Source organism: Callospermophilus lateralis, unplaced genomic scaffold (genome assembly GCF_048772815.1).
Source record: "Callospermophilus lateralis isolate mCalLat2 unplaced genomic scaffold, mCalLat2.hap1 Scaffold_1036, whole genome shotgun sequence".
Lineage (NCBI taxonomy): Eukaryota > Metazoa > Chordata > Mammalia > Rodentia > Sciuridae > Callospermophilus > Callospermophilus lateralis.
The window spans coordinates 77,800-149,888 of record NW_027510552.1 but is presented as its reverse complement, the minus strand read 5'-3'; the positions used below and the strand labels follow the sequence as shown (position 1 = coordinate 149,888).

Genomic DNA, 72,089 nt, shown 5'->3' with positions numbered 1-72,089 from the left:
GTCATTTTGCAAGCAGACTTGTAAAACATTGCCATCCTCAGAACTCACATTTTAAATGGACAATTACCACCACCACTTCAAGTGAGCATCTGCCCCAGTTTTCCTCTTGGTGGAATTCAAGAGAACTAAACAAATTGCTTGAGTAAAAAGTCAAGGAAAATGTGTTCTATTATCTTTCCCTATAATTAGTTGTGATAAATCATATATTTTCCTCCAAATAAGTTGTTCTCAGAGGCTTTCAATATATAGATAATGACATGTGAAGAGGTTTATCCTTAGTCTAATTCTATTATGTATTCTGTATACCTGTATATAATATATATTATATACAAATGTGTCACTTAAACTTAGTTTAACCCAGTTACTCACAGATCACAATTTTGTCAGGTTTGTGATTCTGTTAATTGAGCAGCTAGTTTCTTTATCAGTTATTTCAAATAGATAAACACTTATTTTGTTCTGAGTAAATTAATCTTTTAAAAAGACCAAATAAAGAAAATGTTGAATTGGACTTATCCTGTAACCCAGTAATTCTACTTTTAGAATTTTACCAAGGAAAATTCTGAGAGACACTAACAGAATTTTCACATCAGTCTCATAAAAATATTGTTGGTAATCATATTTGAACAATAAAAAAAACTGGCATGAAATACCTATATGGTGAAAAAATATGAAGCCATTAACATTATGTAATCACATTTTATGGCATAGAAAATTAAGAAAATATATTTTCAATAAAAACACTACATTTATTACAATGCAGATAAAATAAGATCCCATTTTTAAATAAATGAATCAAAAATAATATATACTATCAAAAGTGTCTGCAGGGACAGAATAAAAGGTTGATTTCAATTGTATTTTCTTCTTTTAAAAAATATTTATCCTTTTCCTATTGTGCATTTATATTACCTATGTAATAATTATTATTAATAACAAAGTATTTTTGTAACTGTGCTCACTATATAATTAATCTAAAAGCTTTTTTAGTACTCTTAGCAAGGGCTATTTTATTTAGTAATTGCTTTAACTAATTTTCTTTAAAAAGTTGAACAAGAAATCAAAGCAATCAAATTACTTATGATCAGTGAGAGGCTTTTATTAGCCACACTGCCAGGATTACTCTTCTTCTCTCAGAGAAACATACAGGAAGTTCACATTCACATTGGCCTCATAGACTTTGCTAATTGCCAATTTGGAATTCAGAATATATATCACCTAAACAAACATTGATAGCCACATTTTAGGATTGTCCATTGATTCATCAAGTCTTACTGTATTTCCAAAACTAATATAGGCATCAAGGAATCATTAGAGACCAAACAGATAAAAATCCATCCCTCAGGTTGCTCCCATTCAACCTCTACATATTGTCCACCACATCAGGTAATTGTTACAAAGACAGCAATATGAAACCTGTTGAATTAACTGAAACCCTAGACATCTTTTATAAGCCAATGAAAACCAAGGATTCCCAGCCACACTAAGAAAAGGGCAAGGAAAGGAGTCTCCCCTGAGCCCACAGATCTCTCTGAAGATGACTTGAAGGACAGCTAGATCTTGAAATTGTAGTCTCAAAAACTGTGAAATAGTAAATTTCTTTTGTTTGAAGCTATTTGGTTTATCACAATTTGTAGCAGTAGAATTAGAAATTAATATAGTGGTATTTAAGAAAACATGAAAGCTCTCTTCTTCCAGTTTCCCTCTTAAATACACGAGAGAATGTTTTAACCTCACAGGCTTTGTTCCTACTCCATAAACCTTCCTGCCCTGCAACTTCAGTTTTCAGAAGAGCTCAGCTTCTGTTTGCCTATGATCCTTTCAGCTGAATAAAGGGCTAAGGCAGATGATTAACTCCCCAAGCATGCAATCATCACCAATTCCACCTTTGTTCAATTTCTCTATGATTATGCTAAAGTTGCACAAGAACCATATGAGGAAGCAAGGGAGGAATATCTTACCCCTTTTCCTAAGGCAATTTCTCCTTTTCTGAAAGAGAGCAGAGGTGGGAGCCGACATGATTCTAAATGATTTCTAAGGAGAACATTTTGGCCCTGGGGATGTACCATGTCAAAAAAGAAATTATGGAAATAAAAATTCAGTGGAAACATTTTCTTTAACTAAGAAATGTTCACTTTAAGGAGGTAGTATGACTATGGGATGATGAAGGAATAGAATATTTATTTGATTTTCATGAACCAGAGAATATCACATATATCCCTTGCCATTGACTGTATGCATGTTCACTCCTTAAGAGAGGGTTAAAGGAAATCTGTAAGGAGGGGTTCACACATACCAATACCAGTAAATCAGGTTTACAAGCACTGGAGATTATACAAAGTACTTTGTAATAACAGGGTGAGTTAATCTGGAGATGTGCAATTACTTCTTTCAACACCTTTGCCCCAACTCGATGGGTTTTATAATCTTCCCAGTAGATTTTTAGTACTCTTAGCAAAGGCTATTTTATTTAGTAATTGCTTTAACTGATTTTCTTTAAAAAGTTGAACAATGATCACAACATGAGCAATAGTACTAGTATAATAACACTAGAATAATAACATTAAAAAATAATAGCAATGGTCAGTGAACTCGTTTGGCAACATCTGCAGTAAATATTTCTCCCATCTAACTTCCGCTTATCTTCTCAGTCTTAAGGCAGACATAATCTCTATCAGGAATTTCTATTGTCTGACCATCCCCAATGTAAAGGTAAAAGATAGTCAGTGGGCCTTTTGTGTCACCCCTACTTCTCCCAAAATAGCAGTTCTGTTTATCTGTTTTGCCCCTTCCTCCAGCATTGTAAGCATCAGTTTATTCAACTGCTTACCAACTGTGGAGAATATAAACTCTTTGTTAGCATTTCCTTCCTTCCCTCCCTTCCTTTTTTCCTTTCTCCCTCTTCTCTTCCTTCTCTCTTTCCCTATTCTCTGCAGCATATAAATTCAAATATGAATCAAGGAACCATAACATTCAGTGGATACCCATTGAACACACAGTGTCCCACTAAGTGGTCCCTTTTCTAGCACAGTGACGGGTACCTGTAGCACAGTGATGAAAGCACAGAGAATGTCCTTTGCCTTCCCAGGGCTAATGTTGAAGGTGAGGGAGCCATCAGAAATATACAGAGATAAGCAAGGTCCTTTAAGATGGTAACTACAATTATGAATGCAAGAACAGAGCAAGGTTATAGAAAGTAACTGAGGGGACAAGCCCAGGAAGGCTTCTTGAAAGTGAGATTTGTGCCCCAAGGATTCAGCGACTTCTCCAGTAATTATTTTAAATAACTGAATGAAAGTTTCACTTTTTATCAAATTAAAAAGTACATGCTTACTTCTTCACATTGACGTGAAGAATTTATTTAATTTAGGGATCGAAGAATAGATAACCATAGAGGTCTTAAAGAATTCTTATCCTTTGCATCTGGCTGAGGGGTGGATGGGGGCTAAAGTCAACCCAGGTTCAGATACCCCCATAGGCCTTGATCAGTGCCCGCCTGGAGGAAAAAGCAGACATTTTTTCTTTCCTGTCCAAAGAAATCAGTCTTCCCTAATTATTTCCTGCAGGAAGAGGTGGGTGGGTCAGGAGCTTTTAATAAGTATTCTTTGCGGAGGAAATCTTTCAAATTTCACTAAATTTATACCAAAAACAAAGCAAAAAAAAAAAAAAAAAAACATAAGTTGTATCTGTTGCCCGGAAACCCCTGATAATTTTAAACATTAGCAAGTCAGAAAAAAGCCCAAATAATTACTTAGGGTTTAGTTAACATAAAAATAATAGTTCATAATTATTATCTGACTTTTACTGTATTTGTCATTTGCTGGAATCAAGAGTGACTCTCTTTTGGTAGGAAATGAATAATTTTGCTTCTTTTAAGATAAGCAAAAAGGAAGATATTTCAGGTTTCCAAGGAAGCTAGAGGCTAGTCAAGAAGGTCCCTTTATTTTCTTCTTAAAATGACATCAAACAACTTTTAGCATCACGCAGATTTTAAAATCTATGCAATGTATATTGACTTTGACAAATCTTTACATTTATAAGCCTATCTGGACCCCTTCCCATAGGCATACTTAGAGTATTAACAGAATTTACTTATTTTTTGCATTTGAAAATGAATTTCAAAAAGGCTACTGCTGTTATAGCTTCTCTTTGTGCAAAAATGACTAAATGTAGAAACATTTATTATATTCCATTACTTAAGATGGATTTGGAGAGAAGGTCCTGCTCTTCTTTAGTAGCAACTTTAAGAAGCACCAAGCTGGCACAATATTTTTATAAAGTTTTCTCATTTGAACTATTTTAATATGTATTCCATTTGTTGTACTAATGTGATATTTATCTTTCTATGAAAAAATTAAAACATATCATATTTGAAATATATTGATCTTTGTTATAATTATTATTATTATTACTTTTTTTCTACTAGGGATTGAATTCAGGGGCTTTAATATCACCAATCTACATCCCTCACCATTTTTAAATTTTATTTTGAGACAGGGTCTCACGAAGTTGCACAGGCTGACCTCAAACTTGTGATCCTCCTCCCTCAGCCTCTGGAGCTGCTGAGGGTACAGGCATGCACCACTATGCTTGGCTTGAAATATATTGATGATTTTTAAGACTCACAATTTCATGTTTACATTTTTCCATAAGGGAGAGAGAATTGTTAAGTCAATAGGTTGAGAACTATAAAAAAGAAGTTGACTAAGATTTCTTGAAAGCATATAATCATCAAAAAATTACTAATTACCCTATTACTTCTTATTTGAACACATACATGCATGTACACAAACACACACAAAAGCAAACCAGAACAAAACAGATTTATTTTACATACAAAATCAATGTAGCATATAAACTGACAAACATGAAAATAAAAAAACCAATAATTCCAACTATATCTTGGCTGTATGTACAAAAAGTAAATCTCCAATATGGTTTGTAGCCAATAAGGAAGATACTATCTTATCTAGGTATTGGTTCTATTAACAAAAAGATATCAGTTTTAGCAAAACTGACTTTCTTGGACAAATGTTTGAATAATTAAAAGTACCATTTTATTTGGCATATTTGTTTTGGTTGTTGTCTTGCCACAAAACCTTTTCAAGATTTTTTGTATCAGTCGTATTTCCAGAAATACAGAGGATATATTTACATATACAAAAGTCAAGCTGATAATAATGCACTTCAGTTTATCTTTTCACCATTGGAAGATTTCATTAAAATATATTAATTTCAGCGCTTATGCTTCCTTAGAAACCCCTGTTTTAGTGCCTTATAAATTTTTCTTCCTCGTGTTTCTATTCTACTAGTAGCGATTCAATCTTTTTGAAAATAAATATCCAAACATATAATCAGAACCTGTTGGGTTTTTTTAACTAGGAGGTTAATAGTCAAGTTATGACTTGAAAATGCTTTTAAAAGTTACTGAAATTGAAAGTTTACTTATACTTTGGAAATGAATTCACTAACATAACCACAATTACAATGTTTAAAGAACTTTGCTCAGTTTCAGAGAAACTGAACTTAATCACAAAGCATATAATTTTATTCTGTGACAGTTTCATAAAAAAACAAATTTCGTATTTCTACGCTATCCTGAAGCTCATTAGCTGCTTGATGACTTGACCTGGTCATTCACTGAGATTCACTTCATAACAAGACTATTGACCTGGTTTCAGGAAATAGTAACTTAATTACATTGTTTCACTTCCTTTGCCCTTGAAGGCAGGGGATTCATCATAGAAACTAGTGTAAATTAAAATCATTACACCTTCACTTGACTTGTGTCACCAAATACTTTCTACTCTCTGAGTTCTCACAGGAAGAATTCTTCTGAGTGATGAATAAAACTTTTATTTGCCTTTCCCATAACTCACTTCCAAACATCCCTCTAATTATCTTGTTTCCTTCCAGTAAAAAAAAAAAAAAAAAAAAGAAAAAAAAACCCTGTCTGTAATTAGTATTAATAATTTTATTTTGGAAAGAATTGTTTATCCTTGTGTATATGACAGTGTATTACTATCATGTACTGTTTTCTTTGTATAATATAACATGCTGTAATATTGTGAGTGTATGCAAATGTGTTCTTGAACATGTCACAACAAAAACACTGAGCAACGATTTCTTATGTATTCATCACTGGATATGGTAATCGAGATGCTCTAGAGTTTTATGTATTTATTTTTGAAGCTCTGCTTTTCTAGATATCTTATTTCAAGAACTTGTAAAATAAAAGAAATTGTGCTTTTATCTTAAAGAAATGAACTACAGCTTAACTTGGCAACATATGAATGGAATGATTTTTTTGCTGAACTGAATTGTTTGTGGGATTTTGAATTTGTGAAAGCAATACAGTTTGATGCATGTGCAGTGTATGGAATTCCCAACAAGTCAGTGTGACACCCATTCACATAGGACAGCATGAGGAAGTAGGTTTCACACATAGGGACAGTCCATTTTAGGGACTCCTGGAGACACATTTCTTCCACACAAAGCATGTATCAATACATTAAAGCCAAATAAATGTTTCTTTTCTGGGAGAAATTCCATAAGGCTATATAAAACTGTTATTTTTATAAATATCTTTGATGTTGATGGTAATTGTATTGAACAATATTTGTATTAGAAGGCAGGATTAGAAATAGTAGGCTAAGTTAAGATTATTAAAAATTTGCTGAATAAAGGAAATGATCAATTTTAGAACTCAGTAATGTGTATTAATTATTATCATCAATACAACAATAAGATAGAAATAATTGGTGCGCTTTGTTTTATTTATTGATTTACTTTTAAGAGCATTATAGTTGGGTCCATTTTGACAAAATGATATATGCAAAGAATTTGATTTTGATCCCCATTTCCTCTTTGCTTTTTCTCCCCTCCCCCGCTCCTTATTCTTCCTCTGTTCTACTGATCTTCTGTCCATTCCTTCCTTTATTTTTGATTGGTACTTTTTACATACACATAAATGCGAAATTCTCTGGTACATTTATATATATACATATATGTAGAACATGATTTAGTTAAACTCATCTCATATTTCCTCCCCTTATCCATCCTTCCTTCCTCCCCCTGGTTCTCCTTCTTCTACTCCACTTATCTACCCTATATATTTATGTATCTGATTCCCACCCCCAGCCTTCTTTCCTTTTTTTTGCTCTAGCTTCCAAGTATGAGAGAAAACATTAAACCCTTGATTTTCTGAGTGTGGCTTATTTCATATAGTGATTTTCTTTATTTCCATCCATTTACTGGCAAATGACATTATTTCATTCTTCTTTATGGCTGAGTAGAACTCCATTGTGTGTGTGTGTGTGTGTGTGTGTGTGTGTGTGTACATATTACATTTTCTTGATCCATTCATCTATTCAGAGGCATCTAGTCTGACCCCATAAGTTTGCTGTTGTGTTTGCTGCTGTAAACATTGAGCTAGCTGTATTGCTATAGTATGCTGATTTTAGTTCTTTTGGATAAATATCCAGGAATGGATTAGCTAGGTCCTATGATGGTTTCATTCCTTTTTTTAAAAGTTTTTAAAGTTTTGTAACTTATTTTGTCTCATTACCTTTGCTTTCAACATATCAGTAGGATAACTGAATCTACTTGCCAAATGATTTATAAAACATAAAAATTTTAATAATAGTCTATTTTGTTGTTTTGGCATGAAATTATGAATGAGTTCAAAGAATTGAATGTGATTATTAAAACCTCTATCATGCCTATAATTTACACATATAAACAGGATTTCTTATGTAATTTTTTAATTTATATATGACAGCAGAATGTATTACAATTCTTATTACACATATAAAGTAGACTTTTTCATATCTCTGGTTGTATACAAATTATATTCACACTAATTAGTGTCTTCATACCTGTACTTTGGATAGTAATGATCATCACATTCCACCATCATTAATTATCCCATGCTCCTCCCTTCTCCCCAACCCTTCTGCCCTATCTAGAGTTCATCTATTCCTCCCATGCTCCTGCTCCCTATCCCACTATGAATCAGCCTCCTTATATCAAAGAAAACATTCCAGCATTTGGTTTTTTGGGATTGGCTAACTTCACTTAGCATTATCTTCTCTAACTCCATCCATTTACTTGTAAATGCCACGATTTTATTCTCTTTTATTGCTGAGTAATGTTCTATTGTGTAAATATGCCACATTTTTTAAATCCAGTCATCTATTAAAGAGCATCTAGGTTGGTTCCACAGTTTAGCTATTGTGAATTGTGTGCTATAAACATTGTTTTAGGAATCTCTATACTGGTGGTCATACTAATTTGAAGTCCCATGGATAATGTGTCAGTGTACCTTTTCCCCAACATCCTTACCAGCATTTATTATTATTATTTGTTCTTTTTTTAAATTGACTTTTAAAAATTGGTTCTTTTTAGTTATACATAACATTAGGATTCATTTTGACATAATTATAAAGGAATGGAATTTGTTCAAATTCAGTGTAAAATGCTACCCCTTGTCTCCCTTCCTCCCCCATCCTGTTCCATCCCTCTACTCTACTGATATTTCCACTATTTACATATATACACTCATATATATATATGAATGTATATACATATGTAAAATTAGTGTCATGTGGATATACATGATAGTGAGATTCACTATAGTATATTCATATAGGTATGTAGGAAAGTTATGTAAAATCCATTCCACTGTTCTTTCCTTATCCTAACCCTTCTTTCTCCCCTTCAATCCCCTTTGCCTACTTCACTAATCTTTCTTCTGTTTTTTTTTTTTTAACCCCACCTTTATTTTGGATTAGCTTCTGCATACCAGAGAAAACATTCAACATTTAACTTTTTGAGACTGGCACATTTCACTCAGCATGATAGTCTCTTTCTTGTTGCATCCATTAACTTGCAAATGCCATAACATCATTATTATTTATAGCTGAGTAATACTTCATTGTGTACATACCACTTTTTAAAAAATCTATTCATCTGTTGAATCCACCTAGTTTGGCTCCATAGCTTGGCTATTGTGAATTGTGCTGCTAAAAACATTGCTGTGGCTGTGTCATTGAAGTATGCTAAATTCTTTGGATATATACTGAGGAGTGGGTCATGTGCTGGTTCCATTGTGAGTTTTTTTGAGAAATCTTCATAATGCTTTCCACAGTGATTGCACTAATTTGCAATTCTACCAGCAATGTATCAGTGTACATTTTTCCACACATCCTCATTAACATTTATTGTTATTTGAGTTCTTGATAATTCCAATCCAACTGGAGTGAAATGAAATCTTAGTGTAATTTTTATTTGGATTTCCCTGATCGGTAGAGATATTAAACACTTTTTTCATGTATTTATTGGTCATTTGTGTTTCTTCTTTTGAGAAGTGTCGGTTTAGTTGTTTTACCCATTTATTGATTGGATTTCTTATTTTATTGGCATTGAGTATTTTGATTTTTTTTATATATTCTGGATATTAATTCCATGTTTTGAGGAGTAGCTGGCAAAATATTTTTTTCTCATTCTATAGGTTCTCTCTTCACACTCTTGTTTTCTTTGCTGTGAAGAAACTTTTTTATTTGATGGCATCTCACTTATTGATTCTTGGTTTTATTACTTGAGCTTTAGGGGTCTTTTGTGAGAAAGTCAGTGCCTGAACCTATGTGATGGAGTGTTGAGCCTATATATTCTTCTAACAGTTGCAAGTTTTCTGGTCTAATTCTGGTCTTTGATCCATTTTGGTTTGCTTTTGTGCAGGGTAAGAGAGAACCTAATTTCATTCTTCCACATATGAATATTCAGTTTTCTCATCATCATTTTTTAATAAAAATCTCTCTTTCTCCAACATATATTTTTGGCACCTTTGTTGAGATAGAGAATTTAATATTATACACCAACAATAATACCTAAGTATATAACATAAATTCCATACCAAATTGTCAGAATATCAATATCTGCCACATTTTCATTTTGCTTTCTTTGATTAACATCTGTAAAAAATTTTTCCCTTACTACACACACAATATATATATATATATATATATATATATATATATATATATATATATATATATATATCACTTTAACTATTAAATTACTTTAATATATTTGATTCAGAAAATATATATAGAAGCAAAATACTATGTCATTAGTAGAGTAGTTTCTGTTGGTACAGATCCTACATGTATTCAGTCTCTACTGATATTTTTCCCAATAAAATCACTTGAAATATTTGACAATTATAACATTGTTGACACAAACCAAGAAAATTCAGTCTTTCTTCTATTTTTTAAAAATATATTGAAGGTTATCCTGATTCTTTAGTCAACAAGCATTTGTTGTATCCTTGTATTTCCTGATCCCTGAAAAATAGTGCATGTACTCAGAGTATTTAAATCAAGTTAGAATTTCTATTTCATGCTCTTTTTACAGAATTTAAAGCAAAATAAGATGACTTCCTTGTAAAGAGTAATTCATAATTTTTCATTGAAATTAAATTTTTACAAGTTCAATAATAAAGATAAGAGAAAAATCTCTTAATACATATTAATATTCAAATTTATGAAATTTCAGTGGCATGATCACTCAAATTCTCTCAAAATTACTAACAAATATAGAAGAATCAAAACTATGTAGATTGAGACCTCAAGGTTATCACAATATGAATCTAGTTCTGAATTGTTGAATTAAAATATCAATAGTATTTGTGAGCTGAGAATATAGTAGATGAATGTAATTGACATAAATTCTTATGGACTCACAGCTCTTACATTTAGCTTAATATAGCATTCCAAATTCTTCTGCTTTGGGTCGCTTACTTTATTTTCTTCTCCCTGTACTTTTGTATAATAGCATAGAATGATGGTTTCCAGAATCTGAGAAAGGGAAAGAGATGAGTATAAACTTTCAGTTAGCCAAATGACTAAGTTCTGGAGATCTAATGTATATCAGAATGACTACAGTTAATAATATTATATATAAATATATATATTTGAAATGTATAGAATATCCTAAATGTATAAATGCCCCTATAGAGAATGAGGGGCAGACAGGCAAAGGTATGCAGGTAGGACAATCTGCCACCAGAATCTTCATAATCTCTGCAATGAGGAATAGTTAAGGCATTAGAATCAATGTCTTAACAATGAAAGTCTAGGGAAGAGAACATGGATACAGGGACTTGTAGTGGAAACTGAGAAACAAAAAGCAAAAACAAATCTTGAGTAAGAGCTGGGGTTGTGGTTCAGTGGTAGAGCTCTTGCCTGGTATGTGTGAGGCACTGGGTTCAATTCTCAGCACCACATAAAAATAAGTGAACAAAGTAAAGGCCTGTTTAAAAAAAATAAAGGAATCTCTTTAAATAAAAAAAAACACGGACAAAACTATTCTGAAAAATCTCTTAAGAGAATAATTTTTTGTAAAGTATATCTTAACTCATGGCTGTAATTATTATTTTGTACAGATGTCTTCATGGGCAGATGTTTGTTTGTTTGTTTGTTTGTTTTTAAAAGACTAGTCAGAAACCCACTTATTAAGGTCTGAATACTCTTGAGTTTATGCAATTAATTAAATTGACTCCAACTCATTTCAACAAACATGATAGCCACTTGAACAATATTTGTCATATCACAAAAATTACCTGGAAATTACTGCTCCTCCTCAAGTGTGAACAAAAATTTATATACATCTTACACTTTACATTATATTTAGGATTTATACATATTTTTGTTTTTAATATTTAAAATTTTAAATTTTGCTATCGTTCAAGAGGACTGCACTTCAAAATATGCTGTATTTGTTTTTAAAAATAAATATCTTTATTTTATTTATGCATTATTATTTTTTTTAGTGTGGTGCCTGGAATCGAACCCAATGCCTCACTCTTGCTAGGCAAGCACTCCATCACTAAGCTACAACTCTAGTCCCTGTATTGCCTTTTATTAACTGTATTCCATTTCCAATCAGTGCAATCACTGATTCATGTCCTCTGACATATCTTGCTATGATGGGTTACATGTCAAGATAACCTTAACATTCTTATATAAAAATGGAAAACTGATAGAAATCATAAATCAATAAATAGAAATTATAAATAGAAATCATAAATCAATAATTTTCGAGGTAAGTCCCTGCAATTTACATAGCCAAATGCAGCTAATTAGTGGACCCCATGAAAGTGGACTCATATATGTGGAAAGACCCCCTGCACTATGCTGAAGAGAAATGTTTTGCTAATTGCACTTTCTAAGTGACAATGTAAGGCAAAGACCAGAGAGCAAGAGTCATGCCACAACACGATTGTAATAAAACTCACTCAGGAGTTAAAAAAAGAAATCTCGACATGTGTAAGTACGTTTTCTCAATTTGTTTCTCAGAAAGAGAAGGCTTGAATGCCTGCCTTTTCAACTTAAGAAGAAGGACTGACACTTGGCAATCTCCTGTATTAATTGTCAGAATTTTTAAAGTACAATAAACAGGAACATTATGTCTAATTCATGACTTCCCTTTGCTTCCAAACTCCATTGAGTTAGGTCTCTTATTCAAAGGGAAAAAATGAAGTTTAATTAGGTGTGGCTTAACTGTAGCATATAATGTTTTTATTTTTAATTCACTTTTGGAAGACCATTATAGACTTCAAAAAGAGAACTCTCTATTGAAATTAAAATCAATAAAAATCTATCTTCAGTTTAATGTTTACCCAGATAGCAAATAAATTAAACCAGTAATTTTGTTAAGTCTGTGACACATTTATCATAATTATAAATTAGTTCCTTAGTATAATAAAGTTAGATAGAAACTGTATAAGTACTTTTGGTTCCCAAAAGTGAACTAGTTGAACAGGTAAAAGCTTGCTTAATTTTATATCCTTAGAAAAAATATAATGTAACAAAGTAGTTTTTATTAGAAAGAAATAGATCAAAACACATTGTAAAATCTACTAACAACATCAATATGCAATTAGTTTTAGAACGGAGAAAAGGTGGACATTATTTCTATTGAATGTAAAGCTACAATTACCGTGAAGTCTAATTAAATCTTTTAAAATATTTCTAAATGACTCTAATATTTCATTGTTTTTCAGGATTTTTGGCAAATAGGATTGGTTAGCTATTATTTGCTTTTATATTCATAAGACAAAAATTTGATAGAATGCAATTCAGTAATGTAAGAGCAAAATTTGGTAAAAATAATATATACATCTAGAACTGTTGAAAAAAGCTAAATATTTTTACATTGATCTTATCTAATTTATGTAGTAAGTTGATAACACAAAAACAAATTATGCTTACTGAGTTGGTAATTTTGACTGCTTGAACTATTTGAATAAGTTAAACAATGTTATTTTTTTGAGGGGGGTAGAGTACCGGGGATTGAGCCACATCCCCAGCCCTATTTTACATTTTATTTGAAACAGGATCTCACTGAATTGCTTAGTGTCTTGCTTTTGCTGAGGCTGGCTTTCCACTCATGTTCCTCTTGCCTCAGCCTCCTGAGCCACTGGGATTAGAGACATGTGCCACCACACCTGGAAAAACAATGTTTTTTTTATTTCTTACCACAGAGCTTGTTGGTAATATGATTTACTAATAGTTGTAACAATAGTAAAAGCCTATATTTTAATGATGTTCTTGATTTCAAGTCAGTTATATATTAAACATAGTATGTACATAGCCAAAGAAATATAAAATAGTTTTGAATTTAAAGAAATGACAGAAGACAAATATTTTACCATAAATTTTGACAATTTCATGTTTTTTCTCTAAATTCTATGTGAATGAATATATTCTGATTCATTTTATCAAAAGGAACTATTCTCAATAGTACATAACCTGGTATGAAGAACTTACTTTGCAGATAGTGACACATATTTATATTAATCATGGGTCATGTGACTAAAAATCTCATGACCAATGCATTTGCCTCTTTTTTAATATTAATGTGAATTGCTAATATGTGAACTATTTGAAGAAATTGCTGATCATAAAAAATGTGATATAGAAATTCAATGCCTAGAAAATTTGTTTAACTTTTAAAGAAACAAAACATTTGTTTTCCAAAGTGGTTGCACTGTTTTATCCCATCAATATCAATTTCTGAGTGTTTTAATGGTCTCAGACCCTAACAAACACTGTTAGTTTTAACCATTCTAATGGATAAGAAGTGACACCTCATGGCAGCTTTAATTAGAAATTTCCTAGCAATGTATTAAACTGAATGCATGTCTAGTGTTTATTAACAGTAGTCTTTTCTGTTTGTTTGTTTGTTTGCCTAGTTTTTCAAAATGCTTTTTTTTTGGTATTTTTAGTAATGTATTTTAGGAGTCATTGTATATTATAAATATTTTCTCTCATTTAGAGGCTTACATATTCAGTTATTTCAATTGTATCTTTAATGAATGGAAATGTCTGAATTGATGAAGTATAAGTTACAAATTTTTCCTCTATAGTTCATGCTTTGAGGGTTTTACTTGAGAAATCTGTTGCTACTCTGAGATTTTGAAAACTTCTCATATATTTTATGGGTAAGACGTATACTTTTAACTTCTACATTTAGATCTATGATCTTTCTAGAACTGAATGAGTGAGTGAGGTGGAGGATCAAATTTGGAGGCTTTGCTTTTGTTTTTACATATGAGTATCCAGGTTTTAAGAAACTTAATTTCCCTATGGAGTTGCATGCAACTTTTTTTTTAATTAATTTACTGTATATATCACTGAAGTCCTAGATTTTTCTGTTTCACTGATCAATTTGCCTATTCTTATTTTAATATCATGCGATCCTGAATACTGTAGGTTTAATGTAAGTCTTTAATCAGAAAGTGAAAATTCACCAACATTACACTCTTCTTTAAAATTGTTTTGAGTGTTGTAGGAACTTTGCATTTCTCTATGTACTCTAAAGCCAGGATCTATATTTATATAAAAATAGTAATTGGATTTTGATGGGAATTTAATAGAGCCTATAAACACATTTTGAAGAATTGATTCCTTAATAATTTTTGGAATACATCAATGTTATATCTCTCCATTTATTTGAGTTTTCTCCATTTTGTAGTTTATACTACACAGAATTTGCATAAAATTTTTTAAATGTATCTATAACTATTCATGTTCTTGAATGCTATTTTAAAATTTCATTTTCTAGTTGTTCTTTGCTAACATATAAAAAGACAATCAATTTTTATGCATTTACTTTTAGTGCTGTGACCTAGCTAAATTACATATTTTGTTCTAGTAGATTTTCTTTGAAGATTCCTTGAGATTTTGTACATAAACTACAATGTCATCTGTGAAAAATTTTACTTCTTTTACAATATGAATATCTTCTATTTAATTTTATTACCTCACACTTGTGAATATTTCCAAACCAGTGTTGTGTACTAGTGGCAAAAGTTGACATATGTAACTTGTTTTCCAAACTAAGGTGGAAACATTTATTTGTCACCATTAGGTACAGTTGCTGTAGGTTTTTCATACATGTTCTTTATGAGATTGAAGCTGATCCTTCTCTTTCTTGTATTCCAAGAACATTTATCATGAATGGCTGCTGAAATTTTTCTAATACTTTTACTGTATCCTTTGGGGTGCTGATGTATTTTTCTCTTTGTTGTTAATACAATTAATAATTTTGATTGATTTTCAAATGTTAACTTTGTCTTGATGGGATAAATATCAATCTCTTTTGTTCATGAAATATTTTTGAGAATTTGTACAGATATTGCTGATTTCAGCCTGCTGATATTTTATTAAATATTTTTGCATCTGTATTCATAAGGAATGTAAATCTCTTATGATATTTTATAGCATCCTTGTCAGAATTCATCATCAAGTTTACAGTGATGTTATAGACAAGTTGAGAACTAGTCACTTCTATTATGTGTTCCTTAAATATTTGCTAGGATTTACCATGCTTGGCATAAGCCCCTGGAAATTTCTTTGGGGGTGTACATATTTGTGAATCATTTTTCTTTAATAGATAGAGGGTTCTTAATACTTCCTGTTTCATCATGTGAAAGTAATCTTCTTATAAATTCAGAAATCATGTCTTTATGATAGTTGTTAAAGTAGAATTTTGAAAATGACATATTAACCTTGAACATGACCTCCCATTTTCCAGAAGGACACTGCACAGAGGTTGAATATTTGAGAGCTGTAGCTACTGAGCAAAAGGCAGGAGAAGTCCAGAGCCAACCAACTCCTTGGAGTCTCTGATGCTGAGGTAGTTTTCAGCAAGATTGCATTCCCTGTGGTGAGACTAAAGCTAATTAAAGAAACAGTAGGAAGCTCAGTTACACTGAATGAGCAAATACCAGAGGGGTTAAGATAAACATTACCTTGATGCTGTGTGAATTGGAACACAGATGGAAGTGATATAATACCTCAACTGGCTTCAGTAACAGAGACAATTTTAAAGGTTATACCCTGTGTGATTCCATCTATAGAATATTCTCAAAATGACACAGGTATAGAAAATGGGAATGGACAAGTGTAGCAGGGAGAAAAGATATAATTATGTAAGAGCGGTTTTTCAGCTTAATAACAATGATGATTATATGAATCTATACATGTAAAATATTGCCATATAATTATACACAACAGAATAAACAATGAATGCATCCAAAATATGGTAAAATCAGAATAAAGTTTGTAGTTAAGTATCCTGTACCAGTCAATTTCCTGATTTTGATCATGCATTATAGTTATGTGGATATCACCATTGGGTACAGTATTGTGTACAAGAAAATAGTCATGATTATTTTTGCAATATTATATGAGACTATGATTACTTCAGCATAAAAGTTAAAACAAATTAAAAGAATAAATAAATAAAGGAATGTGCTTACTCACACAAAATAAATAAATAGCCAGGAGAGTACTAGTGCGAGGGTTTCATATTATATCATTAGACCTACTTTTAGAATATATCTAATTTTGCTCTCTTTCACATTGGCTTCTGTCAAATGTTTAATGCAAAAATAGTCATTTCCAGAGTCAAGTACTGTGTATGTCTGTGTGTGTGTCTGTGTGTCTGTCTGTCTGTCTTATTCCCCTAATATAAAATCTTATATCTAAGTATCATTGGGAAAAACTAAGACATATGGTCATATCTAAGCCAATAACACTGCCCATATCCAATGTATATTGTTGAGCCAACCCCATAAAGATCATGAAAATGTGGAATTGGAAAGGGTGAGGTGTTACTGCCAGAAGAGAGAATAGGTGCTTTGTGTCCTGCAAAACTACTAAAAGAGCATGACAGGCATTTCAGACACCAGGAGAAGGTCTTAGTCTCACTATTACAGAATACTCTGAACATTCAAACAGAAATTCTTAATATACTCTTTGACTTATGCAAAATAAGTTTCAGGAACTGGGTGGCATTAGAAAAGGCCGGAACTATGCACTAAGATGGAAAAAGTTTCCCCAAACTGTGATTCATTAAGCATGCATGAAGTATGCTCCCTAGAGCTATGTATAAGTGTTTTGAGTAATGCTACAAGTCTCTGGGTATTCAGAGGACATTCTACTTGCAGTCATCCTCTTTACCATTATGTTTTAGTTGCGTTGTCTCACTCAAGAATATTCATTCAGCTGTGAACTGTGTGATCCAAAGTTACTACAATCTCAGGCCAAGCCATAATCTTGTTTCTGTTACAACTCTAATGTCAATATTGGTTCAAGTATTTCAGGTTCATGGCTCTTTTTTCCTTCAGTACCATTTCTGTTTCTAAAAAATCTGTCTCTGAACTCTGTTCTTGTACACCTTAGATAAAAACTTCTTACCTGCCAGAGCAGATACTTTTATTTTTTATTTTGTAAATCACAAATTTGTCACAGCAGGTGAAATTTCTCTCACCTTCTACCTCCATAAATAATAGTATTTTTAACTACAGCTATTATTCTTAGTGGTAGGTATCAATCCTATGCCTTCCAAGACCCATATAAAAATCATACCCTCAGAGTTTTCAAAATTTGCAAATTTGATCAAATCACTAACAATGAAATAGAATAAAGTCAAAAAGGAACTATGATCAAGAAAATTATACAGTAACAAATCCAAAGGACTGTTTTAAACTGAAAATCTGCCCATTGTCATCTATTTTTGTTTGCATACTTTTCTATGCTTCTTTCAATTATTTTGATAGATCACCAGTCATATTAGGTAACATTTATAATATTTGTAAATTTATTGGATTAAAAGAATATGCATAACTTTATTGGACAAAAGTTCAGAAATTCAAATAAAATCCACTTTAAAAAAAGAAAAAGATAAATATACCTTTTAGAGTTATGGTTTAGGTAGGAGGAATTCCCACAAAGTTCATGTGTAAGAAAATGCAAAAGAGTTTAGAGGTGAAATGATCAGGTTATGAGATCCTTAACCTAATCAGTGCATTAATCTACTTGATTGGATTAACTGGGTGGTGATTATAGGTGAGTGGATAGTGGCTAGAGAAGATGGGTCAAGGAGAACATGCCTTTGGATTTATGTTTTGTCCCTAGTGAGTCGAACTCTCTCTGCTTCCTGATTGTCATGTCCTGAGCTGCTTTCCTTTCCACGCCCTTCTGCCATGATGTCCTGCCTTACCTCCAGCCCAAAGCAATGGAATTGGTGGTCTATGGAATAAGACTGCTGAAACCTTTAGCTCCAAATAAACATTTCCTCCTCTAAAAATGTTCTTGTCAGTTCTTTTGATCATAGCAGCAAAAACAAAACAAAACAAAACAAAATCTGATTCTAACACTTAGAAAACTCAGAATTACAAGAAAGGCAAAGTTAATGCTAAGCTATAACAATTAGAAAACTCCAGTGCCACCATACCTCAATCTCTGTCTTTCACTTTTCCTTTTCCTTCTTCTCTCTTATACTTTCTCACCTCCAATGATAACTTTTGTTATATCAAAGATAATATTGGAGGTTTGGAACTGGCAACTTTCAGAAATCTGCATTTTACAATCAGAGAGTAAATAAACCTTTCTCTTTTATTCCAATTCCAAAATCCTTGAGGCAAGTAGGGGTGGTGTTGTACACACACACACACACACACACACACACACACACATATATGTATGTGTATACATACACATACATATATATGTGTGGGAATCACTAGCCCATTCCTGAGGATAATGGATTGTGTTCCATGGTTGACAGATATAATGGGGGAAGGAGTTATTCTCACCAAAAAGAAGATGGTGCCTGGCTACTTGGAGAGATGTCTCATAGGACAGTAATTATTGTCCAGCATATGCCCTCTTTTTTGTAACTGCTTTATTTTCTCCTCCTAGCCCACAACTATGCAAACATTACTCTCATACTGTACTTCCCATACTAGTGTAAACACAAACTAACTTTTTCAGCTCTGCAGGTTATCTGAAAAGCAGCCATATTGCACTATAAAAATGCTGACATTCCATTCATGCCCCAAAGTGTCTTTTGCTCACACTGTTCACAGGTAAACCAAAATTCCTACCAACGAAGCTACCTTGGCTACTTGTGCCTACCCAGATAAGTTTAAGTATTCAACAGAGATTACAATTTAAGTTCTAGCTCTAGGACTTCTGTTATATACAATTAAAAGTATTATGTTGTATTTCCATACATTAAATTTTCATTTTGAATAAATTGAAAAGGATTCAGTGTAGACCACCTAATCAGTCAAAGATGTGAATCACTTGTGTTACTTGGCTAGCTCAAATGTAATTAAGATTGCAATGAGGTGTATCAGTATGGGGCCTTTCCTGTAGCTGCAGGTTGTTGAAAACATCTCAGAGTAAGTTTGTGGTTTTGTTTTCCTCAAAGGACTATTAAGTCTCTGGGAAAAAACTTCAAGACAGTTACTAAAAATATGAGGTACCTAATAAACATTTAAAAGAAGAAACTAAGATTGCAATTAAGATTTCAGGAATTTCAAAAGGTAATTACTGTTAAATTAAGCCATGATTACACCCCTAGTTCATGCAGCTGGTCAAAATGCCATGAATGAAAATTAGAAATAGTCTAAGTTATTTGACCCCACAAAAAAATAGATTAATAAATAAGATAAAATAAAAAACAAAACAATAAGGTGCATTTTCTTTCCTTTAAAACCCCAGGTTATCAGTGTCTTTTTTTCTATATATCCATGGTGATGAGTTATGATGTACATCATAAAAGTTTTGTAGTAACAGAAACTATAGTACCAAACTTCATAAATAATTGTCTTTTCAGTAAATAATTTCACTTTTGTGAAACTAAGCTCAAATCATACCATAAGGCATTATTCTCATTCACATCTTTCCAATGTTCCTCCTTAAACCTGAAGAAACTACCTTGTAATGAGAACACTAGGATTTAAGCTACTGAAGCATGTTAAGCAGGATTGAAATTACCATATTAGTATTTGAGAAAAAGCATGCCAACTTCACTAAGAAATGTAACAAAATATGAAACACTTAGGTGAGTCCTAAACTGTTGATTGGAAAGCAATGACCAGAAGCTGCAACATTTGTAATTCATGTTGTAAAAAGGACATAATACAACTTAAGTTATATTTATGGACTACTTTAAAAAAGATCACTCCAAAATATATACTGTAAATTAATGAGAATTAAACTAAATTGTATTGGGTAGTTACCCTATTGGGGGCATCTTCAGGATTCTAAAGATATAATTAAACACAAAACATTTTTAAAATCCCTGCTTTCATAAAGTTTACATACCAGATAGGAGCATGAAGAAAATAAACAGTAGTAATAAGAAAAATACACACTGTATTCCATACTGACAAATACTACAGAGAATAATAAAACAGAAAAGGATTAGATGTGTCTGAGGGCCAAAAATACATGTTAATAGGGACTAATTGACTGAGAAAGTGGATTTGAGTAAAGTCTTGAAGAAAATGACAGCAAGCAGGTAGAAAGAAAGAGGATTTCTAGGAAAGGGAGTATTCCTGAGCAGAAAAGTGGTGTTTCCTGAGGGGTCAGCACAACAAAAGCATACAGGAGGTGAGGTAGTAGAGGATAAGATCAAGCAATGCTGGGAGCCATCAGCCAAGTAGGTATGACAATCTCCTTGCCAGCTTACTCCCATGCTGTCTAGTGGAAGGACTTCTGAAAGGTGACCTTGTTCAAGGACCAGGGCGGTTTAGCATAATAGGAGAGTAGGGTGTTCCCCCTTTAGAATAGGGCAGTTTAGCATAATAGGAGAGTAGGGTGTTCCCCCTTTAGAATAGGACAGTTTAGCATAATAGGAGATTAGGGTGTTCCCCCTTTAGAATAGGGCGTATCCTGCTGCTGAGTTCCTCTTGAGTTCTTAGGGGTCAGACAGTATATTTTGGGAGACAGAAGCCCATGTGGAGTGGATTTGGGAGAGAGTGGATTTGGGCAGAGAACGTGGATTCCCCCAGAACGTGTTTGTAGACAGGCGGTGTGAGTTTGGGAATAAAGAATTGCTGTTTGAATCTACAAGCTGTGTGGAGACTCGTGATTTGTGCCCAGCCAGAGACTGCGGCAAAGCAAGGACTGTAGGATCCATATCACACAGAGCCTTGCAAATCATGGCAGAACTTAGGATTTTGTTAAGAAGATGAAAAGTCATTAGAATGATCTGAACACAGGAGTGGCTTGATTTGACATTAATAGGCTTACTTTGGCTGTTGTGTGACAGCTGACTCATAGGAGGGAAGAACAACAAAGATGGAAGAAAGCTCTCCAGTTAGGACACTTTTGGAATAATGCAGGTGAGGAAGATGATGGTTTGCATCAGGGAGATTGAAGAGCAGTAGTGAGAAGTGGTTATATTCTGAATATTTTTTGGAGGTAGAATTTATACAATTCACTGACAGACTAGATAGCAGGCATGAGAGAAAGAAATGGGAAAATAATTTACCAACGATTTTAGACTAAAATCAAATTCAAAGACAGTATTGGGAGCTATCATTCAGCTCTCTATAAAGGTATATCATTGGTAATTCAAGAATTAAGCACATCATATCTGAGTACTCTACTGGAATTACTAAACTACATTTATTAGATACTATTTCTCAGAATTTGAATACTTAGATCATTAATTGACCTTCTCTGCTTTAAGTGTGATATAATAAATCATTTACCTTGGCTTTGTTGTTTAGACTGTGGATAGAAATTTTATAATTGTATTCTCAGGATACTATTTTACTTTACATACTTACAAAAAAATACTACAAATCATTAAATAGAAAAATTGAGGAATATTTTCACTGCTTTCAAACTTCTGTAAACCTGTATAATATGTTTATTCTTTATTTTTTAACATAATCTTTTATCATCTCTTCATAAAACCACAAGGTTAAAATACTATTTTTTTAGAGTAAATATAAGGATAATTTAGCTTTTCCTCTAGCTTAGTTAATTAAATTTTATTTGTGTTATTAAGAGTTTAAACTGGGCATGGTGGCGCATGCCTATAATTCCAGTGGCTCAGGAGGCTGAGGCAGGAGGATCACAAGGTGAAAGCCAGCATCAGCAACAGCAAGGTGCTAAGTAACTCAGTAAGATCCTGTCTCTAAATAAATTACAAAATGGGACTATGGATGTGGCACAGTGGCTGAGTGCCCCTGAATTCAATCCCTGACGCACCTCCAAAAACAAAGTTTAGAAAAGTTTATTTGTAATTTTCATCTTCAGATGTTTTAATTTCTTGTGTGATGATATAGTTTAGGAATGTTGAAACCCTACTGTGTCTTTAATTTTTTTCCTTCATTCCATTTAAAAGTCTGGTTTTCACTAATATACTTTCTATCTGTCATATTTAAATTTTGGCAAGATCAATAATCCTGAAAAAAATGTAGAAAACTAATCTGAAATTAAGGCCTATAAGACAGCCCTTAAGATATATGTTTACATTGTCTCTACATTTCACTGAGATACTTTTTACTTAATATAACAAATTGCTTTTGCACTATGTATTTTGAATTATTGACAAACATATAAGAGTTTTATCAGTAGAACACTGTTTCTTCATGCTGTTTTTCTGCATTGTTGTCAATTTTACACATCACTTTATCTGAAACTGCTAGACTTCATCAAGACAAATGTGTTAGATATGCTAAACATGATCTCTATACATAAAACATGAGACTTCACATCCAGACAAACTCAGGTACTGCCGGGCTGCTTTCAGTCTGTATCCTACAAACACAGTAATTCTGATAAATCACATAGTGCACATTTCCCATTAAAACAAAGAGATGGTGCATTTATAATTGTATTTGATGCTTATTTTTAACAATAGAGGACTTCTGTTCTTCCTAGGCATTAGAGCAAACAAAATCAGTTGCTTAAAATTTTATACATATAATGTTTGGAATAATTTTCCACAGAATAGTTCTATTTCTGGTTCTGTATGTTTCAATATTTTTTCTTCTCTGCTACCCACAGTCTTCTGGTGCCAAGCAGGAGATATTGGGCATGCTTATATTGCAATATTACCTCCAGCCTGCACCTTAGAGAGTAGGTCTTTGTATTGCACATGGTAAATCAATGTAGTCAATGACAGAAATCTTTCTGAAGGCCTTTTGAATCATAAGCAATAGCACAAACACATATAGAAATGACTACAAAACAAATTAAAAATATCCTATTAAAACTAGTTAAAAGTCAGTCCAACTCAATTTCCTTTCATTCAGATTTTAAATAAATCCTGTGAACACTCCAAATTCAGCTCTCATAAGTGAAGTGTGGCAGAGGAAGGTCACAATGTTATGTATTAAATTGTGAGCATAAATTGTACAGTAGATATAATAAGATATAACTAAGAAAAATGTAAGTTCATGCACATAAATTCACTGTTTGTAGCACAGCTATAGTTTATACTCCATAAAAATGGGAATTCTGATAAAATGTAATTTTATTATTCTAGAAAAAAGAAAAACAGATGGTACATTTATAGTTATGCTGCTGAGAATATAGAATATGCACACATTGGGATAATTTCTGGTTCTATGTTTCATGATACCTGGTGAGTTAGGATGCCAGACATAAATAAGGAATATGCCTAGAAATTTCTAAATCTCCATCCAGAGCTTGGAACCAGGTGGGATCAGTAGAGCTATCTGGAATCAGGGTCCCAAATTCAAACACTTGGTGTTGTCATTCCCCACTTCAGGACACTCCAATCATCCCACCTCAAACTATTCTACTAATGTGGAGAACCAGATGTCCTATGAGGTTCTTAGAATCATGCTTATGGGTCAGTTTTGAGTATTAGGAAAAACTCCAGTTAAAGAATGGTGGCCTAGTACTGGCATACACTGGATGGCATGTTATTTTTTTTTATAAGTTTACTTAAGATCAGGTAACAAAAATAGTGCTGATGTGCTATTTTCCTCAGACATATCAGATGTGGGATCCATTCAGGGCTCTGAACTAACAACAGTGCACTTTTTTTTTTTAAAGAGAGAGTGAGAGAGAGAGGGGAAGAGAGAGAGAGAGAGATTTTTTTTTAATATTTATTTTTTAGTTCTCAGCGGACACAACATCTTTGTTTGTATGTGGTGCTGAGGATTGAACCCGGGCCACACGCGTGCCAGGCGAGCGCGCTACCCCTGGAGCCACATCCCCAGCCCAACAGTGCACTTTTATTCCTTGGTCCAAAGCAGTATGGCGGCCCTCTATGTCAGCTATCGTTTTTCTAAGTTCCACCTGCTGGCCACTTAGGTTTCATAGAATGTTTTTGATATTCACTCTTTCAAACAAATCTTGTTTTTAAAAAGTCTCACTGAGAGATTGGGATTGTGGCTTAGTGGCAAAGCACTTGCTTTGTGTGTGTGTGAGGCACTGGGTTCAATCCTCAGCACCACATAAAAATAAATAAATAAAATAAAAGCATCGGGTTCATGTATAACTAAAAAAAAACATATATTTTTTTTAAAAAGGTCACTGTGTTTCATTTCAAAAAACATTTCTCACTGGAATGCCTTTAATCTGTAAGATTTATTTTTACAAGTGTTTTTCCTCTCATAAATAGTGTGTATCTTACCCTTTATAACTATAAACAATAAAATTATTTTTTTTCACATTCTTAAATATTCTATACCCACTGTGAATGGATTATTTTCTGGCTTACTATTCTATTAGAGGAGCTAATGATTTTTGTGTGGTATCTGTTAATAACTATTGAAATGTTTCATTAGTTTTACTATCCCATCATTTATTTAATTTGGTGAGTATAGCATTTACAAGGATTTATCTGATTGTTTTGCTTATTTCTGAGATATCAAATAGTGACAATAAGACTATGTTGTTCATTTCTTTAATACCATATCTGATGCTTGTGATAACTTTTATTAGCTTTATCAAACTAGGAACAATCTAAAAAATGTGTCTGTTTGTATTTTCCCATTTATCTAGGAGACTTCCTTTTCAATTATCATTTGTGACCTAGTCAACTTAGGATTCCTTCTCCAGAGTTACATCTTCCTAATATCAAGATTATAATGTATGGTTTTACTAAAAGAATTTCAATTTAGGGAAATTGAGGAAAAGCCTGAAAAGAAATCAAGCATAATTCAAATACAAAAAAAAAAGTTATTTGAGATAATTCTTAATTTTCCAGTTTGTATTTAAAGGATAAAAGTATAAATGTTACAATATGACATTTTATCATGACAGGTGGTATCCTAGATATTAAATGCAAATGCCATTCTCTTTTTATCTCTTAAGAAGTACCAAAACCCAGTCAAAATCTGTATAACATATTTCAACCTATGCTTAATAATTTGGTGAAAATTAATTTAAATATTTATGAAAATGGGGATAATTTTTGAGTATGTTATTCATAAGTCTGTTTTCATACAAAGACCAATGAAAATTATCAATCAAGGATCTTATTTCTATCCACTATTACTTATTAATAAGAACAATTTTCTGTAAAACTATCCTTCATGTTATGGTTGATTGCCAAGTGAAATAAACTGATAAAAACTGGCAGTCTTTTCTTTTACTGGTAGTGGGTATATCAGCATTATCTGAGACGATTCCCTTTATTTAATGCAAACCAATATAGTATCCTACTGTCCCCTTTCCTTTAGAAGTTTAGCATTATTAAAATATCTTTGATAAATTGAAAATGCTTCACTGAGGTCAGCTGGCATATGCAAATAGCAGATCCTCCTGAAAACAAATTCCCCAAAAGGGAGGAGAAATATGGATGGTCTCAAAACCACTTCCTAGAATACTGTGTAGGTGAGACCTGATTCTCCTTCTGACCTAGCCATGCTGTCACGGGACAGCTTGCTTCCAGGAAAATGGCAAGTATATCATTAAACTTATAAAGATGTGTGACATTGTAATGATATTTTAGAAAGAGGTCTTCTTTTTGTTCTGTGTGGTTGTTTTTTTTTTTTTTTTTTTTTTTTTTTGTCATAGAGTAACCAGGGCTAATCACATTATGGAGAGAGAGGATTTTCCTACCCTGCTGTGACCCATTCTGCAAAACTGCTGCAGGCCAGTCAACAAATGGAAGAAATATCTAGGTGTCTTCAGGTTTAATGGATCTCGGTATGCAGTTCCCACTGTATATCTATAATCACAGCCACAGTGTAAGAAGGCACAATTTTCAGACACATTGGGAAAGCTTTCTATCCTTAAGTAATAGTAACCCATCTTTGCCTCAAGCAGGAACAAAGAAAGCAGTCAAGGAAATAAAGCCATTCTCTCCACCTGTGCATGGGAGATTGGGATAACTTAATAATTTCACATTGTACTATTTTAAGCATAGAACATAACATTTTATAGAAAACCCTAAGTCAAACTTTGGAAGCATTGAATGATGTGGCTTTAATTAATAAGGAAGTACCCAAAAGGCTAAGTATTATTTCAGAGAATATTTTTTTTTTTCTAAAAGTAGATGAAATTTTTCATTTGTCAAGCTTACAGGTAGTTATCTAAAGGCTTGTGAATTTAACTATAGCATTTACATTCTTTATATAGTGTTCTTGACTAAATTAATTTTAATATAAAATAATCTTATAAGCAATTATAAAATGACATTGAGCATAAATGAGGTTATCTGGGGTGAATATGTAGCACCAGGGAGAGAGGACAAAGAGGGAGAACAAATGAGCACCAATGTTCAAGAGTTGGACAGAGTTAAAAGAGCCTATAATTAAACAAAGATGGGGTACTTCACTAAGGCAACCAAGTAATAAAAGATGTCCTGAAGATAGAGTGGTGATGGAATTTTGGCAAGGAAGAATTAGATTGCTTAGATTTGAAACCTAGAAAGTCAGTGGTGATTTGTGAAGAGATATGGTAATGGAATCTTAAGAATAAAAAGCCAGAATAGAGTGGGATGGAAGTTAAATAGAGATGAGTAAAATAGACAGTAATTTAGAGAATGTTAGAATTTGTTTTCTGAGATATGAGATATGAATGCTAATATATATATAGAAAAGTGAGGTAGCAAAAAGACCTGGTTAATAAGTAAAGGCCTTTAGAATTGAAAAGACCTTGATTTGAAACTTGAGGTCTGACATTTATAAGGTGGATGCCTTAAGGTTTCTTTAGTTTCACAAATCCTTAGAGACATTGATGCTTATTTCCCAAAGTGGCATAGAAAATAAATTAGATATTATGTGTATATTCCTTTGGCAAATAGAAGTACTTAATAAATGGTGAGTATTGTTTATTTTCCAAAGTAAGTTAGATTATTTCATAAGAATAAATGCAACTATCTCTACTAATAAACTATCTCCACTGATTAGATTTTCTTGACTATTAACATGAAAATTTACTAACTTCAGTATTTAGGATTTTTTTGGATAAGTATGTCATGTACAATATTAGTAAAAACTTGGAGAGTTGAGATCAAGCAGGAATCCCAAGAGGCAAAGCATAGTCAAGATGCCAAAGTATTGCCACTGAAGTCGTTTGCTCAGGACAATGTAGCTTAGACACACAGCAAGACATCAGCCACATCCACACAACTGCTGCCATGACACTGGGATGTCCAGGGCTAGGCCAGCGTTGCTCAACTGAAGCACTCTGGCTCCTACCCATTAGATTCCAGTAGCACTCAGTGGATCGTGTGATCAAAAATGTTTCCAAGCAATGTTTTGCTAAGTTATACATGATCAAACTCTAACTACCAGGAGGAGTAAGGAAAAAAATAAATCTCTTCTGTTTAATTTTTCTTTTGGAGACAGTGGGTTTGTACTTGCCTTGAATTCCTGGATGGATGTTAGTTTCTTTCTTTCTTTCTTTCTTTCTTTCTTTCTTTCTTTCTTCCTTCCTTCCTTCCTTTATTTTTCTTTTTCTTTTTTTTTACTTTTTTCACTCAGTTGTTTTTTCCTCTTTTTTTAAAATTTATTTATTTTTATTTTTATTGATTTTTTAAAAATAAATGTCAGCAGAATGCATTACAATTCTTATTACACTTATACAACATAATTTTTCATATCTCTGGTTGTATATAAAGTATGTTGACATCAATTCGTGTCTTCATACATGTACTTTGGTTAATGATGTCTATCATATTCCACCATCCTTGCTAACTCCCTGCCCATTTTCTTTCCCTCCCACCCCTCTTCCCTATCTAGAATTCATCTATTCCTCACATGTTCCCCCTCCCTACTCCACTATGATTCAGCCTCCTTATGTCAGAGAAAACATTCAGCATTTGTTTTTTTTGGGATTGGCTAACTTCACTTAGCATTACCTTCTCCAGTGCCATCCATTAACCTGAAAATGCTATGATTTTATTCTCTTTTATTGCTGAGTAAAATTCCATTGTGTATATATGCCACTTTTTTAATCCATTCATCCACTGAAGGGCATCTAGGTTGACTCCACAGTTTAGCTATTGTGAATTGTGCTGGTATAAATATTGATGTGGCTGTGTTCCTCTAGTATACTGATTTTAAGTCCTTTGGTTATAGACTGAGGAGAGGGATAGCTGAGTCAAATGGTGGTTTCATTCCCAGATTTCTAAGGAATCTCCATACTGCTTTCCATATTGGCTGCACCAATTTGCTGTCTCACCTGCAATGTCTGAGTGTGCCTTTTCCCCTACATCCTTGCCAACACTTATTGTTGTTTATATTCTTAATAGCTGCCATTCTGACTGGAGTGAGATGGTATCTTAGAGTAGTTTTGATTTGCATTTCTCTACTTTTAAAGATGATGAGCATTTTTTCATATATTTGTTGATTGATTGTAAATCCTCTTCTGAGAAGTGTCTGTTCAGGTCCTTGGCCCATTTGTTGATTGGGTTATTTGTTTTTGTGGTGCTTAGTTTTTTGAGTTCTTTATATACGCTAGAGATTAGTGCTCTATCTGATGTGTGAAGGGTAAAAATTTGCTCCCAGAATGTAGGCTCTCTGTTCACCTCACAGATTGTTTCTTTTGTTGAGAAGAAACTTATTAGTTTCTCTCACTATATCAAACTATCTGAGGTAATCAACTCATAAAGTGAAAATATTTATTTTGGCTCACAGTTTTGAAGGTTTCAGTCCATAATTGTCCCACTGTTTGAGTCTATGCTGATGTAATACATCATGATAGGAACTCATGGAAGAACAAAAGCCCTATAATCATGAGTCAAAAGTCGAAAAAAAGGATGAGACCAAGGTCACACAATCTGCTGTGGGGTATGCCTTCAATAATGGAATGATTTCCCACTATATCTCTCAAAGTTTCTGTTAACTCCCAGTTGTGCCACCTTGGGGAACAGGACTTTAACGCACAGAGGATATTCAGCAACTAAACTAGACTACTCTCTTTTCTGTTTCAATGGCCCAGTATTTAAAATTTGTTAAAGCCTGGCTCATAAAAAGAACAAAAGTATTTGGACTCTTGTATGCATCAAATATTATACTAGACCAAATATAGTCATTGGCAATCTTTAAAACATCTCTTTAAAGAAGATTCTGGTGCAGTCATTTTACTGATGCACACAATGATATTTTTAGACTTTATATACCTTGCCTAACATCACACAGCTAAAACCCAAGCCTGTTTATGCAGATATCCATTTTCTTTTCTAAGATGAAATTCAACTGATGTTTGTAAAAATCCCAACTCACTATTACCTTTCTCATTTTTGTTTATGACTTAAAAAAATTTGAAATAAAAACAGCTTTTAATTATATTGGGTTATAATTTCCCCAATGTAAGAGAGCTTCCACCCAGTATTAATTGCAGGGTGCCTTTCAGTTCCTCTCTTTATTCAACAAAGAACACTGTTTATTCTTCTCATTGCACTCTCTCCTTCCCCTGACATTCCAGTAAAAGTTATTTACATGACTGTTAGAGTCTGTAAACAAGTCTGGATGGCGCCTGGCAAAATGCCAGAGGGAGTGGTTTGTGAAGTAATGCCATGAAGTCATTAAGTGTGGAGATTCCTTATTGGTTGACTGCTGTATCTAGTTTATGTTAATTAGATAAGCTGTGTGGAATGTATAAATACCGCTCATGTCCTACAATAAAGGGCTCCCACTCATGCTGTATCAATCTACACAAGTTGCTCGTCACACCCCCCACCCCTTCCCCTGTTAGTTTGCTGCAGCTGGACTGCGGCACATGACATGAATCCAAAAAATAATTTCAGCTTTGAGAAATCCTGGAAGATACTTTTCAGATGGCAACTAGGTAAAAAACAAAAATGTCAATTCTAATTTTCTGCTTTACCTCAGAGGGTTCACTTTCCCTTACTAATTCCATATTGCCTAGCCAACTCTGAATTTCTCTTCTGGTCTGACAACCTAGTCCAGCATCAAAGAGAGGAAACCTCAGTAAGAAGAATACAGGCTTTACTGTGGGCATCTCCAGAGGAACCTGTCCAATTGCTCCACATATTTCTGAGTATGATGACTCTTAGTCCAGCAGTAATTATTTGAATAAACAAAAAAATCAAGCGCCTCCATGTCAACTACTTATTTTTCTGTTGCTTGGTTACCTCTGCAGGTACTATATTTTTCTACATATGTCATTGTCTCTACACATATTAATTCAATCTTATTTAGTAGCTAATTTATTCATTTGAATTACTTTAAATTTTAAACTAGTTGTTAATCCAATCTTATTTTTTCAAAGTTTTTTGATTTATGTGCAGATGTGTACTTTTATGATATATGAAACTTCCTCACGGAAACACACACAAATCCCCAAGTATTTAAAACAATTTTGTTGTTGATAAATACTTCTGACTATATGCCAAATTGGTTGCCAAAAATGTTATAAGATCCATCATTAATAATGATGGTTGTTGAACCAAGACATCTGTTAATTTCATTGTGATCCAAATCCTTTCATTCTCTGGCCAATTTTTTTTTTAACTTTGTATTTCAACATGAAATATAGATAAGATGATAAACATGATAAGACACATGGGAGAGGATGGTTAATTTCAATGGATTTCACTCTTTCCCATATGGTATTGAAAGGCAGGTGTGCTGCTAAAATCTAAGAGCAGCATAAAAATATCAATGTTTGTTTGTGCATACACCAGATTACAGGGACTAAGAAAAGTGCTTTATGTCTTATTTCATTTGTTTCTCAAACACTCTAGGAAATAAATTAATATATTTTTTCTCTTACAGCTGAGCAGTCTTAGTTCTGACAAAATTGAGCCTGCAGGAGGTCACAGTTTTAACTGCTGCTGTCTAACTTGAAAGTCTAGTGGAGTGTTACTGGTATAGGAGACAGCAAGTGGTCAGCAGCGTGATTTGAATTAAATGAACAAATGGAGTTGAGATACAAGGAAGATTATTAGGGGTTTATTTATTTTTGTACATTTGAGTGCCAGTTTACTTGTACATATTCAACAAACATGACAAAGTACTTGCTTTGCTAAGACCTTCACAAATATCAACTCATTTAGTTCTTACACCAACTTTCTGAGGAATGTTTAACTCTTATTATTATCTTAGTTAGTATTTTAGGGGTGAGGAAAATGAGACACAGAAAGTTAATAACTTGCCCAAGTCATATTGCTAGTAAGCGACAGAGTTGAATTTCCAAACCAGGTGCTCTGACTCTTAATTGGCATTCTAGGCTGACAGGTATAGATGGAGTCCCTTATAGTCTCTTGCCCATGTCTCCATTTAAATTCTACAGTGAATCATTAGAACAGATCCTATCTATGAATGTCAGTTTTTCCTTTCCTACTTAATCTATCACATCAACTTATAAAGAAATGCTATTATTTCCCCTTTCTTAAATAATTAAAACTAAAAATCCTCTTCATGTCATTCCCTTTTGCAAATGTTGCCAACTTTTCCTACTACAATGCTATCAAGGACTTTTCTATCTAATTATTTCCATTTTGTCTGCTTTCTTTCTTCTTGAGACCACTCCAGATCATCACCTTCAGTATTCCATCAAGACTACAATTACTAGTGTCACCATTGACCTTTGAATTGCTCAATTCAGAGATGAATTCTGTCATCATACTCCAAGACTCATCAGCAACATTATACATTAAAAAAAAAAACACTCTTTCCTTTAGGAAAATATATTTGCTTGGTGTTTCCATTTAACTTTCTGGCAGTACTATTTCAGTTTATTGTGCTGATCCCTCATCTCCTCTGTTAAATCATAAAATATTATGGAACTCAGTTCTTAGATATATTTCTGAATTTTTTAACTTATATTTTCTCATTATTTGGTCTCATCTAGTCTCATAGCCTACTAACATCTATATATAGATTTTTCCCAAATTTTCTTTCTAAACCACACTTCTTTCCTGATCGCAAACATTTATGCAGTTGTTTCCTCTGTATCTGCAACTTGAATGTCTATAGACATCTCAAACTTAACAGGTTCAAAACTAAGCTCTTCATCTACTCACTGTACACTCTTCCCATTCCCACAATCCCACCATACTATTCGCCAACCCTATGAACCTGTTCTGCCAATTTTTGTCCCATATTATCCCATCTTATTGTATGGAGCTCATTTTATGATTCTTTATCATTCTTTGTCTAGTGGCTTTAGCACATATCCCAATAAGAATATCTTATTGGCCTCAAAATATAGTCATAAATCCCCTACTCTTCATTAGCCTTCCTACTTCCACCTGATAGACCTGGATTATTGCAAGATTCCTAATCTGTACTTCTGTCTTTGCCATTCTAGACTGTTTTTCACACAGAAATTGGAATTATCTGTTTAAAGCAACTCTTTTGCTGAAAATCTTTTAATTGTCATCCAGGCTTGATGAGTAGGATGTAGAGTCTGTAGGATGTAGAGTCCCTAGGTGACTTCTTTGACTTTGTCCCTTGTGACTCTCTGACTAGTTCACTCTCCTTATCCTACAGATATTTTTGCACCTATCAGGTAGGTTCCCACTACTGAGCCTGTGGGTCTGTTCTTCTCCTACAGGTGAATAGTTCATCCTCTCTCCTTCAGGTCTTCCCTCAGTGGCCACCTTCTCAGTGTAACCTTCTCTAGCAACACAGACAAAGATTCACATCCCTCTCATCTCAAGGCACTCACACTACCTATTTCCTGATTCAGTTTTCACCTTAAAGACTTACCACCAGTGAATATATATTTTGCATTTTTAATCATTAAAAAATCTTTCTTTTCATCCTAGAAAGTAAGCTCCATTACAGCAAGAATTTATAAGTTTACATCACAGATTTATATCAGTATAGAATAATAGGTGCCCCGTGAATCTTTGCTGAATGGATAAATCATACAGTAAAAGAGAAAAAAAAGAAGTCATCATAGAAGTATAAATAAGTTCCAGCTTAAATAGCTGGTCGACTCTTTATGCAGAGATAAGAAATGTTTCAGGCAAGGTGAAAACATGAACTGAGGCTTAGAGAGTTGGCATACATCATCTAGCAGATAAAGATAAAATTAACAAAATAAAGGAACAGAGTATGGACTATTTGTAAGTTCCAAAATTTATATTTATTTACAAAAAATGCCAATAATTAAATCATTATGTTAATATAAATAGTGCATTTTACAAGACATTACTATATTTTCCAGAATAAAAAAGCGTATTTATTGAAAAGAGTGGAATTGCTTTAAAAATTTTCATATCTTTTATAGGGTAACTTAATAGAAGATAACTATGATTCTGCATTTAATTGATTAGAAGACATGGCTTTCATACATGCACAAAATATGTTCTCACACAGAAATGTGCTTAGAAAACAAGAATATTTTAATAACATTTTTAGATAATTGTGGTTATTCTTTTTTAAAGTGAAATATCAAGATTTGATTATTTGTAATTTTTTGATGTCAGTTTTAGTATCAAATCTTAAAATATCAATGAACTTTTATACTCTTTTATATTAAAACCCAACGATGTGTCTTGTACTATGAGTGGATCTTTTACTTGTGTATTGACTGTTTGGAAAATAGGAATTTTTCTGATCTTCCAAATGATAATACATGATTTTACACAACATTAAAAATCACATTCTTTAATGACACCATTCATGTCATTGGACAAGTCTTCAAGTATTTGGAAGCTATCTTGCTGGAAGTGAGAAGACTCATTTTTCCTGAAAGATTAGGTTTTATCATTCATGAACATTCTCAGTTGTTTGCTTCAAAGTAAAGTGTTTACTTGATCCATTTATAAGAAAATGTCTTCCAAATATCTAATTTGTGGGCCATAGTTGATCAATCACTTATTCTTTCAAGTAAAAATGCTATTTCCTAGGATGGAAAAAACCCTCATTCATCTCTCAACCCAATCACATATGGGCTTTTTGTTCACACAACCATATTACTCAAAAATGTGCTAATAATTCCAATTTTATCACGCAGAATATTGAAAAACTATAAACTCAAGTGTAAAGACTCCACAGGATTAATAATGTTTAAATTTCAATTAAAGATATTTTTAAAATGAAACTGGCTACTCTGAGTACTGGGCAGTGAGCACTATAAGGCTACCAGTATATTTTTGTGCCACTGCCTCTATTCATGTCAAGGTACCAGCCTACTATTGTTTTTGTAATGCCAGCTGAAATTTCAATACAATGATAAAGGCAGCTTCATTGAATTAGAAAAATAGCTTTGTCCCAGTGGATCCTCTGGGAGGGTCTCTGAAACCCCCATGATTCTCTGAACTACACTTTGAGAACTGCTGTCTATGTGATGTGAAAATTCAAAATAAATATAAGGCAATGTAAATAGAAGAAGCTTGCAATTACAATAACCAAGTTGATGCAACCTCAAGCTGAACAATAATATATTCAAATTAAAATGTAATTTTTTTCAGTTACGAATCCATTACCTAAACACTTTAACTAAAAACTTTAGAGAATAGAGAGGAACAGAATGTTAGAACTTCAAAACTTCTCAGTTCATGGAAAATTTTACTTTAGAGGCAAATTTTTAGAAGTTTATATGACTTATCGTTTAGTTACCAATAGAGCTAAAATGACTTCTTCCCACTATGCTATGCTATTTTGGAAATAATTCTAGCCTGATCAATTCTTAAAGGTGGTCTCAGATATCTTCTCCACAAACAGAATCATACATCTTTCCAAATGCTCCTTGGAATTCTATGTCAGAGATCTTGTTTCACTGAACATTGTACCACAAACTCCTTAAAAATTGATGTAACGTACAAGAAAATTTTCTTCCATATCCTTACACCACATCCTTCCTCTCCATGACACACACCTAGCATTTATAACAATGGCTGGCATATGGATTTGAGAACTAAGATTTGGGAAACTTTTCTCTTTTTATCTATCATGTATCTCAGTTTTATACCTTCTACTTTAGGGACATTGCTTTAGAAACTTAAAGTATGTGATTATTTGACTTGCTTACTGTCTTGGTTTAGTAAATAAGCAGAATTTACGGTTCTAACTTCTTTCCATGTGTTACCTAATTATCATGACAAACCTATGATATATCTATTATATACATATATATTCTAAATTCTATAATAAATAAATATAAGGTGATCCTTACTATCCAATACTGATTTGTGTAGAGTTCAGATTTTAGTCCATTCACAGAGTCATGTTTAAATTGAATAAGTAAATGTTACCTTGAAAGTTCTTTATAAATTGTATGAATACATATCATTTTATAAGTCCTTGAAGACATATTTATTTATTTTCTTTATTGAATTCGATTGAAGTAAATTTTCTTGTACATTACATCAATTTTGTTCTTAAATTTAAAATACAACAACGTTTTGCCAAGGGGGAAATCACTTCATATGGATATTTTTATTGATATAAATGCTGTGAATATATCTACATTCCAATAATATTTATCTTTCTTCTTTAAAAAACAGCAAGGAGGTTCCATCCACTAAAGTTAGCGTATATTAAAAAGAGTTCATAACCAAATGCTGAGTTGTTATAAATGGAAAGCAAATTGCATTTTGCTTTGAAATTTACGAGAATATTTTTTCCTGAATTATTAAAAAAAAATAGTTTCCTGTGGGGTTCACAGTAATATAAATAGACTTTAAATTTTTTTGATGATTTCACAAGATGGTGTTCACACAAAGCTAAATTAATTGCTTATCTGTCATATATCTCAGTTTGATACCTTCTACTTTAGGGACATTGCTTTAGAAACTAAAAGTATGTGATTATTTGATTTGCTTACTGTCTAGTTACTAGCACTTACATTTTGTAGCCTCATAAAAGCTTTTTTTGAGGTGTAATATCACATACTTTTATAATTTTGCTCATAAACATAATCTGTCACTATGCATACAATTTTGCTATTTATCATCTTTTTCTAACAACACTATTTGGATGGAATGGGGTTTTACAGTACTTCTCTGCCCTGAAGCATTTTATAGGAGAATCAAAGCAGCCAAACTTCTCTTTTTTTCTCTAGCAGTTTCTTTTCCCAAAAGCTGTACCTAATAATAAGTACTTGTATTGGACCAGGTAATATTTGTCAGGAATACTAAGCTTACTGATAGATGACTAGAAAGATTAATGTGTAAAAAAAGTTCACGGGACTCAAATACCAAGGGGATAAATCTTACATGTCGATCCTACTCAATGTAGGACATGAGCTTTCAAGTTGGACACACCTTGGTTCAAATTCTTGTTCTGCAGTTATAATTATGTAGACTTCTTAGCAATTTAATAAATCCTTCTGAGAATTATTTTATTACTAATTTCTGTTATGCTGTTCTGCTTGGAATGTGGCTAAGTGGTTGAGTGCCCTGAGTTCAATCCCTGGTACCAAGAGAGAGAGAGAGAGAGAGAGAGAGAGAGAGAGAGAGAGAGAGAGAGATCCTGAAATACACATAATCATTCTTATGATTCTTATTTTATGGGTAAAAAAGAGATAATTTCAGAAAGGCATAATGTTATAATGTAAAAGTCATGACCTTTGGCATCAAACAAATCTATAAATAACTTCCTTGTTCTTGGATTAAATAGCTGTGTGACTATTTAATCACATTGTTTAAAATGAACAATAGCAAAATAGGGTTAATACCTATCAAAATCGCTTTGTAAATATTGAATTTAATATATGAGTATATAAATATTACATATAATTTTATTGATTATGATTATATGATATGTACTCAATGTACAATCAGATATATATGATGTATTATCACACCATATTTCTAATACCATATTTACATATTTTCTGTTATATGATAGGCATAAAAATATATGAACACTCAAAATTAACTACATTTGTCTCATTTTCTAGGTTGAGGTAAGCATAAAAACTGGTCTACAGTTTGACAGTAGGTTTACTACACAAATTAGCTGGCAATGAAGCTAGTAGAGCCAAAGTTAATGGAGAGAAGATCTGAAGCAAATGTTCGTTAACTGTGATACAAACCACAATTAGGTAATTAAAGTTATCTGTAATATGTAGATAACAGCAAATTTTTGCTTTTAGTTCTTTTTAGTTTACAGTGTTGTTTTGTTTTCTTGTTGTTGCTTGTATTTGGTTCTGATTTTGGTGGCAGACTTAATTAGTGGGCAAAAAATGTTCTTCCAATGCTTTTAAATGGTCTATAAAACACAGAAGCAATCAGAAATGAGTTCACCTGAATGGGATTTTGTCAGAGGTGATCATAAACCTTTAAATGGAAGACGTTTGTGTTTACCATTGTAGATGACTGATAAAAATTTTGCATATAAAAATCAATAATCTAGTCGCTAGTCTATATTCTTAGAAGCATAGGAGAAAGAGATCATTTTTATATTGATTATAAAATATAACCATTTTTTCAAACAAAACATAAAAATCTAATAAACTTGCCCCTTAACATTAAATATCTCTGATATTAAAAGGTTATTGTTCATTTTGAACAACGTGACTAAATAGTCACACACTATTTAATCCTGGAACAAGGAAGTTTTTTATAGATTTGATTGGTGCCAAAGGTCATGACTTTGGCATTATTACATTACACCTTTCTGAAATTCTCGTATTTTTTAACCCATAAAATAAGAATGATTATGTGTATTTGTGTATTTCATAATCTCTCTCTCTCTCTCTCTCTCTCTCTCTCTCTCTCTCTCTCTCTCTCTCTCTGTACCAGGGATTGAATCCAGAGCACTCAATCACTGAGCCATATTCCAAGCCCTTTCATTTTTTATTTTGAGCCAGGGACTGGATAATTTACAGGCTGACTTTGAATTTGTGATCCTCCTCTGTTAGCCTCTGAGCTACTGGATTACAGGCATGCTCCACCTCAACCAGCTTGTTCAGGATTTCTTAACCTCAGAACTACTGTTACAGTTCTTTAGTGTGAGTGGCTGTCCTGTGTATTGTGGATGTTTGGCTTCAACATCTGACCTCTACCCTCCAGATTTCAGTAACCATCTCACCTCTCCCTCCTTAATAACTTCAAATGATGCTGGAATTGAGAGAGCAAAACTTCCCCTAGTTAAGAGTCACTATTTTGGTGCAAATATTTAGCATAACATAGTACCTGAGATATCTATAGTAGGAATAGTACATAATGTTACATTTGCATTATATAGTTAACACTTATACAAATGTTAATAAAATTTGTATATTTATATTACTTAATACAAATCTTTAACATTTTAAATAGTACATAACTTTTGTCTTCAGAAATAATTTTTAACTTCTTTTTTCTTTTAATAAAGTAACTTTTTTCTTAATACTGTCACTTTTGTGAAATTAATCATTATAATAAATATAATCCTCAAAGCAAAAACTGTAGCATCTGGCATAGTAATTAGTAAGTAAATAGTGATTTGTCACATTTGCATCAAGTATATTAAGAGAAATAACTGTATTGCATTTCTTTGTAGGCTTTAGGGATTCTGAGATAACTGGTTACATTATTTTAAATTTAAACTATACAACAGAAGGATACTGTGATGAGCTGTCTACATCATCATTTAGATCAAAATTATTGATCTCCCTAGTGATCAAGAATATTCTGTTTCATGGCCCCCATTTGAGATCTTCTTCAGGAACTACTCTCAGTATATGAAAGTTCCTTACCCAGTTGCTCCTTCCCTGGAGATAATGTATATTTGATACCTTAATTATCAAATATACATTAATTAGGCTGAAATGCAAAGGCTTGACACTCTGTCCTCAATTCAGGACAACTCTGAAGGGTCACTGCAGCTTCAGAACTCTTCATGGGATCAACCGATTCCTCTGAGGCAACTTCATCATGGGTTAGCTCCTTCTGCCCAATCCTGCTTCCCTCATTCTTTTATAATATTTAAATGAGAAAACTTCTCTGGAAAAAAAACAACAACAACTCTACCAGGACAAACATTGAGAGAACCAGAAGGAAGGAGAGAAAATGGTGTCCACAGATTACAGTACCTACAGCCAAGCTGCAGCCCAGCAGGGATACAGTGCTTACACTGCCCAGCTAACTCAAAGATATGCACAGATCACAGAGGCATATGGACAACAAAGCTATGGAACTTATGGACAGCCTCCTGATGTCAGCTATACCCAGGCTCAGACCACTGCCATCCATGGGCAGAACACATATGCAACTTCTTACAGATACTCTCCCACTGGTTATACTACCCCGAATGCCCCCCCAAGCATACAGCCAGCCTGTCCAGGGGTACAGCACTGGTGCTTATGACACCACCACCCAGGCCCCCTATGCATCCCAGTCTGCATATGGGACTCAGCCTGCTTACCCTGGCTATGGGCAATAGCCAGAAGCCACTGTTACCTGCAAAATCGCAGGATGGTCACAAGCCTGCTGAGACTAGTCAACCTCAGTCTAGCACAAGGGGTTATAACCAGCCCAGCCTAGGATATGGACAGAGTAACTACAGTTATCCCCAGGTTCCTAGAAGTACCTCATGCAGCCAGTTACCGTGCCTCCATCCTATCCTCCTACCAGCTCTTCCTCTACACCGTGGACTAGTTATGATCAGAGCAGTTACTCTCAACAGAACACCTATGGGCACCAAGCAGCTATGGACAGCAGAATAGTTATGGTCAACAAAGCAGCTATGGGCAGCAGCCTCCCACTAGTTACCCACCCCACAGACTAGATCCTACAGCCAGGCTCCAAGTCAATATAGACAACAGACCAGCAGCCATGGGCAGCAGAGTTCATTCAGACAGGACCACCCCTGTTGCATGTGTGTTTATGGGCAGGAGACTGGAGGATTTTCCGGACAAAGAGAAAACCCCCTGAGACAGAGGAGATTTCCTCCCATGAGTGGCCCTGATAACCCAGGCAGGGGAAGAGGAGGCATGAGCAGAGGTGGGCAGGAAGGAGGATGCGGTGGAATGGGCAGCGCTGGAGAGCTAGGTGGCTTCAATAAGCCTGGTGGACCCATGGATGAAAGACCAGACCTTAATCTAGGCCCTGCAGTAGATCCCGATGAAGACTCTGACAACAGTGCAGTTTATGTGCAAGGATTAAATGACAATGTGACTTGATGATCTGGCAGATTTCTTTAAGCAGTGTGGGGTGGTTAAGATGAATAAGAGAACTGGGCAACCCATGATCCATACCTTCCTGGACAAGGAAACAGAAAAGCCCAAAGGTGATGCCACAGTGTCCTATGAAGACCCATCAACTGCCAAGGCTGCTGTGGAATGGTTTGAAGGAAAAGATTTTCAAGGAAGCAAACTAAAAGTCACTTTTGCTTGAAAGAAGCCTCCAATGAACATCATGCAGGGTGGCATGCCAACCCATGAGGGCAGAGGGATGCCACCACCACTCCGTGGAGGTCCAAGTGGCTCGGGAGGTCCTGGGGGACCCATGGGTCACATGGGAGGCCATGGAGGAGACAGAGGAGGTTTTCCCCCAAGAGAGCCACGGGGTTCCCAAGGGAATCCCTCTGGAGGAGGAAACGTCCAGAACCAAGCTGGGGACTGGCAATGTCCCAGTCCGGGTTGTGGAAACCAGAACTTCGCCTGGAGAAAACAATGCAACCAGTGTAAGGCCCCGAAGCCTGAGGGCTTTCTCCCACCACCTTTCCCACCCCCGGGTGATGACCATGGAAGAGGTGGACCTGGTGGCATGCGGGGAGGAAGAGGTGGCCTCACGGATCACGGCAGTCCTGGAGGAATGTTCAGAGGTGGCCGTGGTGGAGACAGAGGTGGCTTCCGTGGTGGCCATGGCATGGACCGAGGTGGCTTTGGTGGAGGAATATGAGGTGGTCCAGGGGGTCCCCTGGACCTATGATGGAGCAGATGGGAGGAAGAAGAGGTGGAAGTGGAGGATCTGGAAAAATGGATAAAGGCAAGCACCGTCAGGAACACAGAGATTGGCCCTATTAGACATAGACCCCGCAGAGTTGCATTGACTACCAGATTTATTTTTTAAACCAGAAAATGTTTTAAATTTATAATTCCATATTTATAATGTTGGGCACAGCATTATGATTATTCCTTGTCTGTAATTTAGTATTTTTCACCATTTGTGAAGAAACATTAAAACAAGTTAAATGGTAGTGTGCTGAGTTTTTTCTTTTTTCTTCTTTTAAAAATGGATGTTTAACTAAGATTTAACAATGGGAACCCCTGTGAGCATGCTCAGTACCAATGGAGAACCAAGAGGTCCTCTAACTATAATAATGTACATGGTTGTGATTTTTTTAAAATAAAATTCCAAATGTTTCTAAAAAACAAAACAAAACAAAACAAAACAAAAAAACAAAAACTCTTCCACACAAGTATTCATGTCAGAATTTGATTCCTAGGAACCAAACGTGAGGTAACTTGTACCAGGAATACTCTTAAAAAGCAGGCTCAACAATGGCATTTTGGAGATATGAGAATCCTATCACTGATAGGATCTGGTATGTTGGCAGCTCCCAGCACACTTTATTGGTGAAACTGCTAAAATGTCAACTTGTAACAAACTAGGATGAGATGTGAATGGAAGATATTGGCCTTGGCAATCTCACACAACTCTTAGAAAAAGTGAAGTCAATGGCCCACTTTAAATGAAGAGTACTTACCAGAACTACAAAGTAAGGTAGTTGAAGAATAAAAAAGTTCATAGAAGCGAAGATGATAGCAGGCCAGAAAAATACAGGAGTCACCTTTGTTGTGTGGAAGAACTTGGAGAAGATTCCTTCAACCCAGCATTAAGGAAAGAGCAGGCAAGAGATCACCAATATTATTAGGAGCCTCCCCTTCTGAGGTCAAGGTTGATGGTAGGACTAGGTTCCCTGACAGCAATGAAGATGTTAAGAGAGTAAAATAATAGAAATTTTATAAGTGGGTGAATATTGTTTCAAGTAAAATAAACTTGTAGAAATCTAGTTGAAAACTTAAGTGTCAGAAGAAATGGATGCCATTTAAGTGGTGGAATAAAGGAGCCGGACCCACAGAGACCTTATAGACAAATAATACAGCATGGTATACTTAGATGCAATACATTCAATAAGAAATCAAAATAGTTAAAAATATATCAAGGATGAAAGCTCTAAGGCAGAGGGTCAACCATTCTAGTAAAAAGGTCATTACACAAACCCTTGCCAAGTTTCTGGACTTGAGCCAGGGTTCAGATCTAAAACCCACAAATCAAAGGAAATCCATGTTGTGCCAAGTCTTTGTTAAAACTCACAATGACTATTTATCCTAAACCTGTTTTTAGATTCGCTGAGATTTTCTATATAGGCAATCAGAGATGTTTTCATTTCTTCCCATTCACTATTTACTTATTTTTTCTTATTTTACTGTATGGATGAGAGCAGTAGAGGTAGCAAAAGCAGACATTCTGCTCTATTCCTGCTCTCAGGGAAGGTTTTCAGTCTTTCACCCTCAGCTAAGATGTTGGCTGCATGCATTTGTGCAGATGTTATTTTTCAAGCTTAGGGAGTTTCTTTCTATTTTTAGGTTTTCCCAAAGGCTTCTATCATGAATAAATGTTAAATTAGATATCCAAGTACAAAAAATGATCAATACCTGGCACATAAAAGAAAAATAAATCAAAATAGATGGTACAGATGATAGGCTTAAATTTAAACCTAATATTACACTACTTCAAGAGAAAAACAGTAAAAATATTTGTGACCCTGGGTTAGGTAAATATATCAAAGATAAAACAATTAGAAGCAGGATACATAAAAATAAAAGATGATGAATCTTCATCAAAGTTAAGAATTTCTATTTTTAGGCACCATTTAAGAGGAGAAAAATATAAGCTATTATCTAGAAAAAAATATTTCAAATCGTATCTGCTAAAGTATTTATATTAAAAAATATTAAGAACATTCAGGCCTTCTCACCAAGATGGTGCCGAAAGCAAAGAAGGAAGCCCCTGCCCCTCCCAAAGCTGAAGCCAAAGCAAAAGCTTTGAAGGCAAAGAAGCTAGTGTTGAAGAATGTCAACAGTCATAGAAAGAAGAAGACCACTGACCACTGAGTCAGCCATGAAGAAGATTGAAGACAACAACACACTGGTGTTTATTGTGGATGGCAAGGCCAACGAACACCAGATCAAACAAGCTGTAAAGAAGCTCTATGGCATTGATGTGGCCAAGGTTAACACCCTGATCAGGCCTGATGGAGAGAAAAAGGCATATATGTTCGACTGGCTCCTGATTATGATGTTTTGGATATTGCCAACAAAATTGGGATCATCTAAACAGAGTCCAGCTGTCTAATTCTAAATATACTTTTTTTCCAACATAAAAAAGAACACTCAGAACACATTAAAACTAAAATAACTCAGTAATAAAATGCACAAAAGATTTGAATACACAATTTACTAAATAAGATATATGGATGAGACAAAAGCATATGAGAAGATGCTTGACATTATAAGTCATTAGGTAAATACAAATTTAAACCATGAAAGGTTGGAGGTGTAACTCAGTGGTAAAGGGCTTGCCTAGTTCGATTCCAAGGCTCACAAAACATGAGATACACTGTATAAGTATTAGAATAGTTGAGGTTAAGAATATTGACAGTACAATGGTTTTGGGTTGTGGCTCAGCGGTAGAATGCTCACCTAGCACGTGCAAGGCCCTGGGTTAAATCCTCAGCACCACATAAAAATAAATAAAGGTATTGTGTCCAACTACAACTAAAATTAATTAATTAATTAATATTTTTAAAAAGAATATTGACAATACTAAATAAATAATTATACTGAATAAAGTATAACATTTTCATATATGTGGGGATGAATATAAAATACCACAGCAATTTTAATGAAACAACTTTGTTTTTTTTTTTATAGTTACCAAAAAGTTACCATAGGACTCAGTAATCTAGATCACAGGTACTTACCCAAGTGAATAGCCAATCTATATTCACTCAAAGTCTTTGAAGACAAATGTTTTGACTCATTTTATTTGTAATTGCCAAAAAGCAATCCAAATATTCCTCACTAGAGAATAGACAAACTGACACATAGTTAAAGTGTAATAATACCCCAAATTGAAAGGAAATAGAGTACTCCAAAAAATCTGGGTAAGACCCAAGTGCATTAAGCTAAGTGAAATATATCAGTCTCTAATAACAACATGTTGCACAATTGCATTTATATGACATTCTGCAAAAGGCAAAGCTGTATGGAGAGAACACTAAGTTCAGAATTAGGGAAGGTGAGGGTTGAGACTGACTATCAAGGTCTTGGAAGAATTTGGGACATGATGGAACCGTTCTTCATTGGGTAGAAATCTGCCACAACAGGTCAGATAGAATAAAATATATTGCATCTAAATCATAACTTAGTTTAAAAATTTAAACTGCATCTCTGAAACCAAAAGTAACAATTGATTGAAAGATTCTTAAATTATTGGGAGTAAATCATCTATATAGATTAAAATATTGTTACATTTGTTCAAGAATCTGCTATTTGCAAGGAAAATATTTTTTGAAGATTGCATTAGTTTAGTAACACTACAGGAACAAAACAGACTGAGTGGCTTAAATAACAGAAAATTATATTTTCTCAAAGTCTGAAGTGGAGAGGTCCTAGGTCCAGACGTCAGCGTGTTGCTTCTCTGAGGTAGGTCTACCTGGCTTACACATGACCACCTTTTCTGTGTTTGTGAACATTGTCTTCCCTCTGCACATTTATGTGTCCAAGTTTCCTCTTTATATAAGGACTTTTGTCTTTTACCCCCCCCCAATGACCTTTCTTTGACACTGTTACTTTTTTAAAGATCCTATTTCCAAATGTAGTCAAATTCTGAAGTCCTGGGGATGAGGATTTCAACATGCAAAATACTATCAAATAATGATTAAAACTAATGTGGGTTAAATTTTACTTTATTAATTCCTGATATCCAAATATACTAATTTAAATACCAATTCAAGCGACTACTGTTCTTCACATGATGATGGTTTCATATTCAAGTGTCTTCCAAGTCCCTCCCTCTCCCTGGATTTGAAGGTAAATTACAGTGCAACAAATATTTGCAATGTTATTATTGGGACTCCAATCTATCCCATCATCAAAACTTCCCTCTTCCCAGCAGTTTCGAGGCTGAGGCAGGAGGATCATGAGTTCATAGTCAGCCTCCACAACTTAGCAAGACCCTGAAGAGTTTAGTGAGACCCTGTCTCTAAACAAATTATTGAAAAGTTCTGGGGGATGTGGTGCAGTGGTGAAGTGCCCTTGGTTCAAACCCTGGTACCAAAAATCTCCCCCCCAAAACCAAACAACAACAACAAAAACCCCAACAAATTTCCTCTTCTCGAGAGAACCTAACGGGCTCATATTTTATCATAAGTCACTTGGAATTTGTTGTTTTGGTGTCTTTCTGTTTGATCGTCAATTTGCCAGGTGATGAGCAAATGCTATTAAAGAAGGGAGAACATCATTGGCTACTATTATGAAAAAGAAGCAAGGAGATTGCTACTTCACTTAGGATTTCACCTCTTTTTTCATGCCATACACAGGCCCACATCCTATTACCTGTGATCATGTATGCTGGTGCTCAGCCTGTTCCTTTAGAAATAAGAAAACAGGAACGTTTGTATATCTAAAGTTTAACAAGAAGATAATTGTGTTACTTTAAAGTTTATGTGCTTAAAGGAAGATTTTGTTTTGGTGTCAGAAATTTTTTTAGACAATAGGTACATATACTTCATGGTATTATTACTTGTTTTTGCTCACACAAGGGAAATGGAATTCAGGACATGTTAGGTTAATTCTGTGACTGATACTTTGTGCAGATTGCACACAAAGGGATGTGTTCACTTCCATCTATCTCACACTATATTCTTTTCTCATAATCAAATAATTGAAGCAATTTTCAGGTAGAATAAAATTTTCTACTATTATTTATCAAGAACTCCTCCATTCAATTCAATTTAACTACAAATTGTTACTTCACTCATCCCTTAGATATGCAACCAATTTCTCTTTAAAGCCTTCATATCAGTCTAGAAATAAAAGTGTAGACTAGCGCCATAGGCAATTGATCAGCCAAATAAATTATTTTTCAAGCTGAATGCAAGCATTTTCATAAACAGAGCAACATTTACAAAAGAAATTGTGGATGAGGGACTCCAGAGGAAAATTTCTAATTCACTATTGAGCTATTCAGTGAATAATCTTTTTCAAAGTCTGATAATATTCATTGGTATAGAGGCCCATTCCCTAAGGAAAAATCACAAATAATTTAAAAAATAAAAAAAATGTTTTCTTTCTTTTCTTTGTGTATGATATTGCTTAATGCATCATCTAAATCAGATTTACTCTATTGTGGTGCTCTTGCTATTTTGGGCAAGATAGATCTTTGTCAATGCACACGGTGCTTTCCTATGCATTGCAAGGTGTTTGCTAACATCCTTAGTCTCTACCCTCTATTTTCCAGAAGGAAATACCCTTTCCCAAGGTGCAAAATACCAGGATAGTGCTAACATTGCAAAATGTCCTCTTGGGGACAAAATTTACCCTAATTGAAAACAACTGATCTAACAACAGATCTGCCCAGTTCTGCTCCCGTGATTCCAGGGTGTTTATTTTTAACCTCAGGCACCACAATCAAACATTTTCTGGAAGTCTGGCATTTCTGAATGCTGAAATTGCAAGGGACTTCATGTTAAGTAATGTAAGTGGTCATTGAAGTAAGTAGCCATTATTAGAGAGAGAATCTATGAGAAAATCATGAATTATTTCAATTAGTAGAAAGGAGACACTTGAACTAAAAATTTGTCTTTTCCATGTAGATTTGGGAGTTAAGACCAATGAATGGAGATTATAGTGAGAAAGATTGAAACTGAATAGAAGAGGAAATTAAATAATAGTGATTTGCTAACATGATATTTTAATTTTTATTATTTCAGGTAGTACTGAATTTTTTAATATTTACTCATCATATATTATCTTATCAATTCTGGTTACTCATACAATTTACTATTGGTTTTTATATTTTCTTTTATTTGGTACTAGAGATTGAACCTTTACCACTATGTTACAACCCAAGATCTTTTTTATTTTCAGACAAGGTCTCACTAAGTTGTTCAGGCTGGCCTCAAACTTTTGATCCTTCTGCCTCAGTATTACCAGTCACTGAAATAACAGGTGTGTACCACCATGCCAGGCTGTTTTCTTAATTAGTAGAGGCTTTTCCTATATACATTACATATATTTTATATGCACCCACACACATTCACACACACACACATACATCACTTTATTTTGGATATTTTTGGTATAGAGTCTTTAATAAAAAAGAAAACAAATCATGTCCTTCCAGCCATCAATTTATAGCTGTTGTTTTTTCTGCTACTTTTTGGTCTAGAAGTTCTTTCCTATAATAAAAAAAGTCACCTGTATAATTTCTGAATCTGTTTGCCTTTCATTTGTGCAATAAGTTTGTTATTATATCCATAAGTTCCAAAGGACTCCTAACACCATGCTATTGAGCCCTGGGGTCGGGGGAAGGAAAATAATCTGTTTACTGAGTGCCTACAACATAGCTGATATAGAGATCTATGATTTGCAGGTCATAGCTTGTGTAACCTTATTTAGTGTGACATCAAGCAACAAGGTACAATTATTCTTGGTTTGTAGATGAGGATATTGAAACCTACAAAAGTATAATGGTTTTATCAGTGACATATAGTTGTTAAGTGGCAGAAATTTAGATCAGTTCTCTTTGACCTAAGGTTCATAACATTCTGTAAATGATAAGAGGCCTTTCTGACTCTTGGGTAAAAAAAATGTTGTGTTCAAAATTGTACTTTAAGAAATTAACTTGCTAGTCACTGACATGGACCAAAGTTTTCACAAAAAAAAAAAGAGTCTGAAGGCTATTCAAACAGCCCAGGTCAAGGATAATAAAATCCTTAGATCTGAATGAAGGTGATAACTGGAAATTGAAGGAAAGAAATAGGAGAGATGTTTTGGAGGAAAAATTGACAGGACACGGTAATGAACTCAAATTGGGGGCAAGTAAGTACAAGTGTTAGAGATGATTAGAAATTTTCTGACAATTTTTGGCTTTGATAAAATGTGTAAGAAGTTTTTCAAATATGAAGGTTTTCTAAGGAAGATTGTTAGCTCAATTTTGAACATTGTCAAGTATCAAATGTAGGGGAAAGGCCTCCTGGTTGCAATTTAGAGTGTAAAATAATACTTTCAGAGAGTACCAAAAAACAAGAAAAAAGATTAGAATTGAATGTAGACATAGGGCCATCTATATAGAAACAAGGGTTAGAATTGAAATTACTAAACAGTAATGAGAAAAGAAAAAGAATTCTAGTCACCAAAAAATAAAGAAGTAAAGATTTTAGAAAGGAATACAAAGAATTCTTTTTTTATTTTATTTTTTATTCTAAATGTATTATATAGAACAGCAGAATAAATTACAATTCATATTACACATATAGAGCACATTTTTCCATATCTCTGGTTGTATATTCACTCCATTCATGTCTCCATACATTTACTTAGGATAATGATGTCCATCTCATTCCTCCATACAAAGAATTTTTATAAAAAGAAAATAATCAGTTACAAACATTAGAATCATTTATAAGCAACAGATGATACATTTGTTCAGTATTGTACCCATATGCCCTCATACTTACCAGACTTTTCCAAAGCTGCCCAAATTCCAACTCTAGTACCTGCACTGCCTGAAAACTTTCTCTGATCCCAGGAACGTGCTGTGCTTGCTCATACCACAGGCTAGTGTCAGAGAATTTCTCTGTAATCCCAGTGGTCCTCAACCAATAGTTGAGATGACCTAGTATATGAATTGCCCCAGTTACTTTGCAGTTCCCCAGCTTGCTTGACCTTTAAGTTACTCTCAGGAGCAACATTACTAATAACAAAGGCTTTATTGATTAGACTTCTCTTTTATCATTGCCCTATTAGTGTTTCCTTGGATTACTAAATACATTTGTGGTGCTCTTGAGCTCAAATCTTCCTGAAGGTCAGCTTTGTGGAGAAACCAAATGAAAACAGAACTTAAAGAATGATAGCAGTTATTAGGAACAGAGAAGTCATTGTTGACTTTAAGGACAGCCCTCATAAATGAGGTTCAGGTAAACTAGACAATGAAAACCTTGAATGAGAGTGGGATGCGCCAAGTAATTTGAGAAAAGGATTTAATCTTTGGTCTAAGTAAAATAAAATGCTCTGTCTGAAGCAAAGTGAAGGGGACAATGAGGATCTGGAGAACAGTGCATGAAATTTGGAATAGTTGTTGTGAATAACTGGATAGTCCACCAATTAGTGTTAAAGTATTTTAAGATCATGTCAAGTAATAAAAAAAGAGATTTTTTTTCCCCAGTAAAACAGACGTGTGTAGGAATTATGGCTTTATCTTACTAAATGTGTAACCATGCAAGAGATATTTAACATATATCTTTGGCCCAATTTTTCATGTGTGTAAATGGAATGATTAGATTCCTCAGTTGGGAATTCGTGGATTAAAAACAGCAACATGTAGTGATAACACATGGCAAGTAATTAATAAAAGTGATCTCTTATTTAATCTGAGAGAATCCAGTTGACATGAGTTCAGAATGGCACTTTTCAGCTTGGTGTTATATAACATAAAAAAAGTCAGAATTCTTGTCTCTATTACAGAAATCTTGGGATAAGAAACAAATAATTGTTTCAAGTTCTTTCTTTCCCAGGGGTTCTAACACTTGTATGGGTCTTATTTTTGATAACCTACTATATTTGTCTAAGCATGCACTTAAAAAGGTAAAAAAATAAAGGTAACTTAACTTCAGCTTTGTGGATGTTTTCCATGGGTATTATTTTTCAAACTATGAATGATATCTGATTATTCTGGGAAAAATCAAACTTGACTTCAGTTTTAATTTTCAGCTTTTATTTATAGATCAAAACAGTGTACTAAATAACAAGTTGAAAAGAATCGTTCAAGCACAAAACATTGTTGTATTCCCAAAGCAAGGAAAAACCTCTCATGAACCTTCTTGTTCTTAATACATATTCTAATTTTAAAAAATTTTCCTTCTTAATTATAGATTTGTTTTTATATATTTAACATCATTTTTATTAATGCTTATTAAACATGGCACTACAGTAGAAAATGTTACTCTGTTATTATTTCTACAGCTCCCCCCACAAAGATATTTGAATTTTCCAAGTGCCATATATTTTAAACAACATGGACATTATCAAATACATTCAAAGTCTTGGGAATCAATTACTCATAGTAGATACTAGCAAAGGAGAAACAAAAAGTTTGAGTGTTAGTTTTGAATATTTTGGCTCTTGCATAGGATTACTCTAATTTTTTACTTGCAGAATGGAATCTTTCTATCTTTACAAATCCAGATTAAATTTCAATGCAGCACAAACTAAAAGGTTATCAGCAAGCATTTCAATTTTGTTGAACTGCACATAAAATTATTTTTGAAAATTATGCAAAAAAGACTCCTGTATTGGCAGTCATAATAGAATCTGTGCCTCCATACACTTGTGTTCTTTTAAAATTATTCAACATTGACTTTTGAAACTTACTATTTCATATGTTCTGTGTTAGACACAAAAGGCATAGAAATGAATAACTCACAGTGCCTTCCCTCAAGGATTTCATCGTCCAAGGTGAATGTTATTCAGACCATTTCCCTTTTGTGCATATAAATTATAAAGGTGGGTATTCCTTAATCAGGAATTTACCAGCTTTTGTTAAAAATTTTTTTCTTCCTCTGATTCTGTGATCTTAACAACTTTGGCACCAATCTACTAAATCTTAGATCTATTCTTCAACGTGAGTAGGCCAGACTACTAAAATAAATTCTTAATTGGTATCTCCATTGAAATAATTTTAGACATTTTAAACTTCACAGTGTTTCTAAAACCTTCTCTTACCCAAGATTTCCCCACTACCTTCAACAATGTGCTCAGAGCCCAGAAGAAGGAATGGTCCTTTAATCTTTTGATTCCTAACTCCTCTCATCCAGTACATCCACAAGCCTTTCAGTTCTGACTGTTTCTCCCACCTCTGCCATTTGCCTAGTCTGGACACTGCCATGTTCATCCTTAGTATTCCCTTACCTTCATGGCTTGCCTTTTTTTCTGTCCTACCCTATAGTTCCACTCAACCCCCAAAGTAGCTTTTAAATCATGTAAATAGGTCCTATCCCACAAAATGTGGTCATAGAGTATTTGCCACGCCCTCTGATCATTCAGCCTTCTGAAACCCTTCCAGAGTCTTCTATCACACACAGAACAATATTTTTAAGAAATCCTTACATCTTACTATCTATGACTTTGCCCATTTCTTAATCTCATCTTCTGTCACTCCTCCTGTGTTACTCTCTCTCCCAGGTTTTTCTTGTTCTTAAACTTGTCTAATTTTAAAAATTCATTGATTTTTTTTTAATGCTGGGGTTTGAATCCAGGGGCACTCAACCACTGAGTCACATCCCTGACCATTAAAAAAATATATATATATTCTATTCAGAGACCGAGTTTTGCTAGGTTGCTTAGAGCCTTACTGAGGATGGCTTTGAACTTGTGATCCTCATGCTTCATCCTCCTCAGCTGGTCCAAAAGTATTAAATGAAAAATTCCAGAAATAAGCAATCCATAGGTTTTATATTACACACTGTTTGATCGGTATAATAAAAACTTGCATTGTTCTCCGTTGAAATTACCAGGTATATGTGAATCATCCCTAGTTCACTAGGATTCCTGTTCTTTCCTTGCAACTTTGCACCTGAAGCATATTATGCCTTTTCTATTGATGAAGGCAATTTGGATAGACCAAAGAGAAGACATAATATGCTTCAGGTGCAAAGGTGAAAGGAAAGAAAGGAAATTGTAGTTCACTCAACCACATTAGATGATCCTCTTTCTGACACGTAACGAGGAGGTCAGTAGTAGTCTAATGCTGTGTCATGATGCTGTCATTCACCTCACTGCATCACACAGCACATAACAGGACAGAAAAGTAGTCTGAATGTGAGAGAGACCACACTCGTGAGACTTTTCATAATTACTCTATTTTATTATCAGTTGTTATTCTCTTACTGCACCTACTCTATACGTCAAATTTTAGCACAGGTATATATGTACCGGAAAAAATATAGTCTACTTAAGGTTTGGGTACTACCTGCAATTTCTGGTGTCTACTGGGGGTCTTGAAACATATGCCCCACATATAGGTGGAAATTACTATAATCTATTAGTTTTGAATGGATGTTCTGAAGATGTCAATTAAGTCTAGTAATTTGTAGAGTTATCAAGTTTTCCATTTCCACATGAATCTTCTTTATAGTTATTCAATTCACTATTGAAAATAAGGCATAGTAAGTTAATATTTTTACAATTTTCCATTTTCCTTGTAATTCTGTCATTTTTGGATTACATTTTTTGGGTTCTTTCATTAATGATTGCAGGTTAGATCTGTGTCTTAAAGTCCACATTATCTGATATCAGTAGCCACTCCATCTCTTTTTAAATTACAGCTTGTATGGAATATCCTTTTTCCATCCTCTTTGTTTCAACCTACACTTGTCCTTCTGTATCTGTTAGTTCTGCATCCCTGTATTCATTCAACGAAGAACAGATAAAAAATTTGGGAAAAATGTCATCTGTACCAAACGTGTAAAAACATTTTTTTTCTGGCCATTATTCTCTAAGTAACACAAGACGACTATTTTCATGCATTTACATTGTATATGTATTGGAAATGATCTCTAAATGATTTAAAGTATATGGGAAGATCATGAAGATTACATGCAAATGCTATGTCATTTTACATAAGGGATTTTGTGCATCCACAGATCATGATATTCACAGGTGGTCCTAGAAGCAAAAATATCTGGATACCAAAGAAAAATTTCATTCATATGTATATATATGTATATATATGTATATATATACACACACACACACACACACACACACACACATATATTTGAAGTGGAATCGTGTTGTTTTGGTTATTATTTAATTCATTCTGCTAGTCTGCTTTTTTTTTAAAAAATAAAGAGAGAGAGAGAGAGAGAGTTTTAATATTTATTTTTTTTTTATTTTATAGTTTTCGGCAGACTGAACATCTTTGTTTGTATGTGGTACTGAGGATTTAACCCAGGCTGCATGCATGCTAGGCGAGCACGCTACCACTTGAGCCACATCCCCAGCCCTAGTCTGTTTTTTTTGACTGAAGTATTTAAACCATTTTTATTTTGAGATACTACATTGTTTCTTTTTATTTCAGCTTAAAGGACACCCTTTAGTAGTTGATATAGTGCAGATTTGTTTTTGTTAATCTGGAAATGTCTTAATTTCTCCTTTATATTTGAATGGTAATTTGACTAATAGAGAATTCTTGATTAGTAGCCTTTTGCTTTAAGCACTTTCGTCTTCCTGGTGTCTTTGCATTCCAGTTTCTTGTGAGAAAACATCTCTTATGTGAAGAATCACTTCTCCTTTGCTGCTTCAAGACCATCTCTGTCTTTGGCTTTCAAAAGTTGGATTTTTATATTTTTCTATGTTTATCTTTGAGTTTATCCTACCTGGTATTTGTTGAGTTTCTTGGATTTGTAGATTAATATTTTTCATGACATTTGAAAAGTTTTGGGCTGGCTTTTCCAAAGAGGTGAGTGTGTGTTATAGAGTGTGTGTTGAATGTTTAGGCAGCCAGTTTATAATTTGATCCTAACATCCACTTCTTGTTTTCTCAGTGCCTCACAGATAAGTAAGAGGTTAAGGCATTTACAGGTTTTTCTTAGGCTTCTATGTATTTACCTTGTAAGTTCCCAAAGTATGTATTTTTACTTTTTGAAACTCCTGTGGATTTCTCATTCTTCAGCTTTTTCTTTTAACTTTGTTCCTCAGCTTGTTCATGCTATTTACTCTGTTGCCTCAGGCAGCTGCAATATTATAATTGTTTTCCACAAATGCCCATTTGAAAAATGACTATTTGTCCTGAGCAATGTCTAAATCACAACAAATGAAGATACACCCCATAAGGGTAGTTATTCTGGGCTCTATAACAAAATATCATACCCTCAGGGCTATAAACAACAAAAAATTACTTTCCACAATTCTGGAGGCTGAAAGCCTGAGATGTGGGTGCTAGCATGGTAGAGTTTCGGTACATTTTTTCATTAGATTATGATATAAAAGTCCTCATCTGAGGTGCAGACTGCCAAATTTAGTCATTTTCTCACGTGCAGTAAAAGAAAGAAAGAGTTCTCTGGGCTTGCTTCTATAAAGAACTTCCTATCATGAAGGTATGAGGGTTTCACATCCTCAATCTAATTATTTCCCAAACATCCTACCTCCTAGTTTCAACATATTGGGAGTAAGATTTTCTTTCTTTCTCTCTCTCTCTCTCTCTCTCTCTCTCTCTCTCTCTCTCTCCCTCTCTCTCGTTCTTTTGGCAGGAGCTGTGCTGGTGGAAGAAAGCCAGAGTTTAAGCCCTACCACTGAGCTACTGCACTACATGCCCAGCCATGGGGGGTTAAAATTTCAACATGAGAATAAGGAGGCTTCATCAAGTGTTCATTGCAAATGAAAATTCTCTGGGAATGGGGCTTTGAAAGAGCTCCAGTCCCACTCTGTGCCTTCTAGTTGATGCCAGGCTACTTGTTTTCACCACGATGTTGGAGGTGTGGTTTACAAGATTACTTAGAAGCACAAAGAGAAAAATTATCAGATGTTTGAAAACGGTCCAAAAGCGAGGAATATATCTCTGTAATCAGAGTAAACTGGCCCCATGAAAGAAAGTACATTAATTAAAAAAACTTTTTTAAAAGAAAAGTATAATAACAAAAGGTCAAATTGTTCCAGTAAAACGCAGATGGTGAGTGGCATCAAAATATTGAATATTTTGCCCAAGGACACACGATGTTGCATGAGTTCCTCTATTCAACTTTCAGTGGACATAGATAAATTATCCTTATATATAGATTTTAAAGTGCTTTTATACATAACTAAATCAAGCTACAATGGCACAAAGATAGCACTGTTTATGTTCAAATCTCTTGTGTAAATATTGCACATGCTGAGGCTTAAGAGCACAGGCTTTGAAGGAAAACAAATTCAAATTCAAAATCTTTCTCCTCTACTTAATATCAACTCTGACATTAAACAAATTACTTATTCTTTGGAAACTTCAATTTTCCCATATGCAAAATGAAGACTTTGGGGAGAAATAGATTAAATAATATATGTAAATCTCTTAGCTCACCATCTAGCATATAATTAATGTTAATTATTAGTATGAGCATCAGTGTTGCCTCTACTAAACATCTGTGCTTATAAATTAAGAGATTCCCCAACTCATAAGTTTATAAAAACAATAAGATTCCAGATAAGGTCTAATCCACATATGAATGTAAATGTATATAGCTTGACCCACAAAATATAATAGTTAATGTATATACTTATAATACAGTAACCATAAGCATTATTAAAGTAATCTGTCACTCCACTTTTCTGTGATATTGGGGAACACAGTCCTGAATTGTTTAAGATGAGAAGCCAAATATTTCTCTTCATTATCTTTTCATTTTATTGTTCTTATTTTATGTCCCTATGTTAACTCTGAATTGTTTTCTAATAGCCCATAAAATTCTCCTAGAAGATGATGTCTATTTTTGTCTGGTATTAGATCAAGTATATGGCTATAGAAAAGGCTTGCTATCATTCAAAGTGACTTCTGAATCACTCATCATTCAAGCTAAAATATATAATCTATATCAGAAGCATTGATATTGCCATAACTGTTTCTTTCCTAATTTTTATTGTATAGTTTCACAAAAAGCTAAATTTTGTATTGAACAACAATGATAATCATCATTACCACTTGTTGAGAATCCACTATGATCTAGCATCTGAGCCAGTCCGAGGAATAATACAAGCAACAACACCTATTTATTGTGAAGCATATCTTATTTTTAAAAAGCCACATTAATGAAAATATACTCTTATTTTATAGATGATAATACTGAAATTTAGAATGCTACATTAATATCAAATTGAATGCTTCAATTTGAATTTTTCTGCAGTGGCACATGAGTGTAATCCCAGTGACTCAGGAGGCTGAGGCAGGAGGATTGCAAGTTCAAAGCCAGACTCACCAAAAGCAAGGTGCTAAGCAACTCAATGAGACCTTGTTTCTAAATAAAATACAGAATAAGGCTGGTGATGTGCTCAGTGGTCATATGCCCCTGAGTTCAATACCTGGTACCATGCCCCCCCCCCAAAAAAATGAATTTTTCTGTTTAGTTTTACTTACATGTTCTTTACATTTTACCATACAGTGACTTCATATAAATGGATGCAAAAATATTTCTCATGTAGTCATAGTGTTATGAAGTTTTTCTCCTGTAATGTTGGAGTGATGCTAGAGGTTTCTCATAAGTGTAACAGTAGTTTGTAAATTAAGTATTCTTTTAAAGATTGTCCTGCAATATTCAGAAATATGTTCTTATTGGCTGATTCTGCCTCATTTCAAGCATGGCTGGCCATTTCTACCACATTTTCTTTTACCCATAGCATGCATGATTAAACATATTAAATGGGTTTATGGTCTTTGGCTTATAAATTATGCTATATCACAGTTCCATGTTCATTGTTCCATAAGTTCCCAAATCAGTATCATCAAGTACACACACACACACACACACACACACACACCACCACCACCACCACCACCACCACCACCACTGAAAGGACGACTTTAAAACTCAGTGGACTTAAACAATACATGATTTTTTCAGTCTAGAGGTCAACTGAAGGTATGGAGGTTTGGCTCACCCTCCTTGGAGGCTGTACTGATTTCAACTGATCACAGCTGATTACATTCATGCATCTGGGAAAAGACTGTTATTGGTTATGCTCTGTCCTACTTGTTTTTCTTTCTTTTGTAATATTTGGCTTATATTCTCATTGTGCGGACATATGCACAACAGAGGAACACCAATGATGGACATATTCTTCAAACCTCTTTTTCTAACACTTAATAAGATTCTACTGGATAAAAACAAATCAGAAAGCTAAACTCATGTTTCAGGAAAGAAGACAGAGGATAATTTTGGAGAAAATTTAATCTATCACCAGTCTCAAATGCAATAAATATGTCAAAATGTACCCCAAATAGTCCAGGTCCTGGATGAAAACTCAGACTGCTATAGTTGGCATGGCTTTTCTCATATCTGGAAGGCAGCTTACATACAAATCTATGCTGGGAAAGGCTCATTTGTCATAATTCCAAAAGAGCCATTAACCCTACATGTATCAATCTCATCCATCAAGAGAAAAATAATGTGCACATAATTCAGTCTTCTTCCTTGTAATTACTAAAGAAAGAAGATATGGGCGGTTTAATAGCATACACTACTCATTGTTTTACCACACAAAAAAATGGACTGTTCCTCTTTAGTTCACACCTTCTAAGTGAGTCTGATGCAAAGGATGCTTGACTCATTGAAAACCATTGATAGGCTGAAGATAATTGAAATTGTCAGTCAGCCAATTACTCAGGTGAGTGCAGAGGCATCTCATCAACAGTGTGGAATGTTTCTCCTAATTATATTATGTTGTTTATCCCCACATAATCCTCTTATGTTCTGTCTCTAAGAAATTATAAAAAGGTCTTAATGTAATGGAAGATGGCAAATTATATAGCAAATTAGTGGAGAAAATTTCAACTTTGACTCAAGATAAAATTTAAGTAATTGTGTCAAAGAAAAAAACAAGAAACTGTTTCTTTTGAAATATCTGTATGAGTCTAATTTTCTAAACTGATATAAAATTGGAGACAATGTTTTCACTAAGGGGACAATTATAGATATAATTCTAATTGTCTGACACTAAAACTATTCAATTATTTATACATTTCTAGGTATACATTACTCTTCAAAGCATGCATATATATAGATTTTATTAATTGATCTTACATCTCTTTCCATATGTTAAATGTGCTAATAATACCTATATCAGAAGCAAATCTATTAATAACCTTATAAATGTATGGTTTAAATAACTTTCAATGATTATAGTCACCTTCCATTTGCCAGTATTTCTTCAAAATATGTAATTATCAGGTTGCTGCTATAGTAACTGTCAGTGTTACTAGTAGCAACCAAGAAAAAAGCAATTTCAAGTTACAGTGCTTAAAAAAAATACTCACAAGAAAAAGTTTTTTAAAAAAGGCTAATTACTTTTAATGATGATGACAAATATCAAAGAGAATATTTTGAACATGTGTAAAGCTTGTGTCAATTTGTTGACATGATTCAAAGAGTAGTTTTAATTTTCCCAAAGAATATTGCTTTATTCAGAAGCATTACTTTAATGTTTTTATGCCAATGTAGTATTGATTCACTATTTACAGTATTTTATGCAAGACTGTATAATTTTTGATGGCCTATAGTATTTTCTAAATAATGTATGATTCTCTTACAGTAAAAAAAAAAAAGCTTGTCATTTTGGAATAAAACTCTGTATTCTACAATAATAATGCTGAATACCATTTTTTATTTAAACCACAAAGTTTAGTTTGAAGATTATGTAATAAATCATTTTGAGTAACAAAAATTTTGCTTTTAAAATGATTTTAACTTAATGAAAAGATCAATAATCTTAGTATTCAATTTATAGAGCCATTATTTTAAAACACTTAAAAAAATTGAAATCAGAGTAACATGATGACCAATCTGTCTATAGTATAAGAAGTCACTGTTGACTCTCTGGTTATTGCCATTTTCACTGTGTATCCTTGTGTGTCCAAAGGAATTACAAGAGAATAACATGGAGAAAATACCTTTATCTAATTGTCATTGCCTGAATTATTTACAGAGGTAGTGAAATTTAATTTAAATTATGTACAATTTAAAAATATAGTTATATATAATAAGTATATGTAATTGAATTTAAATAATATATTTACCTCTATGCTTGAGATTGAAACCAGTCTCTCAATAAATGCTAAGCAAGTGCTCTGCTACTAAAATTATCTGTCATAAGACTAGAAATCCAGTTTAGGGAATAGAAATAACCACATATCTTCAGACTATCAGAGAAAGTATAAAACTGTGGAAGATTTCTGTTTCATTGACATGTCACAAAAAGCTATCACTCAGTCATTGAAGTGATGTCTGTCAAAATTTACAGAATATTTTGAAGAAGTGTTCTACTTCCAGCACTGAAAAGACAAATAATTTGGGTTTTTATTAAATAGAGAATAGACATGAAAATCTGGAATTCTTTGATATGTTGTAAAATTGCAGTCCTTCAAAATGCAAACAATTTCAAGCTCGTAAGCGCAGACTATCAAAGCAGTCTGTCAGCTGGTGTGTATTGTAGAGTGATTCAGAATATCATTTAGATGGATTGAATATCAGAAAGAAGGACTGGGGAGGTAGAGAACTCTGGGTTCAAAATGCATGAGAACTCTGGGTTAAAAAATGAGTATCAGGAAAAAAAAGAGGAAGAGATGTAGATTTTATGATACTAAAGATTAAAATGGTCTGCAGTTATATGAAAATATACTGTTGTAGTTCTTTTTTAAACATAATGCTTAGTTCTTGTTTTCTTTCATTGAACTTTCAGGATTACAATGTATACTGTCTTGAATTTAGGAAATATGTAAAAAATAATTTATTTTACAAATTATATAAAACACTCCACAAAGTAAATCCCTGCTCAATTGCATTTTATTTGTACAAACTCTGTTTAAAATGATAAAAATCACATTTCTCTTTTTGTCTTGAAAAGGAAGAAATTTTTCATAATTCCCTGTCATCATTAGTGTCATAAAACTTATCATAGCCAAGTCATATATAAACTGTTATTGATATTCATCATTGCTTTGCCTTATTATTACTAATTCCACAATATATTTTCTTTTCTTACTTTTTCTATGCATTCCTCAATTTATATGGCCTATGGAATGCTGTGTTACTCTCTATTTCTTATTGTAGTAACAGGGTAACATTACATCTGTTTCTGACATCTCAGCCTCAGCACTATTGACATTAAGGGTCACATGATTCTTTGTTGTAGAGGTGGTCCTGTCCTGTGCATAGTAGGGTATTTAACAATGTCTCTGGCCTCTACCCACTAGATGTCAGTAGCAACCTCCCTTCCCTGCAACTCTGACAGCCAAGAGTATCTCCAGACCTTGAGAATGCTCTCTGGAGAGCAAAATCACTTCAGTTGAGGATTACTAGTCTGTAAAACCACTGCAAGTGACTTGAAGAAGTTCACATGTAGTATTTCAATTCAAAATCCAGATTTCTCCATTTTTACAATTGGTATGATCTTTGGTCTCAGTTATATAATTTCCAAAATGAAAATAATATTTATTTCTTATGAAACTAATATTAGAATTCAACATGATGATACATGTTTTAGAATAATAATTTATACCTTTTCAAAAAAAGAACACTTGAAAGCATTTAGGGACAAAAAATATCATTTTAAAGTTTAATTATGTATATATTGTTATTTGACCATCAATTTTGAAAATCATTTGCTATATCATATAAAATCATATCAATATTTTTCTCCCACCTCTTGTTCATTTCATACTTGTTATTGACTTATATTTTGTAGAGCAACAGAATATTTGGTGACCTGCCTTTCCTATAATTCTTCATGTAATTAAGTGGAATTCTTGAGTCACACATCACCCTATAATTATACTTAATTATGTCTGTTATTTTATGTTTTATTAGCCATCTCAACTATGAGTCTTAGCTTTCAACCTGGTATATTTGTCTGCATGTGTTGACCACTAAAACTTGTTCCTGCTTTAATAGGGAGCTAGTTAGACATTGTGGTGGTATATGTTGTTTATATCTTATCTTTTTGGGTCAATATAACTTAAACCAATTCTATGTTCTTATTCTCACCAGTCATGAATATTAATTAACCGACCTTCAGGGGCCAGAACTGACTCAAATGTCATGAAATAATGGCAGCAAAGAGAGTCTTCTGAGTAGAAGACTATTTTGGAAATCTATAAAAGTAAAAATATTACAATGAACATGAGATAGGTATAAGATATATTTAGATATGAATCAATTTTGGATGTTAATGATAAGCAAAATAGTGCCATGTGTAGTAATTGAAAGTTTTTGAGACTTGTATAACTTGTGTTAGACTAAAGAATCCTGGGAATCAAGAGTAGTCAGGGATGATGAGTTGAGTTTTAAATAAGCTAAATTGGAGGATTACACAGAAAGCATAACCCAAATATTTAGTAGGTAGTTAAGCATACATAATACCTAAGGCTTCAAGATTTTAGACAAAATTAAACATTTGGCAAACATATATGCACATTCACATTGTTGTATGTATGTATGTATATGTGTGTGTTTATGTATTCATGTATGCATCAAAGTCAAAGATTTAGAATTGGTCATTAAAAATCAAGTAGTAGAATTAGTAGTATCTCATGAATCTTTTCAGATAGTCATGAATTCTAAAATTATGAAAAAAAAATGAATAATCTATGTATGAAACAATATCAGTCATCATATAATGGCAGGAAGTCGACAATGTACTCTTAGCACATATTACTACAGTAATGGTTGTGGCTCACAGACCATGACTTTGTGACAGCTGTGTAATTTAATGAAATTTTGAAGTAGATAAAAGCATTGTGATGTTGGGGAAAAAGTTCTTCAAAATCAGTCTTTGCACTTAGAAACTTTATAGGATAACATATTTGCTACTGACAAACATCTTTCTCTTTTTGTTTTGCAAGTGGGAGGAGATGTCACATATTTTCTGTTTTACAAGAATTTCTAACTTTGTTTATGCAACATAATCAATCATGTTTAAAAGTATGACAAGAATCGAACATTCTTCCTTTCACAGCTTTCAAAATTTACTTCTAATAATGTAACTGAAATTTCAGATTTTTCTATAGCTGTAATCCAACCAATATCTGATATTTTTATTTCCATTGATGTCTTTCACAGATGTGATAATGACACAAAAGTTTTAAATGAACACTTTCATTTAATGAACTCACACAATGAAAAATCAAATATCAATAGGATAATGAGTTACATTTCAGTAAAAAAAAAACACCAAGTAATATTATATTTGAAGCATTATTTTAAGTTGAAGGAAATTTGTTCATTCGAAGATACTTATCTTTTTGCATTACACAACATATTCCTACAGATAGTGAATTAATACTGTGAAAAGATCTAATAGAAAATACTACTAATGGATACAGCTGAAAGATAGATAGATAAGTAGAAAATAAGCTCATCACACTCATTGGGCAAATTTTAAAAACACACTGTTTGAATTTTAGTGTCCCTGTAAGTACATCTCTTACAGAGCTTTCTTCCCTGGCCCATGGATAAAAGATAAGGGCAGGAGCCCAGGTGAACCTCAGGCGAACCCTCACCTTTGGGTACTTAATGGCTACACTCAAGGTGTCAGCTGCATCCTCATATTGTATTTCATAGCTTCTGTATGATTGAGGGCCCTGGTTTTTTGTTGGTTATTAGCTATAGGAAGCCCTCAGTTCCTACAGGCTGTCCACAGCTCTAACAGGCTATTTACAGATTCTTGCCTTATATGCGTTCTCCAATGTGTTCATAAGGAGAGTTTCCAGCTTTGGTGTGTTAAGATGGAATATCATATAACAATACTATTAAAATGGCATCCGTTTTTTTGTGTGTGTTAGATAACTGAATTATGAGAGTAACAATCCTCACTTTTGCTATATTCTTTTTTTTTTTTTGTAATAGGAGTCATTAGTCTTGCCCATATTCAAGAAATATGATTGTACAATGATGTAAATACCAGAAGGTGGGAATCACTGGGAGAATCATATTAATGTCTACCACCATAATGTGTTTTGATTGAATAAGAGAATATGAGACAGGAAGAAATCAAATAAATGGGGCAAGAAAAATTTGAGTAAATTAGCAACCAAGTTATGTAATAGGAGGAAAAATTTTTCATTTTTGCATCATATTTTCTCTTATTATATTATTTTAATAAAATTTAGTTTTATTTTAAACATTTACCAAAAGGGAAAATACAGTATTATTTATTTAATACTATAATCTTAATTTAATGCTTAAATAACACTTTATTTTAAAACACTTGTCCTCTCAAAAATTACCACGGTCTCTTATATTATTAATCTGGAGTGGTTTTTTTGAGTAAAATTTATAGTATAAGTATAGTATTTTAAATCACTTTCTTAGTTCCTATAACACTTCATTCATCTTAATTTTTAGGCTACTTGGTTCAGATTCTCCAACTGTCTTACCATAGCTAATACAGTGCCATCTTTGAAATTCTCAATTTAAGTACAGATCAGAGCTAGATCTCTGACCACCCACTCTCCTTTCTGTATTCATATGTGGTATTCACATTCTTTCTCCTTTAAACATCATCTCAACATAAGTTATTCTTAAAATAGTATATCTAGTTTATTAATCATAAAATCTCAAAATCCACCTGAAATTCTAGGCATTTTTAATAGTTATGTGAAGGTAGAGTCATTTTAAGTTAAATATCTTAACTGTGCATTTGTACCTCAGAAATTGCCATCACGTCAAAATTAACAACATAAAGCTGAAGTCAAATTTTCTATCAAATTATTTCTTGCTCATAAATTTCTTATGTTAATTACAACAACATTCTCTCATACATTCAATCATTTTTATGTTAGCCTGTCTTATTTTACTCCATTATTTTATTGCCTCAAGCCAAGCTATAATGAAGAATGCAAAAGCCAAATTAAATTGAAGCCTTGTCATTAGGGGTAATATGACAATTATCTGATGTGTGATTCCAAATGATAAGCGCTATGGTTATGGTATGAAAAATATGCTACATATAAAACTAACAGGAAATCAATCTGAAGTATCAGAAAATTCCTCTAAACTCAAACTGAATGGTCTTAGAAGACCACTAAATTTGATTTTGTGTTCATCAACAAAAAATAAATAGGGAGAAAGAAAGGGCTTCCTTTTTTTTGGTTACTGTGTCCTTGACACCAATTCAGAACCTTCTTTTGTTTCCACTGTTTTTGGCACTACTTGGTTTAAATCCCAGTTAATTCTTACCTGGACATATCCCGTGAGCTTCACTGATCTTCTTGCCTTTCTGCTCTTCTGATTCCTTTGTATCCTATTCTTTAAAGTAAAAAAAAAAAAAAAAAAAAAAAAAAAAAAAAAAAAAAACAACCACAACAAAAAACTGTAATTATAAATTATATTAGAAACTGAGTGAGTTTTGACTGAAATTTTTTGAGTTTCTTGTTATTCCAAACCAGGAATCTTTTCATGTTTGAGACATTCTCTAAAGATTAAAGACACAAGAAACAACTTTATGCATTACAAAAATAATATAATTTCTACTGAAAATGAGATGTGGGTAAATAAATAGGTAGACAGAAAAGAGAATCTATGATGAAACAAAATAGAGAATATATATTTCCAGAAAGTTCAGCAAAACACAAAGGAAAGAAAGGAAAATAAGAAAGATAACATCCAAGTAGAAACAAAAGCATGTAGAATATCATATGTCCATAAGTATCTCTGAATTGTGAGTTGATTGTTTCTACTTACAAAATATAGTGCAAATTTGAATGTTTGGGAACCACTCTGCAGAGCTCTTAGCATAAGGACTGAGTTTCTTAGCTTGAATTACATGGAAATCATGATGGTCTCAGTGACCTTCTAGTTATTTTTCCTTACTTCTCCCTTCATACATACTCTTTTGGTTCTCCAGAGAAATAGAATCAATAAGATGTGCACACATGGAGAGTGAGATTTAAAGAGTTGATTCATGTGGTAATAGAAAAGGACAATTCCCATTATCTACCCAATGAGCTAACAGACTGAAGACCCAGTTAAGAGACAATGTTACTATTCAAGTTTGAAGGCTATTAAGATGGAGACCCTTCGAGGACCACCCTAAAAATTACCATAGAATGGATGACTTTAACAATTGAAATTTATTTTCTCACAGTTTGGGAGTCTAAGAAGTCCAAGATGGAGGTCTAGCAGAGTTCATTTCCTGGTTACAGCTCTCTTCTTGACATTTAGAGAGGATCTTCTCTCTGTCCTCTCTTGGTAGAGAGTGAAAAAAAAAGATCTCTTCCACTTTTTGTAAAGCCACTAATCCTCTTAGGTTAGGATTCTATGCTTATTGCCTCATTTAAATTTAATTATCTTCTAAAATGTGGCTTCCAAGTATAGCCATATTGGGAATTAAGGCTTAAACATCTGAATTTTAAGGGGACATGGTTAAATCTATAGCATGTAGGAGGAGCTGAAGCCCTTTCTTTCTCCCTATTTATTTTTTGTTGATGATTTGCCTGTGTTAGTCAGCTTTTTGTCACTGTGACTAAAATACCTGACATAAAAAACTTAAATGTGGAAAGACTTATTTTAGTTCATGGTTTAGATGTTTCAATCAATGGACAGATGACTACATTGTTTTGCTCTTGAGGTGAGTCAGACCATCATGGTGGAAGGGCATGGAAAAAGAAAGTTTCTAAACTCAAGACAGCCAGAACTTCAACACAGAAAGACAGAAGGGGGACAAGGATAAGATATAGTCCCCATGGGCACACCCCACTGAACTATGTCTACCAACTAGGCCCCACCTGCCTATAGTTTCTACCTCCTGCTAACAACTCATTCAAATTACTAATTCAAAAAATAGAGTAATACCCTGATGAGGTTAGAACCCTCATAACCCAATCCCTTCCTAAAGCTCCACTTCTGAACACTGCTGCACTGGGAACCAAGTCTTCAACACATGAGCTTTTAGGGGATATTTTGGATCCAAACCATAAAAAAGTCTGAAGACTAGCAAACTGGAGAACAGGGAAGAATTAATATTACATCTCAAGTCCACAGGCCATTTGCAGACAATGTTACTTCCCTTTAAAAATAATTATCAGTGCATAATAATGTGTGCCACTGTGATGGATTCATACATACATATAATATGCTTTGCTTTTATTCACTTGCCCCTATCCCCTTTCCCTGGTCCTTTCTTTTTCTGTAATAGTCCCTCTTCTATTTCCATGTCACCCCTTTTTCCTAGATTTTACATATGAAATAAAATCTTTAATATCTGTCTTTCTGAGTTTGACTTAGTTTGCTTAAAATAATACTATTCATTTCTATCCATATTTTGCAAATGACATGATTCCATTCTTCTTTATGGATGAAAAATACTATGTGTGTGTGTGTGTTGTGTGTGTGTGTGTGTGTGTGTGTGTGTGTGTGTGTGTCTCACATTAATTTTTATCCATTCATCTGCTGATGAGCATCTAGGTTGATTCCCTAACTTGGCTATTGTGAATATTACTTCAATGAATATGGGTATGCAAGTATTTCCAGAATATGTTGACTTTGATTTCTTCAGGTATCTACGCAGGAGTGGTATAGCTGTATCAAACAGTAGTTTTAATGTTATATGAAATTTCATACTGTTTCCATAATTACTTCAGGCTCTTGAAAGTCAGTATTTATTCTATTCAGGCTTTCAGATTATTGGGCAAGATATACTCATGTTATATAATGGATATAAGTAAGTTGCTTTTGATATTTACAGGACCTTATAGCCAGGAGTTTACCATGAATCTCAAGTGCTCAACTTTTGAGCAATGCTGAAACTGTTAAGATTATGGGACTCTTGGTGAAAGACTAAATGCATTTTGCATTGTGAGATGGACATTGGGGGCCAGGTGCACAATTTTAGAAACTGTTTGGATATGAGGTGTAACCCAAAGTCTCTTGTGTAAATTCAGGAATGTCCAGAGGTGAAATGATTGAATTGTGAGAGCCCTAACCTAATCAGTGCATCCTAGTTTAAATGATCTAACTGGGTGATAACTATAGGCACATGAGGCATGGCTAGAAGAGATTTGTCACTGGTGTAGTGTCCTAGAAGGATGGATATTCCCTATAGCACTCTCCACTTCCTCTCTCTCTCTCTCTCTCTCACTCTCTCTCTCTCTCCTTACTTACTGCTATGAGAAGAACAATTTCTCTACACCATACCCTTCTCCCATTATATTCTATCTCACCTTGGGTCCAAAGCAAAGGAGTTGGCCATCTTTGGATTGAGACCTTCGATATCGTGAGTCAAAATAAACCTTTTCTCCTTCCTCTAAGTTGTTCTACTTGGGTAATTTTGCTTACAGAAATTCTAAAGCTGACAAACATACTTGCTCTTTTGAAAATCTTTTTGTAGATTAACATAAAATGGCAAGTTATTTGTACGCCTACATGAATCACATTACTGGGTTTTCACTAAGCTTGTAACTAGAGATTCTCAAAAGCGTAGAGTCACAATTTCTTCTATTAAATTTTATCTATCCACATTTTTAATTTTTATTTCCCTGTGTTGTGCAATACATAGATGTTGGGGTTCAAATGGGATTTTGTTCCTCTACCATGTATAAGAGTTTAGTACAGAGAATATAGGAAATAAATTGAAAAAGTATCAAATATGGGTCAATGTTATATTTGAATCTTTTAAATGACAATAGTATATGCATAAGAATATAATTAAACAAATGATTAAACTATAAATCCATGACATTAGAGATGGATTTTAGCAATATTTAAATATGACTTATTTATTTTTACATAAAACTATTTTGACATTCTAGAAGCACAGAGAAGAGAAATACTATATAATGTCACATCTTTTATAATGCAGATTTTAAAAAATCAAACTAAACATGACTACCTTGAATTTTAAAATTTTTTGTAACAAAGAGATGTATGTGTCTTTAAGCAACATCAAGTTATTATCTCAGTTCTGGAGTCTAGAAGTCCCAAATCAAGATGTCAGCAGCACTGTGCCCTTTCAAAGTTACAGGGTAGAATCTGTTCCAAGCATTACTCTTGTCCTCTGGTATTGCTGGCAATTTTCGATGTACCTTGATATGTAGGGACTTAACTTCAATTTCTGCCTGGTCATCAAATGGTGTCTCCTTCTTTTTCTTCTCATCATCTTCCTATAATGACACTAGTCATATTGAATTAAGGGATTATTGTATGCTATTATAACCTCAACTTAACTAATCACATTGGCAAAAAAGGCTATTTACAAAACAAAACAAAACAAACAAACAAACAAACAAAAACATTCACATACTAAGGTACTGGGTGCCAGAACTTCGACATATCTCTCCAGGAAACACAATTCAATCCACAATAATGATGAACCAAATGTGCTTCATTTACATTAAGAAATATGTTAAAATGTCAATAGGTTACATTTTTTAAATGACTCTCTGATAGACCTGAAAATTGTTTAATAAAATATCAGAAACATTTCGATTATAAAAATAAAAATGGAAACATTCCCAAAAGCAAGTCTGAAAAACTGAAAATAAAAGAAAATAAAATATCAATATATCATTCTGTCAGAGTGTTGCGGAAAATTAATTTTATAAAATATCTACTTGGGAGGTTGAGGCAGGAAGAATGTGAGTTCAAGACCAGCATGGAAAACACAGGAGGACCCTGTAAAATAAATAAATAATAAAAATGAGTCAAATGTTTAAAAACCCCAAACTGTCTATGTTGGGTAGATCTTGGACATAAGCTATAAATACCCAAACTGAGTGCTCTAATGTGTCTTTCAGAAAGCATATAGGAAATAGATCAGAAATAACTTTCATGGGATGGGAATGGAGCTCCATGGTAGAGGGCTTCCTAAGCATTCATGAATCCCAGTTTTCAACCTCAAGTACAACACAAAATGAATCAAAAATAAAATAATTTTCACAACTAAAAAGTAGGCAATTTAACTCATTGATAATACATACATAAAAAGACTTGAATAAATTGAGTTATATATTTTGTTTCTATTTAGAAAGGAAGACAATATTTAAAAGCCAAAGTTAATGTAACATAGCTCACACTTTAAATTTAATACAATTAAAAACTTGACAAAATGATTCTAAAATTTATCTGGAAAAGTAAAAAATATTAAAATAAGTAATATAATATCAAAATATTACTGGGATAAGAATAGGTATACAGACTAAACATGACAAATTTTTAGAATTAACTTGTCCCTCTATGTATTAGGTTTCTCTAGAGGAGCAAAATATATAACTCAATTTATTCAAGTCTATGTCTATGTATATGTAATATGTATATATGTGTGTGTTATTATATATTATTACATATATTATTATATAAAGGAGATTTTTATTAGATTAGCTTACACAACCAGAATAGACTGTGTCCCACAATGATGGTCTGCAGGCTGAAGAGCTGGAAGAATCAGTAGCTGCTCAGTATTAAGAAGTCAGAGCCTCAGAACAAGAGAGATCAAAGATGGGGTCCCAGTCCAAAACTAAAGGTCTGGACATTCCCTTGAGAATCTCTGGAAAGAGTCAGTTTTGGAAGTATGAAGAAGCTGGATGTGATATCCTCAGTGGACACATCAATAATCAAGAATTCATTCTAAGAATCGAGCTTGTGTCTGCTGCTGCTTCCCTGTTCTTCCAACTTATGTTCCATCCAAGTCTCCAAACTATTGGACTGTGGGTCTCCACCTCAGTTTGCTGTGCTTCATGATTCCTAGAAACACCCTCATTCAGACAACCAGTAGCCTCATAATTTTCAGCATCTTTTAATGCAATCAAATTGACAATTCAGATTGACCATCACATTCTCTCTCTCTTTTGTCTCCTTTTCATCAATAATAATAGCTGGTTTCTGCTATAACAGGAAAACAAACAACAACAAAAGTTCATGAGGCTGAAATATGATGCAAGGATGCAAGCTTATTTCTTTTGTTAAGCAAAAACCTGATTGGACAATCAGAGCAATTATGGCATCTCCACATTCATCAGGATTGTAGTAGACTCCCTCTAAGGTGATACTCTGCTCTCTTCAATAGACAATTCCTGGGATGACTAATCTTGCTTCTTCCTTCACAACCACATTTTAACAAGGAACCTATATATCCTACTTCTACTCACATGTTATTGGTTACAAAGTAGCCACATGGTTGAGATCAGCAGAAAGAGACCCTAGGAGGTATAGTCTTTAGCTAGGGAGCAATGTGTACAACTAAGAAAACATGTTTACTTAAAAAAGATATTCATGAATATGAGCATTTTTTGGTACATACTACTCAGTTAGCCATTTAATTATATATGTTCCTCTTTCTTCTCACTCATGGAAAATTGGAAATATTTTTCCAAAGGAAAAGAATCCCAAAGGTCTATGCAGTCTTATTATCAGGAAAAATAAAGTTTATTTTTCACTTCTGTAGAAAGCAAAAAAAAAAAAAAGTTATAACTTAACTCTAAATACTAATGAACTTATAAAGCAACTGATATTCTCATACATGGTTGAAAAAATAAAATTAAAACTTTCCAGATTTTTGATAAACCATTTGACATATGAAATGAAAACTGCAAAGTTTTACATAAAATTTTATCTAATAGCATAATTAAAAACCTAATTTCACAAAAAAATGGTTTAATGGTAATTTGGTACTAATGTAAATTGGAGGCAAATGAGTAATTATTAAATAAATTATGAAACATCTACATATGGAATATTGTGCCTGAAGTTACACTTAAAACATTTTTAGTGAGCTTATCCACAATGTCATAAATTGAGGAAAACTTTAGAATGAAAAGTATATATCCATTAATTTCTCTAAGATAATAGAAAGATAGCTATAGATATAAAATTAAATATTCCATTTAATGATGTCATTGGGCTGCTTCAGTTTTGTTTCCAGAATTTATTCTTCCTTCTCAAATGGCCTCAATGTTTTTCTGACAGTTTCTCAGATGAGGAAGGCTGAATACAGGTGTCCCACTGTCTCCTAGGCCTCTTGATGCTCTCGTGTTAATGCTGCTCCGGTTGCAGCCTATGAGGTTGTTTGTAGGAATTGGTGATGTGAATCAAGGTTTCTGATTACCTTGTGGTTGTTCTGTGCTTGCACTGGGATTTCCCTGCCAGAAAGAATAGGGTTAACATTTCCCTGTGCAAAAGTACAGAGTTAACATTCCCCAGTTGCTATGGCATGCTGGCCCTTGGTCTCTGCACAAAAGTTCAGAGAAGTCAGTTTTAACCTTGAGTTTCAGACACTCTCTCCTAGGAATAGAAGATTTTGAACATAGCAAGATAATCATTCATAATGTCTCACCTGTGATGCATAGACTTCAAGTCTGCCTGCTTTCCAGAAACTTTCTCACAAATAACCTTTTGATGATAGAAACCTATGTAATAAACATGTGGAGCCAGCTTTGGATTACTGTTCCTCCAACAGTGGACAGTACCCACCTGA

At 33.6% G+C, this 72,089-nt stretch overlaps 2 pseudogenes; both read left to right on the top strand.

The window, feature by feature from the left end:
* The first annotated feature begins 39,720 nt into the window (after positions 1 to 39,720).
* LOC143388473 (RNA-binding protein EWS-like) lies at positions 39,721 to 41,678 on the top strand (annotated as a pseudogene).
* A 1,962-nt stretch (positions 41,679 to 43,640) lies between these two features.
* On the top strand, positions 43,641 to 43,994 carry LOC143388474 (large ribosomal subunit protein uL23 pseudogene; annotated as a pseudogene).
* Positions 43,995 to 72,089: the final 28,095 nt, after the last annotated feature.